At 33.5% G+C, this 71723-nt stretch overlaps 5 protein-coding genes across 11 annotated transcripts in view; 4 read left to right on the plus strand and 1 right to left on the minus strand.

Annotated features, from left to right (window-relative positions):
- Positions 1–3479, plus strand: part of LOC129895147 (zinc finger protein CONSTANS-LIKE 9) — a 3946-nt gene extending 467 nt beyond the window's left edge. For both annotated transcript variants that reach the window (XM_055970808.1, XM_055970809.1), the window contains exons 2-4: positions 1601–2095; positions 2765–2911; positions 3160–3479. In XM_055970808.1, coding sequence (XP_055826783.1) covers positions 1601–2095; positions 2765–2911; positions 3160–3252 — 735 coding nt within the window. In that variant the 3' untranslated portion in view covers positions 3253–3479. The remainder of the gene's footprint in view (positions 1–1600; positions 2096–2764; positions 2912–3159) is intronic.
- A 3835-nt stretch (positions 3480–7314) lies between these two features.
- On the plus strand, positions 7315–18525 carry LOC129893881 (histone-lysine N-methyltransferase ATX4-like). Its single transcript, XM_055969304.1, has 23 exons — positions 7315–8854; positions 8960–9015; positions 9098–9323; positions 9544–9669; positions 9775–9843; positions 9960–10028; positions 10125–10216; positions 10290–10385; positions 10882–11017; positions 11953–12058; positions 12918–13017; positions 13365–13489; positions 13611–13756; positions 14670–14774; positions 15240–15304; positions 15467–15674; positions 16199–16285; positions 16420–16476; positions 16563–16652; positions 16980–17066; positions 17159–17233; positions 17876–17976; positions 18102–18525. The coding sequence occupies exons 1-23, from the start codon at positions 7898–7900 to the stop codon at positions 18190–18192; spliced, it is 3270 nt and encodes a 1089-aa protein (XP_055825279.1). The 5' UTR covers positions 7315–7897; the 3' UTR covers positions 18193–18525.
- A 1188-nt stretch (positions 18526–19713) lies between these two features.
- On the plus strand, positions 19714–26694 carry LOC129894383 (probable plastid-lipid-associated protein 14, chloroplastic). 2 transcript variants are annotated; one of them, XM_055970052.1, is made up of 14 exons: positions 19714–20079; positions 20276–20638; positions 20756–20799; positions 20886–20964; positions 21061–21177; positions 21522–21704; positions 21799–21885; positions 22493–22599; positions 22690–22777; positions 22852–22932; positions 23727–23803; positions 24362–24497; positions 25628–25690; positions 25963–26694. In XM_055970052.1, the coding sequence occupies exons 2-14, from the start codon at positions 20330–20332 to the stop codon at positions 26602–26604; spliced, it is 2013 nt and encodes a 670-aa protein (XP_055826027.1). In that variant the 5' UTR covers positions 19714–20079; positions 20276–20329; the 3' UTR covers positions 26605–26694. The 2 variants fall into 2 exon arrangements, with proteins under 2 accessions (XP_055826027.1, XP_055826028.1); XM_055970053.1 differs by lacking the exon at positions 19714–20079 and adding an exon at positions 20134–20215 and having other exon boundaries at positions 20317–20638.
- Positions 26695–27229: 535 nt separating this feature from the next.
- LOC129894982 (splicing factor SF3a60 homolog) lies at positions 27230–37145 on the minus strand. Of its 2 annotated transcripts, XM_055970586.1 has the most exons (13): positions 36829–37145; positions 36624–36737; positions 36400–36507; positions 35212–35354; positions 34850–34946; positions 34084–34248; positions 32499–32570; positions 32210–32365; positions 31823–31900; positions 29618–29746; positions 28717–28863; positions 27715–27896; positions 27230–27645 (listed from the first exon to the last, which is right to left on the minus strand). In XM_055970586.1, exons 1-12 carry the CDS (start codon positions 37000–37002, stop codon positions 27750–27752), a joined length of 1530 nt encoding a protein of 509 aa, XP_055826561.1. In that variant the 5' UTR covers positions 37003–37145; the 3' UTR covers positions 27230–27645; positions 27715–27749. The 2 variants fall into 2 exon arrangements, with proteins under 2 accessions (XP_055826561.1, XP_055826560.1); XM_055970585.1 differs by having other exon boundaries at positions 27230–27896.
- Positions 37146–38668: 1523 nt separating this feature from the next.
- Positions 38669–53756, plus strand: LOC129895795 (uncharacterized). Of its 4 annotated transcripts, none has more exons than XR_008767853.1 (7): positions 38671–38921; positions 39011–39064; positions 39169–39242; positions 39735–39852; positions 43877–43935; positions 47570–47809; positions 52079–53756. XR_008767853.1 is itself a non-coding variant. In XM_055971562.1 (6 exons), the coding sequence occupies exons 1-6, from the start codon at positions 38823–38825 to the stop codon at positions 51317–51319; spliced, it is 408 nt and encodes a 135-aa protein (XP_055827537.1). In that variant the 5' UTR covers positions 38669–38822; the 3' UTR covers positions 51320–51530. The 4 variants fall into 4 exon arrangements, 2 of the variants coding, with proteins under 2 accessions (XP_055827537.1, XP_055827536.1); XR_008767852.1 differs by lacking the exon at positions 52079–53756 and adding an exon at positions 51316–51530; XM_055971562.1 differs by lacking the exons at positions 47570–47809; positions 52079–53756 and adding an exon at positions 51316–51530 and having other exon boundaries at positions 38669–38921.
- Positions 53757–71723: the final 17967 nt, after the last annotated feature.

A 71723-nucleotide genomic window follows, 5' to 3' on the forward strand; every position in this document is an offset into this window, starting at 1 on the left:
TTTAAGGTGAAATCATGGTCTTTTAGAGTCCAAATCCCTCCAACTGGATTTTTTTCTTTGTGGGTTTTGTTTCTTTCCAAGTGATTTGTGTAATGAAGAGCCGATTTCGATTCCCCCTTTCCAATTTCTTCCTCAGTAATAAGTGAAATGAAGGGAAAACCCTGTTTCTTTTTCCAGTTAATTTCTTCCCTTTTTTGCTTGATTGTGTCAACTAAATAGGAGTAATCTTGTCTGCTATCACTATTGACTGAGAGAAGAAGAACAGGAAAAGTTTGATTCTTTTTTTTTTTTTTAGCTTGTATATAGAGTTTAAATGGATAGCATGTGAGTTCATTAGATGTGCTAGATCTGTATGTTGAACAAAGAGAAAGAAATGAGTGTATCAAAATCATTATTCTCTCTTACCTTCATATAAAAACATAAGTGGCCACCACTTACTTACCATGTATTTCCCTTTTGTGATTCTTTCTTTCCTTTTTTGGCGGTCAACTTGTAGTTAAGGCCTCACTTTTCAACCGCACTTAAAGAGTTGTAAGATTGAAAAGTTGGGAAAAGAAGGAACAAAGAGAAAAGCAAAAGTTAAGTTTCACCTTTGTTGTTTTAGAGGATAGGGAGTTTTGTTTGGTTAGTGTTCTGATTGATTCTCTGAGGGAGGATAACTTTGCCGAAAAAGTTACAGGTCTCTCAATACTATAAGAATTTGGTCAGGTTCTAACTAATGCCTTTGAGAGCATAAAGGTTAAAGATTTGTAACTTTCAGAAGCTAGTTAGTTCTTTTCACATGGAAAACATCAAATTCATTGTTGATTCGGTCTGATCTTATCTTGCTTGAAATGTACCAGTGACAATGGCTGATTCTCTTGTCATTTTTGTTCTTTTTCTGGTTTGTTTTAACTTAATGGACATTATCGAGTTTCCACTATCCGTATGAATGTGCTCTATCTCTCTCAATCTCTCCTCTTTTTCCTTCTAGGGGCATGTACAGGCTGAATTTCTTGGAAAGTTGTTTGGTTCTTCTACTCTACCTTTTAGTAACTTTTTATGTGCATAAGAGTAATAACCAAGGGCTACCGTTATCTATAGCTGTTCCTACATTGATTATCTGTTCATCGCAAGAATCATTGTGCCATCTACTCGTACCAAAAGAAAGTCCTCCTTGTCAGAAATATCTGATGGTGAGCTGTGAGCAAATCACCCTGGTACCGTACAATTGATGTGTTATAGATGTTTATAAGGTTTATAATTGTGCTTCTGCCATGACACAAATGTCAAGTCCTTTGGATTTCGTATAGGTGATGGCGTATTTTATTGACATATGTGTGGTTTGAGTGATCTTGACAGTCCTGATTGCATTTCAGTGAATGTTTTTTTTTACTGTACTTTTTTATTGCTCAGTCTATTTAAGTTGAATTCTGCGCCATACAGAATCCAAGTATGACATTTAAATTTAGTGATGAGTTAACAGCTCTACGCCTTTGAACTTGGCTGTGCTAAATATACATGTCTACCACAAATTTTACTATGATTATGTTGAAACATTTTTGTTGTCCATGTTCTTTACAGCTTTGATTTTGAATTCTTATGTGGGTAATCTCAACAGGGATCCACCATATCAGAATATGACCTCGGGGGAGAAGGGGATCTCTTTAAAGCTCCACAACCAATTCTTGCAGACCCATTGATGGGCCTTGATCCTATGACTGCTGCTATTTCTATGATTTCTTGTTCAGAAGATGCCATCTCCCCCCAAGGACTCAAAGTTTCGGATCTAGAAACTTCGTTTGAGAATGAACAACTCCTGAGTGAAGTTTACTATGAATGCAAAAAAGATCTATTTGGAAAAGATGCAATTGATATACCAATCTCTGAAGTCTTGGACATGAAAATTCCTATGGTGAAGGCTGATGGAAACCTTACTGCAGATGAAAACTTTGTTTCTGAGGGATCTTTCCAGAAAAGTATTAGTTCAGGGTGTCTAAGCTCCATGGAGTGGATACATGGGGCTCCAATGAGGCCAAATTTTATAGATTTTGGTGGAATGGACTTCGGAGCTGTTTATGGTATGCGAAGAGCATTCAGTGAAGGAGACATAAAGGTTGATCTTTACTCTAATCTTCCATTATGATTTGTTAGTGTTCCACCTTTGTTCCTTTTTACTCTGTTTTGGTAAATGTAAATTAGTACTCATTGTTCTTTAAACAATGGAAGTCCCTTTCTTTCTTGCTTGGTTGGCTTGATATCAAATGTTTTCTTGTTGATATCTAAAAGCAATCAGAGATAGTTGGAAGATCCATGAATTTAGTAACATAAAACTGCCTCCAGTAAGGCTTATACAAAAAAGCATTGAATTCAATGAGATTCTTAGTAATCCTTTAACTAAGTGAACTGATTAATCATATGCCTCTTGTGTATGCCAATCTAGTGGACTGCATCGTTTGTTGATGCTCCTACCTGGTCTAGTTACCACTATATTCTCCTTGATTCAATTCATCCGCAAGTTCCAAGAAACAGACTCTACGACTTTCTTCTCTATCACTCTCGATGTATTGTTAACTGGAGAGATGTAGAATATCTAGGGATGGTATCCTCCACTTTCTTTATTGTAGTGAGAGTCTGAGAGCCATAGCTGTCAATAAGTTGCACCGTTGATTGAGTCAGTGTTGGCTGCTAGATGAAGTATCCGCTGAGAAATGTATAACTGTTTTTGGCCTATTCTAATTCAACGGAATGGGGCTAAGTCACTGATACTGATTTTTTACTGCAGACTCTGGGTAATGGCAACATAAATCTGATCCATTCTCCACGGGCTCAACCACAGATTGTCGGAACTTCCACTTCTGAAGTTCGCAAGGAACAGCTCTCCAGATACCGGAACAAGAAGAATAAAAGGAATTTTGGCAGAAAAATCAAGGTATTAATCAACAATTTCTTCTCTTTAATTTCAGTAATTAGCCTGGTGCTGCAGTTCCAAAGTATCGAAAGTGTGACATTGACTTGAATCGGAGCACCTGTTCATGAAACATTCGGTAAGAAGAGGGACCACCCCACTAGAGCTTCTCTCTTGCCTTTTTCAAAAGCAATCTCTGTCTCTAAGGTGCATGAGTGAACACATTTGGTTGTAGAGCAACACGACTCATGTGTCTGTTATGTGTTTTGCAGTATGCTTGCAGGAAGGCATTGGCTGATAGTCAACCAAGGATCCGTGGAAGGTTCGCAAAAACTGAAGAAAGCGATACATTGAAGAAGCATTAACTGTTAACTGCGTATGAGTTGGAAGAAATATATAGTAAGGTAGTAATGGGACTGCTGATATTAGCTTTAGAATAGGATCTGCTCAAATAAGCTGGGGATCCATCCAATCCAACATGTTGCAAGTTTGTTAAATCTTTGGGTAGTGGCAATAATCTTTTGTAGATTAGACAAACCAACTAGTGTTGTATATAGTGTTTGTTAAATAAAACGCAGTAACTTGTTATTAATGCTTTCCATTATTGATAACCTTAGGTTTGAGTGATACTGTTGCTTACCCCACCCTACAACAACAATATTTACCCTCCAGATCAAACTAGTGAATCATCACTATTTATTTCTTAAAAATTGGATCCAGTTTTATTTCCATATACAACATAGAGATTTTCTGTATTTTCTACTATATAGTAAATCTTAAACTCCAGCTTCTCACCCAAAAAGAAAACATTAAATTTGAAAAAATAAAAGTTTTTTTTATCGCCCGCCAAACTCATACCGATTGTTTTGAGAGAAGGGAAAATTACTTGACATAGCAAACATACGTCCTGTATTTATTTGAAATAGCGAAAGTTTTAAAAAGTTACAACACATAGTGAGAGTTTGCATTGCTCGTGTGTTCAGGGGACAAATCCTATTTGAAATGGATGGTGTGAGTTTGTCAAATGCTCGACAAACCACAAAAAATGTGACATAGTGAGAGTTTGGATTTTATCTTTTCCACTTTATATCTATTTGCTTGAAGTTGTATCGATTTGCTCTGTATCGAATTGATACACTATATGTGACTTTTTTAAAAGTAAACTATTGTTATGTTTCATAATTAGTCAAATTATCTCCATGCTTGATAATTAGCTTTCCAAGTACCGCTATTACTGAAATTTCCTCATTGGAGAATCAATGATAAAGCCCATGGGCTAGCAGATCTTTTCCCTCTTATGACATTGGAGTGGGTTTGGGCAAATTTGACGTAGTTATTGGCTTATAACTAAAACAACATCAACAGTTCCTATGTCGAGTCCTATCACACAGCCCCCACTTACTAAATTAGGGGTGATAATTGGGCGGATTGGATTAAATTTGAATGGATTATAATGGGTTAAGATAATAATTGGGTCAAGATCCAATCCAAATTAGTTTGGGTCTAAATGAATTAAGTAATGGGTTATATAACTGGTCAAGATCTAACCCAATTCAATTTTTACTAAACTTAGTTGTTTTATTTGTTCTTTTAAACTATTTTAGTACCTAATAAACTTTTTTTTCTTTATTATGGCTATATATAACATATCAAATTGAAAAAAAGAAGTTGGAAAACTTACATAGATATACTACATTAAGAAAATATTTACTATTTATAGTAATAACATTTTTATTTTTAGTAAACACTCATAATACATTTATAATACAGTTTTAATACATATTATAGAGAATGATTTATAAAACACGTATAATACAAATTTTCTTGATGAATAATACATTTATCATACACTTTAATACACTTATAATATATTGTGTCAATTTCTTATAAAACAAGCATAATATATTTTAAAAACACTTATAATATATTTATATCACATGCATAGTTCACTTTTAATACATACAACAACAACAACAACGACCCAGTGAAATCCCACAACGTGGGGTCTAGGGAGGGTAGAGTGTACGCAAACCTGATTCCTACATAGTGCAGATTTATCATAGTCTTGCTATGTATTGCTATAAATGGTATTAAATAAAAAGTATCACTAAAATTAGTAATTATTTATTAAAAAGTACCCACTCAAGTAATTTTTTCAAAAAAAATATTTTAACAAGATTTCTCATGAGCCCATTCGGGTTATATATCAATCCATTTTTTTATAAATTGAAATGAGTTAAACTAATAAATGATCGGGTTAATAACCAACCCATACATAAACAAATTGAATTGAATTGGACGGATTGAATTTAATGTTGCCACTCATATACTAAATACAGAGAACTGAAGCCATCACATATTCCGGTCCACTTCTCCAAGGGAAAATGGTTGTTACATGGTAAAGACTAAAGACGAACAGACAAAAATTTGCCCCAATGCCCTTATTAGGCCTAATTCCCCCGGGGGAAACTCAGGTGGCGCACATGGACTAAAGGGGCACAAGATCTGCAATGGCGGAAACATGAATTTGATTAAGTGTGTACAAATTTTCTTCTCAATTATATTAAGAATGTGCAAAATTAAATATACACTAACATTTAACCTCTACACACCACATATTTTTTCGACGAAGACCGGACAACCCTTTGCCTAGGGTGGCTCCATCCATGACGACCTGTTGCTCCAATCCAGCGGATATCTTTCAGGGGTTCTTTTCTTATATATAATGTTTTTTCAAGGCATATACACCATATATATATATATGAATTTTTGTAAGGTTAACGGGTGCCGATGACCCCCTTCTAATATAATAAGGCAGGTCTGCCTCTGACTGGAATGTAGCTTGCAACAGTCTGCAACTATAAATCATAGGCCTTTTTGTGAAGCCTCTGCACTTGCCAAAATTTGAGAAGACGAGTTGGTGGCGGATTTAGATCATTATATATGAATTTTGATGACTAATAATTATTGTAGAAATTCGTAAACTTTAAATCATAGATTCGTCTTTGAGACGAACAATATCTGCCTAGATTCTCTCTTATCCCCTTTTGCTAATTCTTCTGATTTCTCCAAACAATAAAACCAGTTTCATCTGCCCAAGTTCCTCTATTTTTTTTCTCCAACTAACGAATCTTTTCTGCAACTACCATCTTCCAACTTCTACCATCCACCAATAGAATAAAATAAAATAAATAGAATCGTTCTTGCTGTATTTGAATTTATAATACCAGGTTCACCCCCACCCCTTAAAACAAAGAAAATTCTTTCCCCGTATTATTGAAGAATTTGTACCAGAAAGACCTTTCAAACCTCAAGATTTCCTCTCTTGTTTTTCTTCTCTCTCATATGTAACCCAAATCAAGTCAGATCTAGATCCACAAAATAACAGTAGTAGCAGCCTCACCTCTAGAAAAAAAAAAGGAAAGGAAAATCAGAAAGGGAGTCATCAAAAAACCACCATGACCAATCTTCCCCAAATTGCCATCCTACTAGTGCCTATTTATAACTATAAAGACTACCCCAAAAAATAATAATTACGTAACAAAAAATGAACAGTACAAATCGTCAGTAAACAAAGCTATCACATGTCCCAAAAATAAACTCCCTCACAAACCAAAAACTAAAACGCCTCAGTTGGATATGTCCCACCTCTACATTTCCTTTTTTCATAGCTCCAAATATCGTTTGCAACTTCATCTCCCACTCTCCGCGGTCCGGCAACTAAAAAAAATACAGGCAAAAGAAACACTCAGTTGATTTGATGTTCTCCCGGAAAGAGTCAAAATAACCACGAATACAAAGTTAGCACTACCCTGCTTTCATTCGATTCGATGTCTTACCTTCAAGAAATTAAGCCAATGATCGACTGTCCTTGTCCTTGCCTTTGCCCATACCAAAAGTTTCCACTTTCTTCAATACCCAATTCGATCAATCCACTAAATTAAAAAAAGCAAAAATCCATTAACAAAATTAATTTTCTTGTACAATCACCATTTTAGACCAGTGAATTCATTCACCATTCACCACCCAATTCTTAATTATTTTTTTTCACGGACAGGTTACTTAAGATCAACATTTACAAAATTAATCAATAATCAATATGTTCCCACACTCCCACTTCTTTTCGTTTTTTTTTCCAAGAATTTAATTGAACTTCTTCAATCGAAATTCACCTCCAAAAAATTTCTTGCTTCCATTCTCTAGTTGGAGACCGAACAAATCTAGTGAAAATCATCAAATTGAAGCAGCTTTTTTTGTTTCTTCTCCTAACAATCATATTCATGAATTCCAAATTTCAAATTCTCTAACCTATTTCAATTTAAAAAGTATAAAAACATGAATTATCCATTTCACTTTTTTCTTCCAAGTTCCTTGGAGAACACTCTTGTGACAAAACAAAAACAACCACCTCTGCAACACCCAAAATAATCAAAAAACAAACAAACAAGCAAACGTCAATTTAGCCATGTCTCGAACTATATTGCTTTGCTTTACTCCCCGCACCCCCTATTACCCAGCATCCTTATCCCCTTTCCTCTCTTACTTACAGTCTATCTATACATACATACAATCTATATCTATATTTCCATTATAACAAAAATGTTCCTAAATTAGTGTCAAATTCGACATTTTCCACACACATTTTACATTTTATTTATTTTATTAATATAAAATCGTTTCCTTCAATCTCTCTCTCTCTCATCGACAGTTTTGGGAAAAACTTGGTGGAACAGAGATCCCTATTCTTTTAGCTAATCAGATCTTCTTCTCGATTTCAGTATATAATTATCTTCTTCTTCTTCTCTGTATTGTTTTCGCTTTCTCTTTCTTGGTGTTGTAATTGGGTCTTGCTTTGATTTTTCTCTTTCTCTGTTACTTGGGCTGATTATTGTTTCTATTTTCTCACTTGGGTGTGAATAATTTTTGCTGGGTTTCTTCAGTCAAAATTAGGGTTTCGGAATTTGAGGATTCATTGCTGAATTGGGACTTTAGGGGAAGTGGTTACTGGAGATGATTATAAAGAAGAGCTTGAAAACGGTAATGCCGAGGTTGAAACGGTGTCGTGTGAGTGATTCGGGAGCGGATGACGACGACTTTTCTGGGATTAATCGGAAGAAGAGGAAGAGTAGTAGTGGGTATTACCCTTTGCATCTGCTTGGTGAGGTTGCCGCTGGTATAATTCCGTTTAATGGATACGGTATACAGACAATTATAGCCGCCGGAGATAACGGTGAAGCTGCCGCAGCCGCAGCAGCGTCGTGGTGCACGGAGGTTTCACGCTGTGCTGGTGAGGCTGAGTCTAATTCTGTGCCGAAACAGAGGAGCAATCCAGTGAACGAGGCTTCACGGCCGCCACTAGTGATGACTTCAAGGGGGCGTGTTCAGGTACTTCCATCTAGATTTAATGACTCGGTTCTCGATAATTGGAAGAAAGAGAAGAGTAAAACTACTGTTAAAGAATCAACTTTGGACCCTGAATTTAATCCGTATAGAGAAAAGGTTAGCTTGAAAAACGCCAAACGTGAAATTGGAACTAAGAAGCGTGTGGACGACAGGGTAAACTACCAATGTCGTGTGTTTTCGCCCGATGGAACAGTAGAAATTGGGTATAATGGGTCAAAGCGTTTAGATAGGAGGAAGTATTCTACTTCCCGTAGCACACTAACATCATTACATGAGCGATTGGGAGATGCAGACACCCTTGATGAGGAATTTGATGAAGCTATAGATTTGAGCGGCATTGGTGGAATGGTGAAGCGGGAGGGAGGGAGGAGAGCTTATAGCTTTGGTCATGATGGTTTTAATTCAGGTGACATAGTTTGGGCAATATCTGGAAGACATTGTCCTGCTTGGCCGGCAATTATACTTGATTCAGAAACACAAGCACCTCAACAAGTTCTAAATTATCGTGTTGCTGGAACAGTATGTGTCATGTTCTTTGGCTACTCTGGAAATGGCACGCAAAGGGTAAGACTTTATCTTTTGTGCATTATGCAGATTATGCAAAAGTATCCAAGTGATAGAAGTATGAAGTGTTATGTATCTACTAAGATGACCCATTTTCATGAGCAGGATTATGCATGGATTAGACGTGGGATGCTATTTCCATTTCTGGAACATGTAGACAGGTTTGTGACATTTATATATATTTTAATGTTGATATAAATTTTTTAGTACTGTCAGGGTGTGGTGAAACTTTGCTTCGTTTAGGTTTCAGGGGCAGACTGACTTGAACGACAGCACACCTGGTGATCTTCGCTCTGCCATAGAAGAGGCGTTTCTTGCTGAAAATGGCGTTGTTGAGATGTTGATGGTTGAAATAAATGCAGCAGCTGGTAATCTAGATTATCTCCGGTCTCTTCCCCGAGGAGTATTTGAGGCCTGTGATTCAAATCAGGACCAAGAGTGTAACTCTCCAAGCCAGGCACGTTTCAAGGTGACGGAGGTTTCTTCCCTTCTTTTTCTAACATACTACCATCAAGGGACCTCTAGTAAGCTTTGTTTAGTTTAGCATTTCTATACTGCTCTGGGTGGAAAGATTCTGCTAAAATTTCATTGCAGTACTTCCCCTTACTCACAGACCCTAAAACCAAGAGAAAAAACAATTGTCTCAGACTATCCCCAGTAAGTTTATCATGTGTGAAATCTCTGTGCAGGAACTGTTGAAGAAGAAAGAACTTGACTCTTGTGATGCTTGTGGATCAAGTCTTTCGTCTAAGCCACCCAGGAAATTGAACGACTCAACTCTTAGGAGCCGCCGTCTGTGTACTGCTTGTGCGAGGGTCTGTTACAGCTTTCAAATTATCTTTCTAGCTTTCTTTGAATTAAGTTTCATGGAAGATCTAGATGTTGATGTCAATATTAATAATTTGTGACTTATATTCCAGCTAAAGAAGATAAAACATTATTGTGGTGTATGCAAGAAGATTCGGAATCCCTCAGATAGTGGAACTTGGGTGAGAAATTTGCTATCTCTTGCTGGTCGTTTGTAACCACTTTCTACTTTTTTCCATGAAATTTATTATGGTGATATTTCTTTGTTGAAGCAACGATAATTTCTTTTCTGGTTTAGGTACGTTGTGATGGTTGCAAAGTGTGGGTGCATGCTGAGTGTGACAAAATTTCAAGCAGAAATTTAAAGGTATCTCAGTCTTGCTTTAAATTTTTCTCCCTTTGCAATATCCATGTTTTATTTACTTCTTTGCTTAACATAATCTGTTGTTTCGTATATTTCCAGGAGCTGAGTACCTCTGATTACTATTGTCCAGAATGCAGAGCAAGATTTAACTTTGAATTGTCAGACTCAGATAACATGAATTCTAAGGCTAAGTAAGTGTTAATTAATTATGCTTAAGTTGACAGCTTTTGGTTTGAACTAACGAGTTACTGTTTCCTGGTTCAGAAACAACAAAAATGATTCTCAGACAGTAGCATTACCAGACAAGGTTTCTGTTATCTGCTCAGGAGTGGAAGGCATTTATTTCCCAAGGCTTCACCTGTAAGTGTACATGAGCATTTGTTGTTTGTACTGTTTTTTTTCACTTGTCAGCGACTGGCTCTGTCTGATCCTGTGCATAACTTCCTTTAAATTGTCTGACTGTTAAAGAGTTTTACTACCTGATTTTTTCCAGTAATAGTTCTCATACTTCTGAATTTTACTCTATTTTTGTTAGTGTTTCCTTTAGAAACCTCAGATTTTATGATCAAGTGTAGGTTCGGATGCTTAGATGTTAATTTTGGAAAAATAACTGATTAATTCTATTAACATTTGTCTTATTAAAATAATTTCTACCTAAACTTTGTGGAAAGCAAAACAGCAAACATGAATGGAAGTCACTGTTAGGAAAGTTAATTTATCAAGTTATTTACATGTGTTTTTTCTGAGTGGACTTATGTTCTCTTCAAGGCAATTTTGAGCATTAAGAGATCAAGGATTGGCCTATCGTTGACTCAGGCCATATAATTTGTAATAATAATCTCCTCTTTTTTTCCAGAGTTGTTTGTAAGTGTGGATATTGTGGAGCACAAAAACAGGCACTTAGCGAATGGGAGCGGCACACAGGTTCTAAAATAAAAAACTGGAAGACCAGTGTCAGGGTGAAGGGTTCTTTGCTACCTCTAGAACAATGGGTTTGTATTCTTCAATTACTGATGCTGCTTATGTTTTGAAATGGACTTCCTTTTGTGTGCGACGTTGTATCAGTGTGTGGTGGCTGCATTTATTTTCTAGAAATAAATATGTCGAATGTCAATGTGGGCACATGACATGATTTGACAGTGTACGGCGAGAAAGTTAGATTTTCTTCAATATTAGTGGCAGGAAAAGATATAAGATGATGTCTTAAACGATTTATGTTATAAATTCAGTTCAGAAAAGGGTAGTACATGATACTGTAACTAGTCAAACCAAATATATACTGCTTACTTTTTTGCTTCTTAAGATACTTTATGCATGCGTCTGTTGTGAAGCTTATCCACATCGAAGTAGCTGAATAAATAATTTTCAAGGGAAAAAGAAACTAATTAAGTGTAATGCAGTTTTAGATGCTAGCAAGAAAGAAAAAGCATGATCCGAACAATCAAATAAAAACTTGATCCTTTTGTACCCCTCCTTTTTCTCCTTTCCTATTTTTCTTTTGTTGGGATGACATCACTTAGACAGTCTGATATCAACAGTAGGATATTCCTTTGAAATGAGAACAACCAAGCAAACTTAAGATACATGTATGCCCTTATGTAAAATTTATATATATACTGGGAAGGGGGAGGGGGAGCGGGGTGGGGGGAGGTATGACAAAGGGAACAATGCTCTCATTATTTACATGGCATGGGATCATTCTCAGATTGTTTTATGTGGAGTCACAGTTCAGTTATATCACTTTTCTTCCCTCCGTTAGTCTATTCTAATTAATTGCATGCCATACTGAAATTATATTTAGGTGAACCACACACTACTTTTTACTTTCTTTAGCTCAGTGTTATTATTATGCTGTAGCCGTAATATGGTCTTTTGATTTTCCATTAGCAGTGAAGTAAGACAGGTAACATCTTGTTTTTCTCCACAGATGCTACAAATGGCGGAATATCATGCTCAGAATGTTGTTTCTACCAAATCAGTTAAACGTCCTTCTTTAAAAGTACGGAGACAAAAGCTGCTTAGCTTTCTCCAAGGTATATGCTTCACTTGGATTTACTTGTTTTGTCAGAGACATTCCACATCTACATCATAGACACTAAAATGTGCATTGTGTCATCATAACAGAAGATATGTGTTCAGACCAGGATACCTTGTCAATATATTATGTTTTAATCATCTTTCACTATTCGACCACTAATGTTGTCCTCAATAATATCTCAGCAAATTCTCTTTCTTTTTTCCTCCCGCCCTTTTTATTGTCTTAATCATATCTTTGGAGAAGAACTTTCATTTCAAAGATGAATTTGGATTTACAAAAGTAGGGGAGAGGTAGATCTAACATCTATATCAAGAAGAGGATTCTATAACTGTACAAACTTTTGATATGATAATAACATAAAACAATAGATTTTCATATAAATGTTCATGCTCATTAAATCAATTTAGTTTGTGTGTGAGCTTGAACTAGGCATCAGAAAATATAAATGTTACTTCAAAAATTTGAAACCATCATCCATGTGTATTATTGCATGTTGGCTGTCACTTGTAACCAACCCTCTGCCTCTTTGTGTTGCATAGCTCTGGGCAACCTCTATTTGTTCCAATTAAGTAATAATGCCATGAATTGACCTAATTAATTAGTCACTACCTAGTAACCACTTTTTCTCAAAATAATAATTTATAGATGCTTAAATAATCGAATCCCCCATATCCATATTTGTATATCTATCTGGATCTGAATCCTAATATTTAAGTTTGACGTATCTGACCTCTGCATCTGTACTTTGTAATAATACACTTGACTAGTTCCATAGGACTTAACTACATGTTCTGCTTTATAACTAAGACACTGATCAGTTGGCAATTTTTTTTTTCTTTTTTGATATGATACAGAAAATTATGAACCTGTTTATGCAAAGTGGACCACAGAAAGGTGTGCAGTATGTCGATGGGTTGAAGATTGGGACTACAATAAAATTATTATATGCATTAGGTATGACCAAACTTCAAAAGCAAAATCTTTCTGATGGGAGATTTGTGGAAATTTTCCATATGTATTCAATTTCTGGAGACACTATTTGTGGTTATTTGATCTAAAAAACAATTTCCTGATAGTATTCATTGGAAAGATTTTGATTTGAAATAGGATATGTGATTGTCTAGGTTTCATTATATATACATTTTTTTGATGAAGAGGTTTCATTATATATTTTTGGTGGGTTTCTCAAGTAATTTCATAATTCCTTGTAGATTTCTTTGCAAATGTTGTTTAGTCTTAAGATGATAGTCCAATTTTTTTCTTAAAGAAAACAATGGTACTGAAATTCTATTTTCCATCAGGTGTCAGATTGCTGTTCATCAAGAATGCTATGGAGCAAGAAATGTTCGTGATTTCACTTCATGGGTCTGCAGATCTTGCGAGACTCCTGAGATTGAACGGGAGTGTTGTCTTTGTCCTGTGAAAGGCATGCCACAAATTACTATTTTTTTTCATTAATTATAGTGTGGTTGGATTTCGACCAAACTGTTGTCAAACCCATTTCCTTTCACCTGCTATTTCTAACCTAAGATTGTTGATTAATTTAGGAGGTGCTTTGAAGCCCACAGATATACAGCAATTGTGGGTTCATATTACTTGTGCGTGGTTCCAACCTGAAGTTTGTTTTGCTAGTGATGAGAAAATGGAGCCTGCAGTTGGAATTTTGAGAATCCCTTCAAATTCTTTTGTGAAGGTAAGTTTTTTGTTTTTGGAAATGTTATACTTTGTGGTGTAAATTCGGTGACCTCACTTCACTGTTATCCCAGAAGGAAAATGGCTTTGAGTCATGCAGTAAATATTGTGTTATGGCACAATAGCATGTAACATAGCCGTTTACCTTCTTTAAAAAAGACATAATATGTAACATATCACATTTCCTATCATTTGATTAGGAGATTTTTATCCCGGATAGCTGATGGAAGCAAGAAATTTTGAAGATATCTCAATTTTTCCTCACCTAAAATTCAAATCTAATTGGTTTAAGTGAAACGTAAAATGAGTTCATAACCCTACATCTTTCTTTTGTGTTCATTTTTTTTTTTTTTTGTAATAGATTATAATGAAACTTTTCTGTAGCAATATTTGTGTATCAATCATGCTAAATCTGACACAGGTGCCAGGATTCTTCCACAAATTTAAAGGAAATAATATCCCATTTTAAATAATTCTGTTGCTGTTTTATTAATCCGGACATTACAATGGACATTACGAAAACGAAAACGTATGGTGGGTGCTTGACAATTTGAATAACTCAGCCTGCCTGTTAAAGGGATCATTACTTTTAGATGTAATAATATTTTATTAGAGTGGAAAGAGCTCCTCTGGGTGCGATCTTACCAAGACTAATGCACCGGACCCCCTCGTAAGAGTGGAAAGAGCTCCTCACCAAATCATTCGGTTGATATATATTACACATGTGCAATTATAAGACTTTTACTTTGTCATGTGATCATCTATAATGTAATATGTTATCAGATTGGTGTTATTGCTCCAGTTAATATAGGTGCGCTACATATCTGAGTCTCGAATCAAAATGGGAAAACATCATGTACTAGCAAGAACGCTGCTATTGAATCTGAAGTGAGCATTGATTTTGTAAATTTCAGATATGTGTGATCTGCAAACAAATTCATGGTTCTTGCACACAATGTTGCAAGTGCTCGACTTATTACCATGCCATGTGCGCATCGAGGGCTGGGTATCGCATGGAGGTGAGATTACTTATCTAGTTAATCTGTTATTATCATTGATTTAGGTGGTAAATTTAAAAGGTACTTTCCAGAGTATGCAACTTTTCAAAGCCTATCATTCCTTTTAATGCCACTGAAAGGAAACAGTTTTGTCCAACTCATGTATAAAATATTTATAACACGTGTTATGGTAACTGTTTAGTCATCATTTGGGTCACAAGCATGTCTATATGCAGATATTTTTCCTTTTCTCTCATTGGGACGTCCTTTCTTTAGGAGGTTTGATTATCTATTTTCAATCAGTTACTGTAATGCTTCGACTGGCAGCATGTTTTGGGTACTGTTACACCTTCTATATAAATCTCGACATGATGACTAGTTAATTTGTGTTGTTTAGTCGATGCATTCTACACTTTTAGCTATATTTTCCCCTATCCTTTTACTTGGTCATTTTGCTCCTGGATGTTAATACTTTTCAACCTGCAGCTACACTGCTCAGAGAAAAATGGGAAACAGGTTACAAGAATGGTTTCATATTGTGCCTACCACAGGTACTGCTCCATTTTCTCTGGATCAAAGATTAGAAAAGGAGACTGAGAGAAGAGAGAGAGTCATTTATGATAACTGCTTCAGTCAAAATAATGGATACTTGATTATTCAAGCTGTGACATTTAATGGGGGCTTTCAAGTCTGATGACTTCGTGGTTTTACAGGGCTCCTAATCCAGATACTGTTCTCATCATTCAGACTCCCAAAGGGGTATTCTCTGCAAGAAGCCTTCTTCAAAACAATAAGCGCACAGGTTCACGTCTAATTTCAACAAGCAGACTGAAACTTCAGGAAGCTCCAGCAGCAGAGCTAGAAGAGATTGAGCCATTCTCTGCAGCAAGATGTCGTGTTTATAATCGATTGCGTGATAAGGTACTACACCATATCACTGATATGAAGCATTATGATTGGTGCTTCCAAGTTTTATTAATTTAAATGTGAAGGAAATGGAAGATGTATGTTTTATTTAGCTACTTGAGTCTTTATGACACTAGGCAACTGAAAACATGTTGCCTTTTGGCTTTTGAAGTGTTAAAACTCTTTATGAGTGAATTCATTATTAGCCTCCGTTTGCATTAGACATTAGATATATAAGAACCAACTTCATTGTGAATATCTACATACAATTTGCTTGTTTTGTTGACGCTTAATATGCTCCCATTGTTTGTTCTATTTATAAGTCCAATAACAATAGTTGTTTTATATCATGCTTTTTAGATACCTTAAATTTTCTAGTTATGCTCCCTGGTAATGATAAAGTCTTGCTTCTTCGTATCTTATGTATGTGGTTTTAAGTTTTTTAGTTGACATTCTCACATCTGCCTCGTGATTGCAAATTTTTAATTTGCTGGTTTGTTTAATCATCCTAAAGGAGCTCCTTATTCTTCGCTTGTCAGGGAACAGGAGAAACTGCTATCGCCCACCACGTGAGGGGACCCTGTCACCATTCTTCAAGTTCAATGCGGAGTTTGAGCATTATTAAAGTAAATTTCTTCCGCCGGCCCTCCCTCCTTCCTTATATCCTTCCTGACTTCCTATGTAAAGTGATGATCTCCTGTCACTTCTCTAAGCTTCTATGGTGATTTTAAATGTTATTCCTTTCTTCCCCTTTTAACAGGAAGTCAGGGGATCCAAAACATTTTCTACTTTTCGGGAGCGGCTTCGTGAATTACAGGCATTCTTTTTAACACCTCTGTTCATCAAGTTAACAGTTTTTCAGTTAAATTTCTCAACGTCTACATCTTATTTTTGCAATTGCAGAGAACAGAAAATGATCGGGTTTGCTTTGGTAGATCTGGGATACATAGATGGGGTCTCTTTGCTCGTAGAAATATCCCAGAAGGAGAGATGGTATATAAATCTTTTGCAGTTGTTACTGGTCACCCCTAGTCAATACTTTGATGATATTAGGAAAAGATTTAAATGGCAGTCTGAGTAATCGCATGAAAAGGGAGTTCTATATCTTTTCATACTGAGAAGTTTTTCTCGATAGTTATTGATTTTGTGTCATAACCTGTGAACGTTTCCAATGAGTTGTAGTTACTCCTTGCCTGAGTATGCTACATGATCATCTTGTTGTGTCGAGAATCAGTTACTAACCGAACTGCTCGTATTTCAATTTTTACTTCACATCAATTCTAGAAGTCACTTAGTGGAGCATACATTTACTTGTTTCAGGTTCTTGAGTATCGTGGTGAGCAGGTCAGACGCAGTGTTGCAGATTTGAGGGAGGCACGGTATCGTGTTGAGGGAAAAGATTGTTATGTAGGTTCTTTACACTTTTTTCTTTGTGCTCTCCCTCCAACATGTCTGTTATCACAAGCACCAATTAATGTTGATGAATTATCTTGTTGCAGCTATTTAAGATTAGTGAAGAAGTTGTGGTGGATGCCACTGATAAGGGAAACATTGCACGTTTAATTAACCATTCAGTAAGTATCACTTATCTTTCATTGTACCCGACGGTTCTCTTCATCTGTGGAATCAAACTAGAATTATATATTTGATGGTGCTTTTCCCTTCTATCGTGCTCTGTAGATCTTCTTAATTCCTCTTCTTTTTTCTTGAGAAAGTGATCTTGTATTCCTTGTTCTTTTCGTGTGTTATCGACTTTTGTGTTACTCGTTATCAAAACCTGTAAATGAAAAAACAAAGGCTAGTGAACTAAATTAGGTAAAAGTAAATAAAATACACTGGTGCAAGTCATCTTCTAAAACTGAAGGAGAACATTTTCAATCCCGTTATGTGGTTACTACTTTAATGATATTAATGTCATTGATGGTTTCAACAGGGAAAAATATTTGAGTATTGATCATACCCTAATTTGATATCAGTGAAGATTTGTCTGACTGGATCTTAAATATACTCCTAATTTGATAAATATGTTTCAATATACAGCAAATATTTATGTACGTCCTATCATAGCAAAGACTACTTAGATCTGGCAATGCTAGAAATTATGTGCCCCTTTCAAGCATATCCTTGTTCTATAATTTATCTGTGATCAGCAAATTTAGCAAGTTACCTTAACCAACGATTCCTCTTTTTGCGGTTTTGCTTTGTTATTTTCACAGTGCATGCCAAACTGCTATGCACGGATCATGAGTGTAGGAGCTGATGAGAGTCGGATTGTACTTATCGCAAAGGCAAATGTGGCTGCTGGTGATGAATTAACGTATTTCTCTCTCTTCCCCTCTCTCTCTCATACATGCACGCAGCACTCACATGCTCACACAAATTAATGCCTACATATTAGTAAGTCCGCCCCTGATATATTTTATTTGGCTGCAATATTGACAGGTATGACTACCTGTTTGATCCAGACGAATGTGAGGATTTCAAGGTTCCTTGCCTGTGTAAAGCTCCAAACTGCAGAAAGTTCATGAATTAGGTTTCACATTTCCAGAATTTTTTTTGCCTCCACAAGGAGATCTAACCATTACGCGCTCTGCTACTGCTACCTGACCTCACAGCTTGCTTAATTAGTGATTCTACAGTTTTAGAGTTACATTTCTTCTAGGGTGCTTCTTTCCATAGATGATTTGGGGTCAATAATATTGGCCAAAGTTGTGTCTGAGTTATTATGTATAGATTCAGACAAGGCAGATATTTTTTTTTCTTACTCCTCCTGCCGTTAACACAAATGTAAACCCCTTCTCTCTCTATTTTGTGGGAGAGTAACAAAAATGAAAAAGCAAAGAGAATAGATTCAAGCAATTCCTCATTTATTTTCTCTCCACTCTACTATCTTCAATCCTCCTCCTCCCCACCCCCACAAACAAAAAACGAAGAGAATAAAAAGAGACGAGAAAAGTTGCAAGTTACCATACCGAGAATGTCACTTAGAGAAAAGTTGCAAGAATGTCACGGTCAATAAAGTTGAATGAAAAGCATAGGAATTCAAGCAAAGATAAAAATAAAAAAATCACAAGCAAAGTTATTTCGTACCTGTAGTACTGGGTGATGACATATACTATTTTTTTATTTTTTTTTTTGGTAAAATAATCGAGTTGCAGACAAGTTGATCTGGCAACATGGATGGGATAGGGGTGCAAGAGGAATAGCAAAACTTCATCCCTGATGTATGATTTGTCGTGAGTTGTGCTACATCCATATCTGAAAGCTACAAATTCGATGTGAAAAGGGTTTGCTTCTGCAATTTGACTGCCTGTCCGCTAGTCCACCCATTTCTCTAGATTGGATGAACTGATTTTCTGTGATGAAAATGAGAATTATTTTTTGTATGTAACACGAGATAGGGCTAAAACAGATGTGTTAATATTTTTTTCCTAGTTATAATTAGACATTTATTTATTTTGATTCTGAAATTAATGTGATGATTGACTAGATAAATTGCAATATTTAGTCCCTCATCTATCTTCAAATGAACAAATTCGTCCTCCTTGTTCTTCTAAGCCTAGTTCAGTCCATCCACAGTGACAGATAAACACATTCACTTTGATTGGGGCATTAAAAGACTCAATAATCAAGAGTAAATATTCCCTAGAAAAACTGTCATATTTTCTCTCTCTTGCACCCTCCTATTTATTAGGTTAAGTCCTCAATCTAATTTATTTAATTTCCATAAACTACTCTAAGCGATGAAATAGATAACATGCTCAAGTAAGGAATAACAAGTGTTTTGTCTCCTTTGCTTTTCCATTTTGATAGTTTATTCTTTTGATATTTATGATTGTTTGTATCATGTTTTAATTATCACACTATTTTATTTTTTTTATAGGCTTTAAATTATTTTTTTATTAGTTAATCTTTATATTGTTTTCTTCTATATACTTGAATTTGCTGCATTTAAATAGAAGTAGTAGTCCTTTATTTTACCCTTCTTCAAATTTCAGTTGTGAAATCCAATGTGGGTATGTTATTGTTATTGCTTTTCCATCTTGATTACAAAATAATTCATAGTTCCACAAATATTGGTAACTTATTTTGTTAACGATCTCTACGATACGAATGGCTTGATGAGTTCATGGCTGTCTCCTCCTTCAATCCAAACAAACAAAAAAGGACTTATTACTGTTAGTCTATCACCAGTATAGTAGTATTTTGAGCATTTTGACTTATGCTAGATATTTGGATAGGCGGACGTAGACACACGGTAGACTCGTGTCGAAACGCCTCAAACTTAGTCTTGCACGCCACTCTCACAAGCTTCGTTTTCTTCTCTGCAATTCTCTCTCACTATTTATGTAAATAATATATCCCCTCTCCTCTATTCACTTCTCTAAGCTTTTCTCCTCCTTCTCTCTCTCTATAACTGGTAAGTCATAACTCACTTTTTGTGTTTTTTTTTTCTATTTTGCTTGCTAGGTTTGGTAATTTTTTTAATTTTGATCTGATTCTAGTTGACTCCATGAATACGATCCAACACTGTTGCATCAACTCAATCTAATTTGGTTAGGTTCTATTTTTCTTTGTTTTTACCTAATTTTCTATTTATTTGTTACATTTTGCAGTTTGTGATGAGAATTGTTTGTGTATCTGTTTGATCGTATAGAATTCGACGTAAAATGGCGGCTATAGGAGTATATTTAACTCCAAAAATGGAATATGTTGAAGGAAGGTGCCTCAGTTTTGTTAATTCGTCGACTAGTCTAAAACTATGGCCTATAATTGGGAGAAGGAACTTTCCGATTAGGAGGAAAAGGATTGAAGTGAATTGTTCAATGTCAAATACTATGTCTCCGTTGGAATCGGAGGAGGATGCAGCAACCTTAAGTAGCAGTGATTCCCTTGAGGATGAGTTCAGCCATGTGACGAAGTTCAAAATGTCTGATTTTAAGATAAGGAATCGCGTCAGCATTGGCCTTGGTGGCAGGGTAAAGAAATTTCCTGATTATTCTATTAGAACAGTGAAAGGTTTTCATGGTGAAGTATAATGTCGTAGCTAGTTAATGCTTGTTATCGGGTTGCATTTTGTGCTTTGTTTGTGGCAGGGAGATGAAATAGTATTTGAAGCAATGGTGAATGATCCTCATAGGTAAGTGTTTCCTTGTGGTACAATTTTGAGTAGAAGGCAGAATTATAGTAAAACTCATCATTTCCTGGTTTCAACAATAAATGCAGTCCATTGTATAAGACCAGAGTTGTACTTAGACAACTTATTAGTGGTCGAGCAAAGCGGAGAGGACATCGTGCAATAGAGGTATATGGCACGTAGCTGTTATTTTTGAACTTGTTTATCAGTTCCGGAAATGCCTTGTGATTTGTCCATTAATTATTGGTAGTTCATGTGTTCTAGGTGTTGAAGAGACTGGCGCGTCGTAAGCTCATGTATCATTCGTACTCTATGCAAGTTCATGGGTATATCTGCCCATCCATGATGGATGAGAACAGTTCATTCACCCTAGTCCATGGGGTATGCTGATTTCGACGTTAAGCTCATTGTTTATTTTTAAGGGACTATTCTTTGACTTGATAACATAGTGAAAATAAATATGCTAGCTTAGTCTCAAAAGTTCTAATTTGAGTACTTTCTAGTTTCATGCTTGTTCTCTTAGGTGCTTGAAAAATAACTACATACAAGTACCATGCACCTGTTTAAATAGCATAATGAGTTTTCTTCTTTGCATATAGTCAGTAGTAGTAATTAAACTTTTCTTCTTTGCATATAGTCAGTAGTAGTAATTAAACTATCTCTGTGTTCCTATTTTAGACTTTGATATAGCTGACATCCTTGAGGACCTTGGTTTGTTCTCTCAGCATCATGGAAGTGCTTCATTGAGACACTGGCTTCAACGATCTGACTGGCTTCCAACTCTAGAAGCTACTCTTTCCCTAGATCAGGAGTCTGTTAGAAGGGTGGGGGATGACACTATAGGAGGGCCAGCTATTTCTCGACAACTGCGGCTAATCCGAATTTTAATGAGGGATCTCTTGATTGGCGTATGTGCTGTGTGTCTTCAATTCTTATCTGAACAGGTACCAGATAACAAGTTATCTCTATTTGTTGATTGATCCTTGATTTTCTGTCTCTCAGGTGAACTATGTGCACAGCCATGGCCTTGCGCATACAGAGCTGAGGCTTGAAAATTTGCACATTAGCGCGGTGGATAAACATATTAAAGTGAGTGTCATTCATATTGCCTATTGTAGTAGGGATTGGATGGTATTAATACATTAAGGACAAAGTAGTGCAACTAACACTGGGATGCTTTCACATTAGACCTTATACTGTAAAGGCTAATGTTGAATTATAATCAAGGCTTTACTCTCTGTAGGTTCTAGGTTGTCCGATGGATGAGACAAGTTTTCTTCAGTGAAACTAGAGCTATGTCTTAATTGTTAGTACTAGATATAGAATGCATGCATAATGCCTACATTTGACAATACTTCAGTGTACTTGATCAATACTTGCTCAGGTATACAAACTCTTTAGTAGTTCATCCAGATGCTAATTTTTGTGGTATTGCAAGAGTGCTTACTTAGATCGGGATAGTCACTGTTTTCCAAAAGAACAATGATCCCTACATTTTGTTTCTCTTTCTGATGGCTAAGTTGGTAGTTTTCATACTTATTGCTAGTATGGTTCAATTTGGAAACATTGTGCTATACCTAAAAATTTAGACTAAAATATGCATTTTCATAGTTTAATGTTTCAACTTTTTCTATTTGGGAAGAAGAGTTTTATTTCTATTTGTCTCGAGTGTTCTAACTGATCACTTCTTATACAGGTAGGTATTTTGGGAAATGCTTCTGACTTTAATGAGGCTGGTCCTGCGGATAACGCATCATATGACAATATGGATAGGAGGAGAATGATGATTGCATTTGACATGAGGTATGACGTGCATGCTTGGATAGTTATGCTTTTTATTTAGCGTGAAGCAAGTTATTCATGAGTTTCTATCTGCTTTTACCTGTTGCAAAGATGTGTTGGATTCATCATGGCAAAAATGGTTTTGAGGGAACTCATGGACCCAACGATCTTTGCCAAGTTCAAAGCATTCCTCACCAAGGTTTGTGCACTATTCTTAGATGTTTCCATATACATGCTTTCACATTGCTATAACTTTGTGCATATCATCTTTAGGGAAATGATCCTTCCTGTTTGCGTGAGTTTCTTCTGCATGCTGTAAAAAGAAATTCTTCGGCCGGAAATTTGGGTATACAAGTTAGTACCCTATCCCTTGTTTATCATTGACCGTTCCATTGTTGTTTGCTGAAAGTCAAGAGAATTAGTATTAGTTATAATCAATTATGACTAATGAATTCTTTTTGTAGACTAAACTTATTAACTTTCTCTATTTTTTCTATGAACATAACTATGTAAGTTCCTTTGTGCTAGTCAATTTCCAAGAGTGTCAGCAAAATAATACATTTCCCAAATGTTGTCAAATGGTCGGGTGTGAAGATTATAAGTGGGTTAGTTGATAAAAAAGTTTCAACTCGTACAAGATTTGCTCAAGTCAAGATCCATTAGTAAGAGTGTCATAGCCCAATTAGCTTAACTCAAAACCACTCTTCTATTTGTTTCTCTTTGAATGTATAATTGAAGAAGATTTATTATGCTTTTCCAATTTCCCAAGGACTCTTATGACGTGGTCCTGTTCCTACTAGATTAGAAAAATGAGTTTATAATAGGGTGGGTTCAGATATATGAAGGTGGATGTAAATGAGTAATTTTTTTAATCACATAGTTCATCTTGCTATAATGAAGCTTTGATATTGTAACACATGGTAATATATTTATAATTGTGTAGCCTTATTTTGGTAATTCACTTAGGTAAGGTGGGTGTAATTGACTTCTTGAGATAATTCTCCCTTTTTAATAACTTTTTCCCTATTTCATCTAGTTTGATATCATCTTATTTCTAGCCTACAATAATTCAAACAAATCTCTCTTCTATTTCTTCGCTGTTTGCTTTCCATTTTTTGGTAATATACTAATTATTGTTCTTCTTGCAGATACTCGATAGAAATTGGGGTGCAGGTTGGCATTTGCTTTCGGTACTCCTTGCACCTAAACCTTTGGACAGGATAAGGTAGACTGAGTCATTATGAGTTGATGATGCCTTCTGGAAACTTTCATATGTATGCATCAGATATTAAATTTTATTACTAGCTATGCAGGATTAATTAAAACCAGTCTCTATTAGATGACAATATGTGGTCTAGAGGCTAGAGCAAATTTTCTTGAAAATGACAGAATTGGTGAACTGCATTTGGAGCTCTTCTAACTGATTTCTGCAAGAGTCCTAGCTACTTAAATATTCAAAAGATTTTTGGAGGAACATGTATCTTCTTATCAGAACTTCAAAAATTATTTTGGGGGCTGCTGATCAAGGGGAACCATCTTCTGTTGAATGATGAGTTCTCTTGGTAAAACGAGAGTTTGTGACCTCTAATAGAGTAGCTAATAAGAATTTTTACATTATAAGTTAAAAAGCAAGACAGGTTGCATGTACGTAAATTTATTTCAAGTGCTGATATTTATTTCTTAAATGGCGTTATTAACTAAAGCACCACCATAGATAGTCAAGTCAATGACAATAATGTAAACTTACATCAACATTAATGATTTTTACAATTATATTTCACAGTTGCTTAAATGCTCTGAGGCATCCCTTCTTGTGTGGACCAAAATGGCGTGTGAACCTATCTATTGATCTAATCAGATGGAGTCTTGGCTCAACCACTGTTCGAATTGCAGAGGAATACATTTATGGGCAGCAGCAGGTAATAACTGTCGGCTGATCATGAAAAGTATTTCCTTATCAGTGGTAAAATAGTCGATTTGATACTAGAGAGTATTTGATTTTTTGATGTATACTTACTTCTATTTCCCCTCCTAGTTTCTCAACTGTTTATTTGAAAAACATACCTCCTTATTTCAGCTGGAATTTCTAATGTGCTTCACTTCTATTGTTTACTGTTCTGGAAATTTATGGTGGTTCAAATAACCTGCTTCCCCATTTATTTTCAAACATTAAACTTTTCCTTTTCAGGAGAGTAGTTCATCTGGAGTTCTTTTTCGGTCCTCATATTAGCTGAGTTTATACTTATCTATGCTGCTTATGCTTTTTACTCCTTCAGGCGGGAGTTTATAATCTTTTTATCTCAATTTATTGTCATTGTTTGGAGGGGTTTGGACATGCAATTTTGACTTCAAATTTGAAGTTTTGATTTGAAATTTGTGTTTGTTTATGACATTTTGAACAAAACTTCAACTTCAACTTGAAATTTTGGTAGTATTTCAATTCCAAATTTGTGATCCAACTTGGCCTATAGTTTTAAATTTTGCAAAAAAGACCCATATTTATTGCAAAAGTAATTACCAAGCCTACTTTACCCAAAAACTAGCTCCTCCTCCAAACAGCCACCCCTGCTCAATCCAGCCAAGTTGTGCCGGCGAGAGTTATCTTTGACAGCACCATCATTTGCAATAGAACTCTTTGACGGTAATTTGGGGAAGTTTCGATAGTTTTCACAAATTGTGGGGTTTTCATGTTTATGAGAAAAAGTACAAGTTTTGGAATTCAGATTGCATGTCCAAGCACAATTTCAACTTCAAATCAACCTCCACGAGTCAATGATTTCAAATCATTATTTTAAGTTCATATGCAAACACCTGCTTTGATTTTCTACTCAATTGGGCCCTAATTTCCATCTAGGAAAACCAAAAACTTGACAGATTTTCTAAAATGTGTCCCTCAAATTGTTTTCAAGCATTATGAAATCATTATTCTATGTCACTACTATATTTCTCTGGTCATTAATCTTCATCTTGGCATATCTGTTAGTAGGATCAGAAACTAAAGGGCTTGTTCATCTATTCTTTCTTCTGGTTTTCTTCTTCTTTTTTCCAGCGAAGTAGGCTTGCTCATTTTGTTGAATTAATGGAGATGCTAAATCCTTATCCAAAGCCAAAGGTGAAATTCTTTTCTTTTATTACGAGTTTTTTTATGTTCTTCGGTTAGTGAAGAACTTCTGCATCTGCTGCCCTTTTTGCAAGCTTTGTTTATTGTATTAATTTGTTCCATTTGATCTGATTTTGAACTCTATGCACTGCCTTTATTGTTAGTTAGGGATGTATCCTTGCGTTTGTCCAATTGGAAAGAATTGTTTCCTGGAAAATGATACCTATTATGTCTTGAGCAATGTGCTTATGCTTGCAACTGAACGAGTATCTATTGATGTGCAGCATTGGCTAGGATTGCTTCCTGGAAAGTGGCGCCTGTTATACTGTACTGGAAGACATATAGGGTTGACCCTTCGACAGCCTTCTGTTAGAGTACTCATTGGGGAAGCATACCTAACGATATCTAAAGTATCAAAACCTAACACAACATTTTCAGCTGCCTCACATATTAGCTTCACTGTTATGGCTGGTCGTGACTGGGCTCATGACAAGTCTGGTGTAGGGGGGAAATTGCAAGTTGATTCCTTTTTCAGATTGAGAGCTGGTAGACGGTTATATCTTAAGGAGGAAACTATAACCTCAAAGTTTCCCTCAGCTACACCGGATGCTCAAGCTTCCATCCTGAAAAGGTTATCTAGTAAAAAGTGGAGGAAAGTGATCCCAATAAACAAATTCCCTTCAAGCCTTTCTGTAGCTAAACTTGTGTCAAATGAAATCGATGTGATGATGAGTCTGAATGAACCACTGATTGGAAACATGGAACTTGCACAGAAAGCACTTCAAGAAGTACGCACTCAAATACCTCCTGAAATGTTTGATCTGTCAAAAATCGTTTGTGGAACATATTTAGATTCAAGATTGCTTGTTCTTAGAAGTGTAAATGGATCTGCCCTCTTTTTTCATAGATGCGCAAATGACAGCTGATTGTGAGTCAAAAAATTTTGTTCATCCACTTTGTAAATAAGATCATATTGGTAAAGGAATTAGAAGCCAGGATTTGTGTATTTTAGATCACACAGATTCTCCCTTATTATGTCACCAACCTTCTAGCGAAAGAACTGTGCTCGTTGCAGTGTGGAAGAAAATACTTCACCCTACAGTTTATTATATGATGGGGGTATTCGTGCCAAATGAATAGGTTGGACTAAATTTAGACGGGTCAAAACATGAAGTTAATAAAGGGTCATTCACACAAATGTCTCTATTTTGAGGTGGTGTTAAATTTTTGCCCTTCAACACTCTTTAAGTAATAACAAAGTGGCTAAAAATATGCTCGACATAAAAAGCCAAAAAAAAAGTGCAATGCAAAAGAATAGAAGTTCACAAGACACAAGTTGCATCTTATAAGACATAAGTTCAATTTTAGAAAGTAACATCTTAAGAAGTTCATAACCCATAAGTTATGCCTTACAGGGTATACAAAACTTAAGCAGATGGCTAGAAGAACTTGCGACAAACATTTGTAGCACCAAAAAAAACTGGTATGTTTATGGAAAAATTCAGTAACCATTCTCATGTGATATGACATGAAGAATTTGACGAGCTAGACTTGGCAATAAAGATGCGACAGCCTTCGTTCATTTACTTTACGACTATAGCTTAAAAGTACAAAATAACAGTGATGTATACAGAAATATTTGGATGTCTTCATTGGAACCCCAAACAGCCAGTGAAAAACATCAAAAGACCGAAGACTACGACTCTGTTTCAAAAACAAAAAAACTAACAATAACGATAGCCCATTTAATGACATCCTCGCTAATACATGCATGCCATTTCACACATTCCAAATAGAAATCTGAGTCTTGTCCCTCAGTCTCCCACTAAGTGAATTCAAAACTCCAAGTAACTTCTGAGAGGGGTTACCAGGTGAGTACATCAACAATCGCTTACATCAACAATCGCTTACTGATTAACAAGTGCTTGCTCAACCAAAACCAAGACATCTGGTCTGTCCAATATCATCTAGGAAAAAAGGAATGCATAAGCAAGAGGTGCAGAACATTTCCACCCAGAACCAATAAAGCAACATACCGCCAAATGGAATGATGAACTCCACAGAAATTAATCTAAATCAATCCCTGGCGTTGAAGATCAGTATATGTCTTTTTGTTGTAGATGTTGCCCTCTTGATCTTCATATTCTTCTTCAAGATCAGGGCGCCACTTATTCACCCCTTGTCTTTCTTGGATTCTTTCCCAAAGTAGCTTGGCTTCCTGTGACACAACAGGAAAGGTGCATCAGACAGTAAAATAAGCTAAGACATGATTAAGACGGACCCGAGGAAGAGGCAAGGGCTCTTTGAAGCCTAGACAGAAGAAGGAATCACTGTCTGTCCTAACATGTAAGTCGGAGCTCAAATGGTTATTAGATAAGCAAGCTACGTATGGGCCTATAACTACCAACTTATCACCTATATACACTTTTTGTGCTGCCTCTATCAGGACTATGACAAACATCATGCAAGAACTTGTAGCTTCAGCTATCACCCAAAAACCCTTAGCCTATAAAATAAATTAAAATTAAAAGCAAGACATTCCAAGGAAAGGAAGACAAGGAACAGAAACCAAGACAAAAAGAAATGAGGAGGGAACCCTTATTTTTCATTGCATCTTTTTACATATTTTCTCTCCTTTGAAATTAAGGCAAAAATAAAAGAGAAACTCCCCTCTCCTTACTCTCCCTTTCCTTCATCCAGAACATTGATTTACATTAGAGAGATCACTAGTTAAGCCAACATAAGCAACACTGATGTCTAAATGATCAGTCTTATTTTTGTGATCGGTAAAGGTATAATTTTATTGAAGCAGAAGCACTATGAGTGTGCTGAATATATACAGCAAAAAGTAAATGAATACATTCCCTTAGTTCTAAACTATTAGTGTTGTTAAATATAGACGCCTTTCAGATGAATAGCGTAGACTACAATTGTTTTGCAATTTCATTTGATTGTGAACAGCAGATGTTTTAACTAGTTTAAAATCTAGAAAACTAAACAAATACTATATTGTGAAAATGCAACTTAGAAAAACATACTTCGATTGATGTGATCTCATTGAAGTTCTTAGTATTCGGGATACCGAGACAACGCATCCCATGTTGATGTCTCCATTCCTTGAAATGCCGCTCATAAGCCCTACGGCCCCAGTAACTATGGTTCCCACATATCTCACACTTGAACTCCTGAAATCATTCATACAAAAGTGCCTAAGAGCGAGCTCATATATCAAAATAAGTGTCATATAGATAAAATGTTAAAGCTAATCAACCATCAGCAGCAGACAACGACCTATTGATCCAACAAGCAAACAGCTGTAATCATTTAGATATTCAAGTTTAAAAAAGGTACTATCCTATGGAAGCATCCTCTAATCCTCTTCCAGACCCATTTTTCGTCCCTTTTTTCCTACTACTCATTTTGAGAAATCCTTTTTTCCTCTCCTTTCCATGCTTTTTTTGAGGCAGGTAAGGAAGTTTTTGACTGTACTTTTTGGGACCTGGCTTGGAGAAAGGGTGTGTTTCATCTCCAAAGAAAAGTTCTGAACAATACAAACTTTACCGAAGTGTCAAATCGTGATGAATTAACCTTAAGTGTATAACAAGGACCTCGAGAACAAAAAGAAGACCATTGCAAGCACCCAAGCAAAGATTACTAAGTTAAATAGCTATTCAAGAGCAAAAAAACAATGATTTCAATCTTCAATACATAATTTGGAACTATGCAAAGAGATAATACAAGTCAACATCCAAAATACAATGGAAACTGTAAAATACAACGAAAATTATCCTGTTATCTTTGTCAAAAAAAAAATACAACGAAAATTTCACTCAGCCAAAAGGAAGAAAAAGAACAGCATTAACAATGTGATCACCAATCCATGACAGACATCAAAAAACAAAGGGCAGGCAGCCTACCAAACACACAAAATGAAATTACCTGACCAAGACCGTGAAGTTTATATAACCAGTACGGAATAGGTTTCCCATCCCAACCCATTGGCAATTTCAGAGGATTATAAATTTGTTGGTCGTCTTCATCACTCTCAGACTCAGCCTGAACATCATCCTGAAAGAAATCATTGAAACAGTATTGTTGTCAGAAAGGATGGAAACTCATACATCCAGCAACATATCATAAAGGAAAAACTAAAATCAATTAATTGGTGTGGCCAAAGGTCCCTACAGAGCCTACATTATGGCTCTGTTAATTCTCTTATCTGCTTTATTACTTATCAATGCAATAAACTCCAAGGAGCTTTTCCGTTGTATCTTCCATTTCAATAGCTATGATCTCAATTAAAGCAACTAAAACGGCTTCATTGGTTATATTTATTAAACAAAAAAGAGAGGGTACTGTACATTTTCTTTCCAGTTATGATTATTCTTCTAATCAGAATTACTAGTCTAATGATGAAACAACACATCAGTAAGAAAAAAAAATTGGTAACTGACTAGTAGTAACTAATAGATCACATGTCCCCTGACTTCTTTAATTGTTAACTTTTATTTGTTAATAAGGACAAAATTGCAGTAATAATCAAATATGAGTCTAAGACCGGTATTTGCTTTTATTAAGATGAAGATGTTTAAATCTGAACACATATCTGGATAGTAAGATGTATTGTATCTCGATCTGAACACTGAATAATTACTACTTTGTTTTACTGCACCTCAATGTGTATTACTTATTTTATTTTAGAAACTAAATATAATATTATATCCACAATATTAAAAATATGAGTTTACTTGGTGTTGTACAAGTTCTCTCTCTAATGAACCACACTCTAAAAGCTCGATGGTGGTGGTTGGCAATAATGGTTGTGTAACGTGATAGACAGGTGGTGATCATAGTTGGTGGAGGACACTTAGTGGTGGTTGTACAGTTGTGCCCGATGGTGATTTAATGGTGACTAGAGGTGATAGATGTGCAGCGGTGGCTGGCATTGGCGGTGGCTGGTGATTTATAATGCTGGTGCATGATGGTAGTTATTTTGTGGAGGTTGGTGGTAGAGGTGACCAGTTGTGGAGGTAGATGGTAGAGTTGGTGATCACTGGCTGTGGCAATAAATGTAGTGGTAAAATATTTCATTCACGTGCATTTTTAAGTAAATCTCTTAGGGGTCGTTTGGTACAGTGTATTAGCAAAAATAATGCATGCATTAATTAGGTGTATTAGTAGTACCTTATTTGGTACACTTTTTCATGCTATGAATAACTAATGCTTGCATTAGTTATACACTCTATTGTGTATTAAGGTGTGTACTACTAATACCATGAATTTCTAGGTATTAGTAATGCAAGGGGATTTAATGCTTGCATTAGTATTGTTAAAGACCCAATTAGCCCTCAAAACCCTTTTTACATCTTTTCCATCATAATTGTTGAGGATATTTTATAAATAAATATTTTTATGCAATGCATGTTATTTTTTAATACACTAAACCAAACAATGCATAAGAAATAGTCTATGTATAATTAATGCAAGCATTACTAATACACTCTATTTAGCATTATTTTGATACACTCTACCAAACGAAACCCCTTAATGGTTTAAAGGCTCAAATGGGGATTGAATTTTTCTTCAGACCTATTAAAACCTATTAAGTAGTTGTAGAAAAAAATGCACTTAATGAAGAGATCTGAATAATTCAAATTCAGATCTTCATCAAGTGCAAACAAATAGAGTTTAAACTTTAAAAATGGTTTCAGAGAGACCAAATGTGTATTCTATATGATTAATCCCATGTGCACCTGGAGTTTTTTTCTTTTACTATTTGGAAGAGATTGAAGTATGGCCAAGTCCAATGAGTGTGATGATACCAGAAATGAAGCATTCTACTACACTATTAATTTGACATTCTGATACACCCTAGATCATCTCCATTTTTCCTTCTTTTTTTTTGGCTGGTTGGTTCTGGGGCAGGGGTGGGGGCTTTACCAATTATCCTTAGCAAAATTTGAGACAGAAACGAAAGGCAACGAATTACTAAATGAAGTTGCCAGATCAAATAAATAAACACTAAGTCATGACTGAAAAGAGTTGGCATTTGTTTACTTGAAACATTATTTAAATCAAGGCATTGATCTCTTTTACGATGGCGTTCCCTTTCCTATATAAGGTTGCAGGTTACTCATGAATTACCTCTTCACGTTCTGCCTCCATTTCTTCATATGTCAAAGCCTGCTTTTTCTCAACATTTTCTCTTGTCCGCACAATGGTCTGCAAGGTAATAAAATATAAAAATAAAAAAGAGTCAGTGCACCAAATCTGCGGCTTAGCATAAACATAGATCCGCGACATGCTTGTTATCTTGCCCAAACATGACTCAAAAAAAATATTGAGACAAGGGTAACTTTGTTTCACAAAAAACTCATCCAAGAAATGATGAGGAAGAATAAACAAGACTCAAAAAATTGTTAGTATGTGGAAGAATCATTTTCTGAATTTACTCCACATTAAATTAAATGCAAGCATGTTGCCTCGGATATCTTTCCCTTTAGGAGATAATATAAGTGTTGTGTCACCCACCTCATCCAACAGATCACATAGCTTTCTTATCTTGGCTTCCAGAAGAGCAATCTCTTTTACATCACCCACTTGAGGAGCTGCAACAACACCGTTTTGTTCTGGTTTCCGCGAGCCTTTTGCGAAATGCTTTTTGTCCAGTTTTTCTAGTGATGTATTCTGTCAAAACATCAAACAACAAATTTATGCATGTCTAAACCAATTCACAAATAATATGTAAAATGAAGCAATCAAATCCTCAACCATCTAGGAGAGAATACTTTATTCTTGGGTAAAGATGCTAGCAACTGACCTTCGTAAGGAAAAGTCTCTCAGCACGTTGCTGAATAGTACCTCCTGTTTTCAATCCCAGTGCTCCCAATGCCTACAACAGATGCCACAACATTGAAGTTCCGTAACAACCCAGCACGCTAAAGTCTTGCACCAATATTTAATACCATATAATATAGTTTGCATCATTGGAGTGACATATATAAGTACACGGAACAAATAGAACATGATAGCTGGCAGGCAAAGAGGATAAAAGAAAAAAATCAAGGCAAATAGGAAATGAGAAACTGATGCAATTTTCTAATATCAATCAGCAACAGGATCTCCTATACTGGCATACAAGTTGAGCTTGACAAAAGCACGTCCTAAACAACCCACATATAAGAAGTTTGAATTGGTAAAATCATAAGTCGGAAACCCACACATTCACAAATTGCAACTTTCTTTGATTGTATTCACAAAATTCCAAAATTTAATGGGCGAAAGGAGTCCCCAACTATCAAACAGACCATGGCTCCATGCAAATAAAAAGTAATAGTCAAAGATCTGTCCAGAGTTTTCTTTCAATGTGCATTTACCATATAGCCACTACGAAAAAAAAAACAGATATGTGAATACAAAGAGAGAGTTCCAATGAACTAGAGAAAAAGAAGGGATTTGACAAAACAAAGTCTTTAAGAATGAAGACTACAATGCAGGAGCTTGGAGAACCAAAGATCTAATTGATAGTACTAATCTAATTGATAGTACTATTATCATTCCAATGAGAAACGCTAAGAGCTTAGAGTGAAAATCAGAAGGATTAGGAAACATGAACTATTATCACTAAAAGCACTAGAATGATTAGACCGCCTACTTACAGAAACCTCCTGTAATAGAATGGCTTTTGAGACCAGAACATTCTCAAGAAAGAGACGACTGAATAAAGACTAGGGTTCTTGAACCTGGGAGTTAACAATGTCAACTGCATACTTCTACTTGACATCCTAAGCATCTGCCACAATTCAGTGCAAGAGCAATTGAGTATAAAACATAATTGACCTAAAATAGTCCTTAGAAACAAAAATGCAAACAAGAACTGCAGTAAGCATTCCGACAAAAGGCTATAAGAATTGCCATATAAAAACATCAAACTATCCAGAAATATATGTTTAAACTCCTTGCGTACAAATAAAATAAGTTGTCACTCCATTTCCACGCTAAAATCTGTGTGGTAATTATAGAACAAAACAAACTGAGGGTGCATGTAATTAAAATTCAAGATTCACTTCAAACTTGTAAAAGAAATCTAAAAAAGGATGGGTTCCAATCAGATTATCAAGTCAAGTGAAACCATCAGTATCAGTTCATTTTAATGGGACCTAATTAAGTCGATACTTAGTACAGCACATTTTTGGATTGGTCACTGAGTACAGCACATGTCCTTCTTTCTACATCCAGCAAGTCAAAACTGCTGCTGCCATAACTCCCAAGTTTAAGTGCAAAAAGAACATTGTAACTCCTATGAATCTTGGTATATCCTCAGCTCAACGTGTTCCAAAGCTTGAAGGCATTCAAGTTCCATTAAAGAAACATAAATGAGAAACAATTTAAAGAAACTTCCATACCTCCTTTAACTTCTCTGGTCCCACTACCATCAGCTCCTCAGCTGTACTATAATAATCAAGATCAATCACAGTATGATTCTCTGAAGCACTTCCATTTTCCTGACCATTATTTTCCCATCCTACTACCTTGCCCAAAGTCCACTCCTCTTCGAATTCACTTGTTACCTGTCAGAATTTAGTAGTTAGATTAAAAAACCATACAGAAGCATTCTTTTTGGGGGGTGAGGATAAGTAAAGTATCATTTCATAAGCGCATATAGAAGTTAACCATAAACACCATGCAAAATTAATCATATTCACAGACAAAACTCAATAATACTGTGAGTTATCTGGAATTTTTCAAAACAGCCATTAAAATGTCAGTGTGAACGACACATTCAAAGTATGACAGCATAACCTCCTCCTATCAGAAGATACAATCCTTAAACTACTGTTTCAGCAGCAAACTGTAAAACAGAGAAGTTATACCATGTCTCCTATGAGAAAACATGTAAGCAATGACTTCCACATAGCAAAACGCCCAACTAACACCAATTTACAACTCACAAATACCAAAAAATAAATTAATTTTTACAAGCAGATAAAAAGAAACCGTCTCTGCATGTATTCACTTAACTATCCCATTATTTTTAAAAAGGGGGGAAAGAATGTACATACATCTCCCAACGATGTCAGACAGAACTCAGAAGCATGCAACAAGTAAGCAATTATCACTCAATAATAAAATCAGATTGAGGAACAGCATGTTGATAAAAGAAAACAGCACCTTTGAGAATATCCTATCAAGATCCTGCAAGGGCTCCGTCCGCTCAAAAAAATAGACCAGATACTCCAATAGTTTCTGCAAATATTCTAGGTACTGCCTGTAAAAGAGCAAAAAGGCAAATATTGCATATCACAAAAACGTAGAAATCATGAAGAGGGGAGAACAGTTTTACATCCAAATTTGAATTTTACAGGAACAACAAGATTTCACCCAAACAAACAAGCAGTTATTGAAGAAGCTGTTATTTCAAAGTTGTTTCCTGAAACTGTCTATACCTCATTTAACTATATTAAGCAACAAACTCTGAACGATATATCTGATTTGAAAGATTGAATATACACACCAACTACAGATATTTTTACCTTGTCGACTTTGCTTTACGAGGAATCTTCTGCGGCTGGGAAAATACATTAAGATAAGCTGTGTATTCAATTGGCTCACCAAATTTGGAGTTGATATACTCGTTAAACAATTCGTGTAAGTCAAGGTATCGCCCAGAACCTTCCTGTCAACGTGTCACAATAGCAAAATGGAATATAAGACAACTAGTATCGCACAATTACCAAGAAGGCAGAAGCAAACATAAAGAAGCGATAGACACCAGGAGAGAGAGAGAGATCAACCAAGAAGTCCATGCTTCAAAAGATATACAAAGTTACAGATAAAAGCATAATCTCACTGCAGAATCATTAAATATAATTGAAAAATTCAGATAAACATCAACTATGAAAAGCAGTTACTAATTCATGATCAGACATGTATAGAATAAAAACTATATTCTCAATTCTATGAGAAATTTTGTGAAAGCCTTTCATTTCTTCTCTTCGATGGAAACTCTAATTTTCCCAGGATGTATCCTAATTTTGGCCTAAATCTTCTTTTAATGATCGATTTAACCTCTGAAAAAGATACACAACAATAAAAACATACCCAGTGAAATCCCACAAGTGGGGTCTGGGAACCTATGATTAGCTTGGTTATATTTCATATCTTCAATAAGTTTAGTAATGAACATAGTGGCCCTATTGTTCCAATTGAGATAAGAACCTATGATTAGCTTTTATATAAACTTCTACTTCTCTCTTTTGCAGTAAGTAGACAAAGGAAGTCTAATTTTAAGTTCCAATGCCAACACTAGTTTTTACGACAAGCTGTTAACAAGCCCAACAACTGAGCAATGGCTTCTATACGACATAATTTCCTTATCATAAAGCTATAGGATTGGTAAATATTCAATTGCCATTAGCTTTTCAACACAACTGCTGTATCAGATAATAGAAAATCGCCACTATCAGGGAAGAGATAACTGATAAAATACAACATCTGTCTCGCAACTGCAAATATTCAAAGTAGAAAAGGATGTCTACAACTTAGCCGATGCCCAATAAATAAACAGTGTAAAGATGTAAAAAGCTAAAAACTACTAAAATCACTTAATTAATATTTCAAGCAAACTCACATAACATGCAGCGAGAATTCATCATCTAATCAGAAAAAAGAAACTAATTTCCTGCCAAAAAGCAACATGAATAGACACGAGTGACACTGACCTCGCCACTAAACTCAATTTGTGGTTCTTCTTTGAGGAGCTGCTCGTATTCATCACCAGTATCAATAATAGCCCGCGCAGCAGGATGCCTTCTATGGTATTCACGAATCTAGACATCACAAGCACAAATACACAGAGCAAGTTTGTTAAACAAAACAAATTGAATTAAGTAACCATAGCATATAGAATTTTAAAAAAAACAATAAGAGCCGTGACTGTTTTAACCTCTTTCAATCTGTCATAAAACGCACTAAATACGTTTGTTCCAGTTGCTGTCTGACCTCCCAGAGCTGCAATTTCATCCTTCCTTGCACCGTCTTTGTCTTCATATATATCTACCTATAACACAGACACACATCAATTGTTAACTAATTTAGAGTAAAAAATAAAATGCAACGTTAATTCAATTGTAAGCGGAACGAGAAACTACCAGTTTGTGTGTGGTGTCGATGATTTGCTCGATCATGTTACGAACGCGGTGACTCTGGTGGAGCCGGTCCTTGTTAGTAGCAGGCTCAGTCTGGAGATCCTTCACAATAAGCCGCTCGAAGCGTTCAACTTCCTCGTGCGATGCACGAGTCACCTCCAGTAGAGTCGACGACATTGTTCTTCGACTTCCACTGCTACTACGTTACGCTCTGCAAGTACTAGGGTTTCGAGTTCGTCTTCTATATTTTCCTTTTCCCCCAAGAACTTGCCGGTTCAGGGGAGCTCCTTTTTGCCGGGTTGGAGTGATATTTCTGTGGTTTTATTTAAGTGGGCATTTGGCCAGAAAAAACAAAATAATATATATATATATATATATATTTATAAATTTTCAAAGTTGAAGCTATTTTGATTAAAACTTTTGTAATAAAATTATTTAGAATTTAAATTTATTTTAATGATATATATTTTAGAGTAAATTTGTAAAAGAAAATTTATAATGTGAAAACAAAATTTTGAGTATTTTTAAAAATTTTCAAATATAACTTGAAATTGTATTTGAATTTTTAATTATCAAACACTTAATTTTAAACGAAATGAAAAATTATCATAGTTAAACGGTTAGTGATATAATACTCACCCCAAATTTGATTTGAGGTAAAAAGAAAAATTATCTATTCTCTTTATTTACATTAAATTAAAATCTTTCAATTTAAAAGTATATAATTACTCTCTTAAAATTGTTTGGATATGATTTTAAATTATAATTTAAAATTAAAGTATATTTAGATGCAATAGATTTTTCACTCATAGTATGGGCTAAAAAGAAATAGCCAATAATATATGTACTAAAATGAGAATGGATCATGGGTTTAAGGGTTAAAAAGAAAATGTCAAATTATTAGAGGCAGATTTGAATTAATGCGTGATTTGATTTTGGGACAATTTTAAATATATATGATAAATTAATTAATTTATAATAAATATAGTCAAATTTTATTTACACAAAAATAGCTAAAAATCATAAAAAAATATACAGTGACTACACAATATAGCTAGCGCTGCATATGGTAGATTCGGCTCGATTTTGAAATTTATCGATTTGACTTATCGGTTATCGGTATATAGACATATTAAATTATTATAGAACCATTAATATATTGGCTTATCAATTATCGGCTTATAGATTATTGATCATTATCAGTTTGGATATCGGTTTAATCGTTAAGATTTTACACACAAAAAAAATCATTCAAAATCACTTGGAAACAAAGTGACAAACCAAATGAACCATACTCATAATTTGATAAATTACATCTTGCTCAAAAGCAAATGCAAAGCATTGTAGAATAACCAAGAGTTTGAGATAGTAAGAAAAAGTATGAAAACTAAAATATAAGTAAAGGACTTTATATACCGAATGATAATAAATATAAATTTATTAAGTTACTATTGGGTTATTGGTTAACCCGTTTAGAAAAATTCTTAAATCGTGTAGAACTGATAACCCGATAATAAGAAAATTAAAATCACTACTGAAACCGCTAAACCAATAACCCATTACTGATAAACCAATAATTTTTTTTCAATTGGATTTATCGATTTCAGTTCGATTTTGAACCTCTCTAGATATAGCTTGCCAAAAGTCATAAAAAATACACAAACTATCTATATACATTATAATACTTATTATACATGAATATATATCGAATTACTTAATTATCCCAATTTTAAATTGCAAAAAGTCATAAAGTTTTAGGCGTTATAATAGTTTGTTAGAAAAATAGATTTATATAAATAATGTTGAATATAAATGCATTAGTAATGCTGTAATGCCTAAATATTAGCTTTTATGCATTATTTGATTTGGTATATATTCAATAAAAACTAGTAACATCTAAAAGATTTATCGTTGTGCTATGATTAGTTGCCATAATTTCTGGTAGATTGTAAGGTATTTGATGATCCGCTGAGTAATAAACCCCAACTCTCAACAAAATGTGGAACCTAAGCGAATCCATTTTGGGGGAAAATGAGGAGCAACAAGATAATCTGTTTGGTGATCAAGAAGCCCTCTGCTCTCTTTCTCCTTTACAGGTACTCTTTTCATGGACAAGATCCAATTTATTTCCTCCTAAAACCTAAGTTGATGATTTATCGTGACTTTTTGGATTTTGATTGAGCAGAGAGTTTATGGTTTCGCTGCCTGTCTGCTCGCGGGCTTGATTTGTATGTTCCTGGTATGACCACTTATTCAGTTTCTTTAATAATTCTACTGCTTTTTTTAGTGAAAAATTCTACATCTGATTGTTGTTTTGCCCTTTATTTTAATTTTTGTCTGTAGTCAATGATTGTGTTCATCAAGCCCATCAAATTTGCCCTGTTATTTACTTTTGGCAACATGTTGGCCATTGGAAGGTATGCCACAATCTTCTTTGGGTATAGAAATATGAATTTTTAGGAACTAATTAACTTGCCATTTTAAAACTGTTAAAGATCTGCTTTACTTCTACTCCACATTGTGAAAAATGAACTATCACAGGATAAATTGTTTAAAAGGAATCAAAATGAAGGGAAGGTAAGAAGAAGAAGAAGAGAAGTGCATTTTAAAGTCAAGATATGAACCTTTTCTCCATTTTCTTTCCTCTCCCTTTATTTCCTCTCATTTCTAGCCAATTTACCCCTATGTCTGGTTGCTAGAAGGTTGGGCTTAGAAATACAAATGTGGCTCTCAAACCAATACCCGCAAATTGCTTTTGCACAGAGTTGCTCAAAATATTTCTAATTCTTCAAGTATAACTAGTTTTTTAGTATCTGGGGTAGATTTATGTTGTTGGATGTAAGCCAAATGTTTGAATTTCATTAATCTTAAAGTTTATTGTGTTTTGAACTTGGATATTCTCACTGCAGCACAGCTTTTCTCGTTGGACCTATGCAGCAACTATCAATGATGATGGATCCTGTTCGTTTCTATGCCACATCCATTTATGTGGGATGTGTTGTTTTAGCTCTCATTTGTGCACTCTTGGTAAGTGTCCTTTCTATACAATGGATTATCTATTAGAGTGATCCTCTTCCTAAATAATAAGCTAAATTAGTAACATAAGATGGATTATATATTAGAGTTCACTTCCTCTGATATACTAGGAAAGTCCAGTACTCTTTTCTTTAATTAGCACTCATCCTTTTTGGGGATGTCACAAATCAGCTGCTCTCCTTCTTTTTGAAGGAAGACAATGCAATAATTCATGCACTGCACTAGAGATATCTTCTTCCTTGCCTGGTCTCCTTTCCAAGGTGAAGGCTGTTCTGTAGGAGTTCATTCTTTCTACGAAGAAGTTGTAGTTATAGCCTTATAGGTAAATAAATGTAGTGTTGTTAAAAATCCAATGCAAGGAAAAATTCATTCTGCACCCCAATATCTCTTTTTCTTAGATAGATAAGAGATCAGCTAAACTAATGGTCATCCCTCCTCTCATTTCTGCTTGAGAGAAGATATCTAAAAAGTAGAAGGATATTATTATTATTATTATTATTATTTATGTTCAATTTGACAAGCAACCCTCTCTCTTGATGAGGGGAAGATTGTCACGACCCAGCCCCGTGGGCCGCTACTGGTGCCCTATTAGGACACCCAAACGAGCTTACATACCAAATTGTCATATTACAAAATAATTCCAATTTAATTTTTGTCTCAATCAGAATAGCAGGCTATCCTTAATTTCAGTAGCCACGCGTGCAGAAAATAACATATCAAACCAAAAAAAAGGGCGACGGAACACGTATCGCCGGATATGTGCATATATATACAAACATATAGGCTGTTTTGGCCGTTATGACAGGAGGGACCGCATTAAGACACCAGTCATAGACAAACACGCATACACGACCCATGACCCACACCGATGTCTACAGGCCTCTACCAAAGCATAACGAAAACATATGACGGGACAGGGCCCCGCCGTACCCAAATATTCAAATACATAAGAGTGTGTATATCAGAAAGGCATATACCAAAATGTGGCTCCGAGTCAATGGAGCGCTCTGTAGTAGTAGAAAGTGTGCAGCCTACGCCGACGGATCCGAAACATCTATACGTGCGGGCATGTAACGCAGCCCCCGAAGAAAGGGGGTCAGTACGAAATATGTACTGAATATGTAAAGCACAAGTGTAAGGAATATAAATCGTAACTGAAAGGAAGGGTACAAAGAGCACATACCAAACCAGAACATCAAAATCTGTACTGAAAACATATATACATAATGCAAATAAAATCATGCATAACGCGTAAGAACGTGGTCACCACCCTGACGCTGGTGCCACAACACATCATACTCCGGAAGGTTTCAAATCTCCGTACCAACCCCAAACATATCGTATCATCATAGCATGCCATATCATCAGAACATATCATATGCCATATCACATCATGTCACCATAGACGGTATCCGGCCCTATGGCGAGGTCTCGGGACCCGTAACACATCATACTGCCGAGTATATTATAGGGCACATGATTACAAAGCCGGCCCGGGTTTCGGCGAATGATATCATAGTAGTATGCACGAGCGGAGTAGTGAGAAACTAATGCAGCACATATATATATCAAACATTTCTGAAATTATGCTTGCAGTCTCAAAATGGGTATTAGAACATAAGGGGACGATCAAGATATTATTATGAGAACGTAGAATAAGGTCACAATCCTGCAAGGCGCCAAATCGTATACATATGCACATAGGACCAATTTTCAAGACTCATAGAATAATCGGAATGAGCTATGATTAAAAAAAATCAAGACAAGAGTCATGTTAAGTACCTTTCGAAAGTTACCATGGATTATATCAAAATAAAACTTTTGGAATCATATACACGTATCTAAGCACGAGAAAATATCCTTTGGAAACTCAAGAAAATTGGCCATCCTAGTGGCTCTACGAATAGGACTTCCTTGAAATTGTATAAAATGTCATATATTTGTTTCATAAAACTCATACCAAAAGAAAGAGTAGCTCTATATACTTATGTCAAAACATGCCAAGAGAAAGAAGGGTAAACCTTACATACATGAAGCCGTTCTTATCATAGCCATCATAGACACATTCTCATCCTCGACATCATCAATGTCGTTGTAAAACATATCCATCGTTATTGTCATAAAAGCTTGTAATATTGTAAACCTTTGTTTTGGGAAACTATAGACATTTTGGAAAATATTGACGGGTTATAGGAAAAGTAGTCATTTCCTTGGGACCATTGACACCTAGCTTTTGAAAACAAAGAAAATATGGAAGCACTTATGAAACCATAACATCGGAATCATGCCTTGAAAGAAAAGGGTAAGCCTTACATACTTATGCCAAAAGAAGGAACGGTTAGCTTTACATACCTTATCCGCTTCTTACGCTCACTCCAACTCAACTCCCGTTTTCTCCAAACTTTACAAATGGTCACAATTGTCAATTGTAAGTTATCATCCTTTAAGAATTCAATTTCTAGTCCTTACTAGTCTACAAAATTTTGGGCAGAACCTCCTCTATAAATTCAACATCCCCGAGAATCTAACTCGGCCGAAATATCAACAACACGAACCACAACAATACCGACAACATCAACAATCACTACAAAAATACATTAATAGTCTTTCTTTTTCTTCTTCTCTTCTTTCTTCTTTCTCTTCTTTCTTTTTGTTACATAAGGCCACAATTTCCACTCCAACTTCACACCTTCAAACTAATATCAACATTTCATACTCATTTACTAGCTCAAGACCATTTAAACATAATTCGAAAGAAATTAACATTATTCCATACACTATACCAAAAATTCCACCAAAACCATAATCCACCCAAAACTTCTACGAACACAACGAAACTACCAAATTGCATTGTCTTCTTCCAAATTCATTAAGAATAACACTAATTCCCATATTAAAATTCCACTTTCATGATTTCATAAAACTATACTAAAATCACATAATTTCCTATAACAAATTGTAACCAATTTCAAGGCCGTCTCGAATCGTTCAACTTTTAATTACACCATAACCACCATAACGACACAACTAACAAGCTAAATAAAGTTCAATTCCTCTTCTCCCAACCATCACACCACATGGCCACACACACCCACTTGCACACCCACATACATCATAATTACATGATTTCCACTTAATTCCACTAGCTACAACACATAGACTTCTTCCATAACATAAAAAGATAGAATTCTTACCTTTTCTTCAATTTTCGACTTGCCACAAACGTAGTTTTCTCGCTTAATTAATTACGCCACGTTGAAGAGGGCCTCAAACTTGACAAGAATTCAAGAAGACAAGATTTTTGGATCAAAGTTGAAGAACTAGGAATTTTTTTCTCTTTTTTTTTCTAGCTTCGGTCTCTTCTTCTCTTGGAAGATGACTTAGCTCTCTTTCTCTCTTTTGATGACTCCTTAAGTCTTGAAGCTTCTAGTAGATTACATATAAATATCTATATAGATGATGGGCAATTAATTTCCATGGGCTTGGCTAGCCATCCATTGATTTGGGCCTCACTTTCTCTTATTATTATTCTTTTGGAGCCCAAACTCTAAGCCCCATTTAGTAGTTCACAAACTAGTTTCCAAAATTTCCAATTTCACCCTCGGCCTTTCTCCGTATTTCCACATCAATTTTTTTTCCATGAACATCACACCGGTACTAATTAAAATAAATAAAATAATTCACAACCTCATTCCTTACAAGCCCAAAAATATTTTTTTTCTCTTTCCGAATGTACAAAAGTGCGAGATGTAACAAAGATGACTGACTTGGCGAGATAAATTTTGCTTAATAGTAGTTTTAAGGTGTCGATGTTGAAAATTTGAACCTAGAAGTGTATTATTTTCTTGCTATGTGATGTCCCTTTTACTGTCTTGTTGCTGCTTCACATGGTCCAACTTCTCTCTGTATCAAAGATATATATCACTATTCACTCTACCTCGTTATGTTACGTGCACTGACCATCGTTATCTGAAGTACAATCTTTCTTCTGTTTATCATTTACATATTTCTGCAGATCCACAGTAAGATTTTGACACTACTTGCAATCATATGCGAAATCTGTGCCCTAATCTGGTCAGTTGCCTAACTCCTTATCTATCTAGCATAGTTTTTCTTGTAAGTACTGTATTTCTACAATCTATGCCTTTTTAACCTTATAAGTTGCATTTTAACCTAAATGTAGGAAAGGAGATGACAGAGTTCTTGTGTAAGGATAAAGCTATGTGTTTCCATCTTAAATGTAAAGTTGAAATTCAAATTTAATTGCACGAATTACAATAAGGAATTAAGGGGAAAATGTATTAACAAATGTCTTATTTGTGGTTTATAGACCTTTCTTGGTCGCTTTCTGACCAAATTTGGGCCAAAAGTATCATTAAAAACTTGATTGTTCTTTAAGAATATCTCATCATGGTCATAGAGTACATGAGGTATGCGAAGGCATTCATCAATTAATGCTAAGGTGGCACTCAGATCCGCTCAACCTCTCCGTTGAAGTTACCTCACCACTTTCACTTATTAGTATACTTGATTTTATTGTTTCAATCATTTTATACATGTTCTTTCAGCAACTTTTGGTGCCTAAACCTGCCATACGTATGTCATGTCGACCCAAAATTAGTTACTATTAGAAAGCGTTAAAAAGGGTCTCCATCTGTCATTTCTTGGCACCCGTAGGTCGGATGGTTTTATGCTGAAATAGGTAGAAGAATAGATATAATGGGGTTGGTATATTAGTAGCACTTACATTTCAAAGGGAGGACGTGGGTGGGTTTCTTTCACTGTTTGAATGGTTGAGGCAGTATAGGCCACCGGTTGACAATGAATGGGAAACTGGAGATTTAGATGTTAAAGTTGCTGCTCAACAATGTTGAGATTCCATGATCAGGTTTTCTTAGTGCATGCCAGTAAATCTTAAGTATTCAGATTGATCAGTTAATTTTCAACTTTAGCTTTCAACTTGTTGAAGATTGAGGTATTCTTAGTGATTTCGTAAGGAATGTTCATTATCAAACTCTGACTTATCCAAAAAAATATCTCTAAAATCTGGTTAGTTCATTATGAATATGCCACTATGAGCCCGTTTGGATAGACCAACTTAAAGCCCCTTTTTAGCTTTTGGACGTGTTTGCCTAATGCTAACTTTAAGCCATAAAGTTCAAAGTCAGTCAAAAATGAAAAGTTAGGATTCCTAACTTTTTTTTTCTAAGTGCTTAAAAGTCATTTTCTTTGACCATTGAAATTACTTTTATATCCCTTATATTTTAACTAAATTCCCAAACTACCTTTTTTATTCTTTTAACCCTAAAATTCACATCATTTTCTTCATTTAAGCACTTTTATCCAAACACTCAACTGTTTATTTATAAAAATAACTTTCAACACTTCAAAGTTCTAAAAGCACTTCATACATAAAAGTTACTTTTTTTAAGCACATCCAAACGGGCTCTATATTTGGAAAACATAAACAACTCTCATCATTTGCTCAGTTTCCCTCACCTAACAACGCGAACTTAGCTTCAAAGCTTGAACTGAAGGCTTTACCTATCAAATCAATGCCAGAGAATACATCGGAAGCTAATTAGTGTGTAGGCAGAACTGCGTCGTCTGTTGTACCATTTTAGAGAGAATTTGAGTTAAGTGACTAATCCAAAAAAAGAAAGAGATCAATCTTTCTATGTGGAGGCGACAAAGAGATGGTAAGGGTTTGAAGCTAGGACATTAGAAGGGGAGAGAAAGTAATTGCTTCTATTAACTTTAAAGAGTGTCTCTTTTGTCTGGCTCAATGTGAACAAGGTAGGGTGGTAGATGGGCAAACCCACCTGCGATTTGTGCAGAACTGAAAGCTTAACGCAATCGACATAGGTTATCAAGCAGCAACTGAGAGTACGTTCTGTTTGCACCTAGTGGCGAATTAAACCAACAGAGAAAGCAACTCTAGTTTTTAAGGACTACCTACTCCCCCTTTTATCAGATTTCATTGTGCTAGTAGTCGTTGTTATTCTCCGCTAACCAGTTTATCTGCAGTTCGCAATCATGCTTTATTTTCTTTTACGACAACAAAATCAGTGTAATCCTACAAGTGGGGTTTGTGTAGGGTTATGTGTACACAAACCTTATCCCTACCTTGTGAAGGTAGAGATGTTGTTTCTGATAAACCCCTCGGCTCAAGGAAAGCATATCAAAGCAGGTTTGAAAAGGAAATACAGTAATAAAAGAATGTCACTATGCTTAAAATAATGGAGAAAATAATGTTATCAACAACAAGTAAAACAATAACGGAAAGGAAGGAGACAACAAGTAAAAATAAAATCAAGAATAAGAGATTAAGAGAGTAATAATACCAACATTAATAGGGAAACTAGACAACACTTTTCTACCTATGGGCCCTCTAACCTAATCCTTGACCTTCATATTCTCTTATCGAGGGTCATGTCCTTACTAAGCTGCAGATGTGTCGTGTCTTAGTCTGATCACCTCTCCCAATACTTCGTCAGCCTACCTCTGCCTCTCTTCAGACCCACTAAGCCAACCTCTCACAAGTCCTCATTGGGGCATTTGTGCATCCCCTCTTCACATTGCTGGACTATCTTTGTCTCGCTTTCCTCATCTTGTCCACCACTAAGGTCACTCCACCTTGTCTTGAATATCTTAGTTCCTAATAATATCTCTCCTTGTATGCCCACACATGTATCTCAACATCCTCATTTCCACTACTTTCATCTTCACGACGTGCGAGGTTTTGAATGGCCAACACTCCTCCCCATACAACATAGTTGGTCTAACAAATACTTTATAAAACTTACATTTAAGTCTTGGTGGCACATCTTCATCACACAAGACACTGGATGTGAGCCTCCATAACATCCACCTTGCTCCAATATGATGTGTAACATCATCTTCAATCTCTCTATTTCCTTGGATTATTGACCCAAGGTACTTGAAACTTCCTCTTGGAAATGATTTGTGCATTAATCCTCACTTCCACATCTGCCTCGTGAGTTACATCACTAAACTTGTACTCCAAGTACTCTATTTTAATCCTGCTCAACCAGAACCGTTTTCAACTTGGAAAAAAAGAAGTAATATATGTGAAGTTTTAGTTTGTTACTGGTTAGAGCTCCTTACTTTTGATTCTGTTTTATTTCAGTTAAACTTCGGATCAGTTTCTCCTACTTGCTATTTCGGCTTTATCCAAATCACCATTAGCAAGCATAATTGAACAGTCCCAGCATAAAATTGATTGAATCAGCTGATTTTGGTAGTTGAAACTAACTTACCCACTGTATTCTACCACTGGTGGCCAAACCCAACTTAGCTGCTTCAACCAGAGAATGAACAATTTCTTTTTTTTTCCACCCCATCTCATATGCGTCCAGTACACTGGCACCCATTTCACATACCAGCCCATCACTCCTCTTCCTCTGCACACACGTCTGTATATGTATACTCCACTAACTTGATTTTGTAGGTCCTACTTAAGACAAAAGCGGTGTTAGCTTGCTGGTGATTCCAATACACTTGATAGAAAGTGATCTCGAAGAGGAATTTTTTTTGTGTTAACAGATATATGCACTTTATACATTTTCTGAAAATAAAAGAACTTGAAAATTGAGAAAAGAATTATTCAGAAAATGATTTGCTTGAAACTTCCCAGCAACCAACCAGAGTTATCCTAACTATTTTGCTACTATTGTCTGGTTTTCAGGTACAGTTTAAGTTATATTCCTTTTGCCCGTAGAATGGTTTCAAATGTCACCATCCGCCTTTTTGATACTGAAATCTAGTGGATTTGATGCTGAAGCAACATCACTCCAGTATATTTTTCAGTGCTGGACTCTAGTCTACTTAACCTGAAAGTGGTGCTTCCCCGCGGATTATTTTGAAGAGATTGATAATTCTTTCCGGTTTCCCTCTGATGACAGAAGGAACTCCACTTTTCAATCAGGTGTGAATGAATTCATTTGGACTGTTAACTTTTATGCTGACATAGGTTGTACCCTCTGGTTTCTTTTCATTCGGGGAAGTTATGGTTGCTTTCTTCTTTTGCTGCCCTGCTCACCTCATAGTTTCCCCATGCCATGATTGACAAATGATTTCATCCCTTGCCCTCACACAGCAAATTTAAAACCATTGCTGAAACAAAACACATTCTTGATGTATATCTGTTCTACTTTGATCTGTTGTCTTTAACTGTTCTGTTATGTTTTGCATTATGAGCAAATATATCTATTCTTTTTGATATATAGTTGCTTATATATAAGAAACTACATCGGGAATGACTAGATTATCAAAAAGACCATGTTATTGTTTCTTGTTCGCTTATAAGATTTAGGAGGATGTTGAAATGACTATTCACCTTTCCCTATACCCACCTGTACAGTAGTTCATGTTTTCATGCGACTTGTTACAGTCGATATGACAATGCACCTATACACGAACATGAAAAATGTGCCTTTTCCAACTATTCTTTAGCGTTTAGTGCTTTGGCTTTCCATAATGGTGTGCATCAATCTAAACACCAGAGAATTAGTTATCTTCACGCCAATGTGATAATCTTCATTGACCTTTTGCATTGTGGAATTGAAGTCTTGAAGAGTATATTAAGAAGAGTAAATGATGAGAAAGATTTCTGTAGTTTTTGAAGTGTATTAGAACTTTTTGTCTGAAGATAGTGGATAAGTTTTAGACAATACAAAGAAAAAAGAGAACAAGCATTTCAAGATAGTACTTGTTGCCAGAATTTTGACTCTTGTAATTGGTGGAGCATCAATTTCATATATAATATCCACTATAATACAGAGTCACAAAATTAGTTTTCATCACATTAAATTAACTAAATTTACCTTGATTGGTAGTTTTTATCATTATAGTGAGTAAAGTTCAGTTACTTTAATGGGGTGAAAAATATTATTATATACAAAATATACATTTGCCTACTATTATTTTGGTGGACGGCTATACAACAGTGCAAAAATCCCAATTAAATTATGTCACATTGTCAGCAGTTAGTTCCAGTCTTTCCTTGTGAATCAGGTGATAAATTTTCTGTCATTTCGCTAAGGTTGTCGTTTATGTTCCAAATATATCTGGTCATTTCTCCCCACACCCTCCCCTTGCCTGTTATTTTTTCGGAAAGAATAGAGATGTGGAACCTTGAACTGAAACAAATAGTTGCTTTAATGGAAGCTTCTCTTCTACCATAGATTGCTATCTTTCACATCAATATGTTAGAATCCATCAAAAACTATATGAATAAGGGGAAACATATAAAACTACTTTCGTCTCCAACTCCAACACACAATCAGAAGTAAATGTAAATCATCAACCTCTTGCGTAAGGAACATAAAACCACCCTCTTTTGGAAACCAGACATAGTGTTTAAGAGTTTGGTGGCTTTGTTTTAGTGCTTAGTGTCTAATATCTGAGGAGAATAAGATCTACAAAATGCACTGTTTGATCTCGTTTTGACCTTCCTGCTTCCCCACACATTAAAAAATGACGGCCTAGTGCATGAAGCATTCATACAGGGTTCAGGGAAGGCCTGTCGTACCTCAAGAAATGTAATGAAGACGGACTATCCTGGTAAAGTTGCTGCCATGTGACCAGGAGGTCGCGGGTTCAAGCCTTGGAAACAGCCTCTGGCAGAAATGCAAGGTAAGGCTGCGTACAATAGACCCTTGTGGTCGGGCCCTTCCCCGAACCCTACGCATAGCGGGAGCTTTAGTGCACCGGGCTTCCCTTGTTATATAACTATGGTGGCTGGCATGCACCTAATTTCCGAAAAACGTACGTAGCATGCAGGACTAAATTCATAGCCTTATTTATGATTCATTTGAATTCATGCATGATCTTTCCACCAAATTAGGTATCTTATGTACATATTTTCTAGAATTGATCTATATTATCTGCTTGACATGTTAGACGGTGCACTTGGTTGAATGCTGAGTTATTTATCCAAAGAAATATGAATCAATTCTCACTTAATATATATCTACTACTTTTTTCTCCTTATTTAGTGGTGCACCCACTCCCTGGGGTTGCTTCAAAAGTTAGTAAAGCTAGCAATAGTTTACAATTATCGAAATTCATTTTGTTTCATCTTTTCTTTTTCCTGAAATTTAAACTATTGGAGTCGTCATCCTAAATCCTTTAGCAGTAGGAAATATGTACATAAATGATGGAGGTGTATATAACCTTTTCGAGAAAATGACCAAAATGGTCCTTAATGTATGGGTAATGCATTATTTTGGTCCTCAATATATTTCACTTGATTGAAATGGTCCTTAATATATAGCAAAGGTGTTCATTTTAGTCCTTAATATATTTCACTTGATTGAAATGGTCCTTAATATATAGCAAAGGTGTTCATTTTAGTCTATTATCCTAAACCTAACAGATTTATAAAAAAAAGTGTTAAATTTAACTATGGAACCCACATGACTAACAAAATCCACCATTGTTGTCTTCTTTGTTAGCTTCAAAGAAAGAACTCCATAAAATTTAACACCATTTTCTCTATTTTCTCCAACAAAAATTATCATTTTCTCGTTCCTAAAATATTATTCCACTGACCTAATAAAAATTTATGTTTTAAGCCAGAGAAAATAGTAAATTTTGTTAAAGAAAGTAGAGACAATGATGTTAGATTTCATGATTTTTTTTTTGGAGCTAACAAAGAAAAGAATGGTGGATTTTGTAAGCCACGTATGGTCCACAACTAAATTTCACACCTTTTTGGGGATAAAATCTGTTAGGTTTAGGGTAAAGGACTAAAATGCATACCTTTTGTCATACATTAAAGATCATTTCAATTAAGTGAAATATACTAAAGACCAAAATGAGCCGAGGGACTTTTGGAAACAGCCGCCCTACCTTTCAAAGTGGGGGTTAGGTCTGCGTAGACTCTACCCTCTCCAGACCCCACATGGTGGGACTATACTGGGTTTGTTGTTGTTGTTGTATACTAAGGACCAAAATGAATACATTTGTCATACATTAAGGACCATTTCAATCAAGTAAAATATATTAAGGACCAAAATAAAGCATTACCCATATATTAAGGACCATTTTGGTCATTTTCTCTAACCTTTTCTATCAAATTGGTTTTGTAACCCTTTACAAATTTCTTCTTTTCAAATTGGAATGGGTCATAATCAAGATGAGAGCTATGCAATTTTGTTTGCTGCATCTCATCCATATAACCTGCAAAAACACCAATGCCATATTGCTTCCTCCCCAAATACATCACTCATTTTTTTGTACTTTTGGGTATATTAGAGTATATGACAAGGTCTCTTGAAACAAATGAACGTGCAAGTAATGCAAGTAGAATAGTATAGTATATCAGAAAAAAGAAAGAAGATGTTTGGCATTTTGCCTTTTGTATGCAGCAACTCGAGTCTATACTTTATTAAAGAAAATTTTCTTTCTGACTCTTCACTTACAACACAGGTAACAATGACCGACCTATGGGATCAGCAAGGACTAATTGAGAATATGGGCCAATTCAAAGCCATTTTTCCCTTCCACTTTACTTTAATAATCAAATTCTTTTGTCCCTCATTCTCTTCACGTCTCTCTAAACAATAGCTAAACCTATTTGACACGGCCAAATTATATGTTTATTTGGCTTGGGTCTGCATTTAATCTTTCATGATGCTCCTTCATCTCTTTAATTATTATGCTAATGTGAAAACGTACTCGTACTAAGTTTTGACCTAGCGTTCAGTGAAGTGAGTTGAGAACCATAACGTCTTAGCGGAAGTAAATTCCTTCTATTTGACCAAATAAAATTAGCTGAGATGTGCGCAGAGGTCTATCAGCAGCCTGGGCCTGGGCCTGGGCCTGGATTCTAAATCTGTATATATAATTCCACTAAATATTGTCACCACCAATTGGTTTAAATTAAACAAAAGTATCTTTTACTGTTAAGATGATCATAGAGGAAGGCTAACTGTCATTCTGTTGTACAGTTGTCATTCTGTTATAATAGAATGATCACTAGTTGGCTAGGTGGTTAGCAAGTTAGTTAATTAGTTGCTTTATAAATAGTAGCCATTAGAGTAGATATTCTCATTCTGTAATCAAGGACCTTGGATCACTGAAGTATTTTCTGGGAATAAAGGTATGCAGATCTAAGAAAGGCATTCTATTGTGCTAAAGAAAGTACACCCTAGTACTCATAGCTAAATTAGCACTTATACCTCTTGAACAGAACCAGAAGCTCACAAGCTTGGAATATGATCAGCATTGTGGTCTGCAGGAAGATCCACCCTTACAAGATGTGAAAGGCTATCAAAGGTTGATAGGGAAGTTGCTCTATTTGACATTGACTAGGCCTGACATTGCATATAGTATTCAAACTCTGAGTCAATTCATGTAGACACCTAAGAAGTCTCATTTAGAGGCAGCTCATAGAGTGGTCAGATATGTTAAGAGTGAACCAGGCCTTGGAATTCTGATGTATGTAGAGGGTAAAACTATTTTGACAGCATTCTGTGATGCTGATTGGACAAGTTGTCCAAACTCAAGGAAGTCAGAAACTAGTTACATTGTGAAATTCGGAGTCCTTAATATCATGGAAGTCCAAGAAACAGAACACAGTAGCTAGAAGTTCAGCAGAATCAGAATATAGAAGCATGGCTCTAACAGTGTCTGAATTGATCTGGTTGTTTGGATTGTTCAAGTGTCTAGGAGTTGAAATTCCTACACCAATTCAGTTGTTTACAGATATGCTAGCCTTTTCCCAACCTAGTAAAGGGGCTGCTAGTTGTAGCGTGCAGTGTACTAGTGAATAGGAAAAGCGGAGCTCTAAGTTGGAATTCAATAGTGAAAGAAATGGTCATCTGTGCTCCACAGCTACTGATGTCATCACCCTGCAAAGAGGTGGAACCAACCAAGACTGAACACTAGCCCCATTTTGTAGACGGGTTGGGACCGACCTTCTATCCCGGTGAACAATGTTCCACTGATTAGGCGGGGACAGGATTCGAACCTGCAATCTTCATGCAGATAGCCAACAATCCTGTGTTCCATGAGAGAACAAAGCGCATAGAAATTGATTGCCATTTTATACGAGAAAAGGTGCAACAAGGTTTAATACATCCAAAATATGTTTCAATAACTGAACATGAGGCAGATTTGTTGACAAAGGGACTTGGAAGCCATCAACACTACCATCTATTGTCCAAGCTTGGAGTTCTAAATCTTTTTTCACCACCTAGCTTGAAGGGGGGTGTTGAGATGATCATAGAGGAAGGCTGATGAGTTGTGTACAGCTGTCATTCTGTTGTACAGTTGTCATTCAGTTATAACAGAATGATCACTAATTGGTTAGGTGGTTAGCAAGTTAGTTAATTAGCTGCTCTATAAATAGTAGCCATTAGAGTAGATATTCTCATTCTATAATCATTCTCTTCTATCAATACAAAGAAACAGTTATTTACTCTCTGTGTTTGCTTCGATAATGACCTAGAAGATCTCATATTCACTCATCAATGGTGGATTTTAACATTTACTGCCATTCCAATTTGGCAATTTTGTCTGTTCGCCACATCCTTACACGATTTGCCATCATGCGGTATATCTTTTTTAACCAAGTGTTCAAATGAGAGCTGCTCTTCCCCTATTCTTAATCCCACTTCTTATGTCTGTCAACAAGAGCCCAGCCCCTGGTTCAATCGATAGATAGGCCGAAAACATATTTCTGGACAAATGAACAGACCTTTCCTTTTGCCAACAAACCGGTCAAACAGAGTTCAGTCGAACTCATTAACTTTAGTCTAAATCTTGTAATTTCTTAAGAAATTATATAAATATGTATAAATTATTTAAATTTAGAACCCATTAACTTAAAAGAGGTAGAATCCCGAATGTAATAGGGATAGAATATAGAATAAACTTTGTTCATATACTTTCAAAGCCATAAGAGTTTTTCCAATTCTAACCCATGATTCATCACTTTATCTTGTTCAATTTATTATGTTACATAGTGACAAAATAATTTGCCAGTTAAGGACAGTCATCAATTAACTGCTACCAACTACTATTCATAATTTTAATTATTGCTAGTGTCTCACTTTTATTTTATTTAAATTGAATTTAATTGTTTAGTTTATTCTATATTCTTATATTATACGGCTCTGCTGCCTCCACTGGGTACAATGTAAGTCAACTATGCTACAGTAAATGATTAGTTGTATAAAATGCCATATATTATTTATCTTTGAATAGTAGATTAATCAAAGTCTTTTTGTTTATTTAACTAATAATAAAGTGCTCACATAAATTTAAAGATCTTTTGAGCATTCAGATTAAATTATACTTTTTTGATGGATTCGATCTCTACGACTATTTTTTTTCATTGATTCTTTTTTTATTTTGATGAGTTATTCATTTTGGATCTTGAGAGTGACGCCGTAAGGATGCTTCCACCTTTTTTATTCCTAATTATTTATTGTTTGATAAAAAGATAAGTTAAAGGATTCACGTGGGAGGTAAGTGAGAACATATCCTTAAAATAAAAATTAGAAGAAAAAAATAAGATCAGTAAAGAGTTGTCTTGTGTAGTAATGGTAAAAATTCATCTGCACTCAATATTTATATCAATCTGATAAATACATAACACAATATACTAATTATATTACAAAATATTTTTGGTTGGTGAGTAAGTATCTAGCTACCCCATGATAATTATAGAATTTAAGTTAGTACATATTAATAATGAAATATTGTAATACTTATTACATACTTTTATTGATTATAATAGTTTATTCGTCTATTTTTTAGGACTATATTCTGAATACTTTGACAGTTGATAAACAGTGAAATTTTAATAGTGTAAGATATTTTGTGTTTTCCTAAAAGCACAAGAACGTAAAAAAAATAAAAATTGGACAATGTTTCCTTGTCTGAAAACATATTTCTAGATTTGCAATCCAAAAACAGAGAGAATCTTTCTATTTTTAAATTTAAAAAAGTTTAACTTTGCATCGAATTGATCGATATAAAACACGTCATGATATATATGTCCCCATCACTTTTTACACATCCCACCATATTTTTTTGATTTCTCACCTTTTGCTCCGAAAAGTCTCAGGATTAAAACACTTTCTAACAAAGATGACTTAATATTTAAAGAGATTTGAACTTGAAATCTTTTAATTAAAAGTGAAGAAATATTTAACACTTTAGTACAACTCTTGTTGGTGTCCTACCCTATTTTTACTTATACTTCTAATCATTTTTCAGCTTCACATTCAAGAATGTCACCCTTTCAAGACCTGAAAGGCTATTATAAAAAGAATGTAAAATTGAAAACAAATTTGTAAAATACTGCGAATCAAACGGGGGCGAAGCCATCTTAGGGTCAGGGGGTTCATTCAAATCTCCTTACGGTAGAAAATTATATTATTTATATATGTTAAAATTATGTTTTATATATATATAGTAGATGTTGAACCTACTTTGACTAATTTGTGTGTCTACTTTTTCAGATTTAAAATTTTCTTGATAAAAGTTCTGATTTCATCATAAAAATCAAATCTACGTTGAATCCACGCAAATTATGCGCTGATAAGCACGTTTCACTCTCAAAGTTTATTTATAATATAAGCAATATCTTTTTTTATAATTTAAGTAGTAATATTTTTAATGTTTAGTAGTAGTATCATTTTGAGTTCTGACACATTACCAAACTTTTTTGTTTTTATCTAACTGATTATATATAAGTGGACGTGAAGCACGATTTCGTTCTCAACTGTTTGTACTATTGCCGGTCCATTTTTGACTAAAAGCCCTACCTTGGGTCCCTAATTATAGAGCATACACTTTTTTAAATAAAAATAAAATAGTGATAGGAGAAAATGGGAAAATAAATATAACCAATCAACTGGACTATTAAAATATCTCGTAGAACATAAACTATATTTTAGGCTTATTATACAACTGTATTAATAGAAACATTTTTTCTTACTAGTTACTTCTTTCGTTCTTTTTTAGTTGTCATGTTGCGTTTTTCGAAAATTAATTTGATTAATTTTTAAAATTAAATTAAATTACATTAATTTGAATTTTAAAATAAAAATTTAGATATTCAAAAACTTATAGAAAAGTACTCTAAATTGCAATCTTTTCAAATCAATAAAATTAAAAAAAATACATATTAAAAGGTTAGTCAAAGTTTGCATCTTTTAACTCTCAAAAAGGAAATTGTAACAATAAAGAAGGAACGGAGGGAGTACTGATTATTCTATATATGATATGATTTAAAAGTGTTTAGGTAGCTAACGATAAGGGTTTAATATTAAGTTAGTTAAGGGTAGGGTGTGCAAAAATTAAATCGATCAAGAAATTGAATTGAAAAAAATGTTAGTGAGTTATTGTTATTGGGTTATTGGATTAATGATTGCTTTAATGGTTTTATAAAATAAAATTATCGGGCTATTGGTTCGAAATTAATTTTTTTTAATATTGGGTTATTATGTAAATCGATAACTCATTGAGACATATTTAATTTACTACTTTATCCCTACATAAATATTAAATATTAATATCAATATCTTATTAGTTATTACATTTGTCATTTAGCCTTCAATTCAGATTATTGTCTTAATTTTTTTATTTGAATTGCATTTATATAATTCTTTTCATGTGATTTACTACTAAATCTATCTTATGAGCATTAAAAGATAATTTGACAGTCTGAGCGTGTAACGGTACTTCCGAGCAGAGCGGATAGAGCGTTTAAACCTATTGCTTTCGACGTGAAGCATAAAAGTCCACTAAATTTGTATAACAAATAATCTATTTGAACTCATAACTAAAAAATATAATGAAATCATTAATACTAAAAACTATTTTCTCCGTTCCTATTTACTTGTCAAATATTTTCTAATTAGATTTTCTATTTAACTTGTCAATTTTGACAAAACAATTTTTTTTTTCATATTATATCCTAAATTTATCAATATTGGTCAATATCTTTGAAAAATGTAGGTGAGTAGATATGTTTACAACTCTATCAATTGATAGAGATAAAATGGTAAACTAACTATACTAATCATTATTTTCTTATTAGATATGTGAAATTATAATTTACCAATTAAAAAAAATAGAAAAAATATAAAGTCAACTAATAGAAGTTAAATCTTAAATTCGCCTCAAGCTTGGATGATCAACCCCCGGCACATTTTGATTTTGATCTTCGGCCATCCTGGTCCTCAGGACCCCTCCATTCAAACTGAGTCAATAGAACCTGGATGGAAACTGAGCTTGATTATCTAATGGAAGGGAAGGCTAAGTTGTTCGACTGAAAGGTACAAAGTAACTCGACCGTTAGGGAGAGAAGAGGGTAGAATACGCCCGCACAGTCGATATCTCACCCGATCAGTCCTATCTCTTCCTTGGACTGATTACAAGAACCAAATTGAAAGAAAGGACAAAGGGCGCACCTATTATAGGACAAGGGCGAAAGAGGGAAAAAAAGAAATTACTTCAGTAATGATTATAGTAGGCGAATCGTCTGATTAATTAATGATAAATTTAAGTCAAAAAATAATTATTATAGAAAGCTAATTTTCGCAAATCGTGGCTTTGTTTAACGAACGACGATGATTGAGACAAATCAACTCTCTCAATATAGCTTAACTTTGTCAAATTTATATAAATAGTGAAAAAGTCTAAATTTAATTGGTTGTTGATGGTAGGTGACTACTAAGTCGAACTCAAATTACTGGCAGCAGAAAATAAATTAAAGCAGGCGCCTGTCATTTTGTAAATCATTTTCCACAAGGAATGGGACCTTTTAATCTCTCTTTTTTGGACTGATTTTCACATAAAGGAGCCATGTGAGATGAATGCTCTAGCAATAATGTAGGGTCGCTATATGGCCATACCTGTGGCGGCCGCCGTTTGGACATGCGATATAAAATTGTGATTTTAAATTAATTTTAATATTTAATTTAGGATTATAATTTGAAACTAAATTTTGAATTTTGAAAAGAAATATATGATTTTATTTGTTTTTTTAAATGTAAAACTTGATCTATAAATTTATATTTTATTTAAAAGATCAAAGACCCATCATTTTAAATTTTCAAAATAAAACTAACCTTATCTGTAGTATGTGAAAAGATTATATTTTCAAAGAATACTAATTACCATTATTGTTGACTAGTGAATAGATTTTTATAATATTATGTGTACGTTGTTGTTGTTGTTATGTGTATTTGAAAGTTTAATTTGTAATCGTAAACATTTATTTATAAAAAGAACATAGAGATATATGATTTGTCAACATGGTATTTTAGGACATTTTGATATCTTCTTTATAAACTATGATTTACTCATTTGATAAGAACTAATTTTCTAGCACGTGCGTTGCACGTGTATATTGAGTCATTATAAACAATAAAGTTTTGAATAAATACTAACACATGAAATAATAAGATAAAATTTTCTGTGAATGATCTATGTGAATCATCAAGCAACGATTTATTTTTTGGGTCAAAAAGATTGAATGTTTTCCAAACCTATGAAGACGAACATTCAAAATTTATTTAAGTACATATTTTTATTATTTTTATGAGATGTAAGCATGTAATGAGACACATTTAATTAATCTTCCGTATAGATGATATTATAGTGTATGTTCTTTTGTCTCTCTTCGGAAATTGGATCAACAAAAATGCATAATATACAATATGCTCAGACATTTCATTCATGAAAATTTAGTTTCTGAGATCTTCGAAATGTACTCTTAAGAATTTTGGTTACTAAATTTGTCAAGCTTTGCACATTTTTTCTTATTGGATTTCAAATCCATATTATATGTCATTATTTAGATGGATTTAATTTTTTCAAAATATTAATATTAAATCATATATAGACATAGAATCCATACAGATGAGAACGTCATAGCCACTCCTCTTATCAAATGTTATAATATCTACAAAATCGATATTTTCTTTCTCCTTTCTTTTTACAATTTATAATGGTAACTATAATATATATTACAATTAATAAGGTAATCAAGAGTGTCAGCCCATGATTTTATAAATCTTTAGTATAAAAAAGGAGCTCCATACATATATTGGTGATAATTGAGAAAGACAACAAAAGCAACATGTATACTTCCTTTTCTTGGATCGCATGTTTGTTGAGTTAGCTTGTCAAATGTGTTGATATTCATTTAAATTCATCTTAATATAGCACTAATGGAATGGTCTTTTTATACTTCCTCCATTCCATTCGTGTGGCACCCTTTCCTTTTTGGTATATCCCCAAAAAAATGTCACCTTATTATAATTAGAGATAGTTTAACTTTAAAATTTCTTTTTTACGCATAATAAAATGAAATTATTTATAACCACACAATTATCTAAGGATTATCTTAGACGACTAGTTTCAAAAGTTTAATTATACCAAGTCAAATGGTACCACATAAAATGGGACAGAGGGTGTACTTTTGTTGGAAAGTATTCTTAGTTCTTGCCTCGTAGAAGCCTTGTTTGACTATTATAACCTTATTTCTAGCAAATAGAACAGGAAATGGAAACATAGCATCACTCGTTGTATATACATTTCTTTAGCAAATTATTGTTTTTATTATATTACTAACTATTGGTAAGACTCTTTATTTAGTATAGATAAATCAATAAAAATTAAAAAAAACTCGGCAACATCAACCAAAATCGACAATATAATCGCTAACATTATATAATATTTGGATTGATTTTAATAGCTTAAATACAAATTAATACAATTACTTTTGATTTTAATCTAATTAGTCAAAATCCGATGAAACTAAATCATAAACACATTTATTTACCACACAAAGGACAAATTATGTTCAGCACAACTACAAATGATAAACATATTTATTAATGTGAGAATATGGTAAAAAAAAATAATTAAATTTTATAAGGATTCTAGTCACTAATCAATAAATAAATGATACATTAGAAAATGATTTTGCGAAAAAGTTTTACATATTGAGGCATAAAACTTGAAATTTGGAGTCACTGTCTTCCCATCTATTTAAATAGTTTTTATAGATCATCACTATGTCATCCTTATTGCTCAGTTAAACCAACAATTTTATATATGTTAGAAGATGCAAGTCGAAATGGATCTGAAATCAAAAGTGAACATGAAATCTGGAAGGAAAAAACAGATACTGCTTGCGTCTCAATTTATTAGCACCCGTAAGTTGGCACCAGTGGCTTCCTAATGTGGCTCCGATGTTTGGAATTTTCTTTAATATCACATTATGATTCAAGTTTTGATATATTGGGGTAAGTAATTAAATATTAAGTGTATTATGTTATATGAGACCATTAAAATTATGTTATTTAGAGAAATTAAGACCTAACCCTAATCTTGAATTTTAGGAAATTAAAATTAGCTGAGTTGATGGGTCTAGGTTAAATATACATATAATATCGGTGTCTACGGACTAGTTTACTTATAAATATTATATATTTGATAGATTGAAAACGGTCTGAGGCATTGAAGAAGGGAAGGACATTGGTGGATTAGCTTGCTTTACTTCTGTTCTTCGGTTTAAGTAGGTTATGGTTTTATTCTATATCATAGATAAACTCTTAATAGTGATTGATAGTCATTGGGTAATGTGTGAAGTTTTCTATGTATTTAATTGTTGTGGTTTGGATGGTTGGTATGTTGTTGTGATTGGTCTGAAATCCTAAGACCGTAGAATCCATAATCTTGAACTTGCCCTATCAAAAATGGTGCCTTGAATAAAGAAGGTTTGATAAAATATTGTTAATGAAGTGGAATGTAATAATAAAGAATGATAAATTAATTATATTTGGATAGGGTGTCATGTTCCGACACGGTATATTTGGATCGGGTGTCACATTCTGGCACGGTATATTTGGATCGGGTGTCACATTCTGGCACGGTATATTGGATCGAATGTCACGGTCCAGCACAGTAATATTAAAGAAAATAAAATGAAAATGACTTAATGTTACCCAATCTCCAATAACTCATTTCCCAAAAAAAGGTTATGTGGAGGCCTGAATTCTCATATGTGATCTTGACATTATTGACTGGTTATGTAATTGTTCATTGGTTGTCGTCTGTTAAGTGTTATCGTTGATTTCCCGCTATTACTTTGTGCTTATTAATTTCTATTTTGAGTCCGCCGATGATACATACTCAGTACATATTGTCCTGTGATGATCCCTACTTGTATCTTTCTTTGTTTTATTTGTGGAGTGCAGCGAGTCTTCCATCGACTTCGACTCGACCTCAGCTCAGTCTCCAGTTCATCGAATTGCAGGGTGAGCTATCCTTCTAGCTGGCGATGGATCTCTTGTCATGGCATGGTGTCCTTAGTTTTCGGACACACTATATTAATTATTTATTCTGGTGTTGATATTTTCAGACTTACTTTTAGAATTTAGATGTCCTTCATGTGATGACTTTCAGGTTTGGGGAAAAATGTATTTATTTGAGCTTCCGCGTTATTGTCATATTTATTAGTTGGGGTTTATATCATTAATTCTCCCACCTAGAAGGTTAAGTATGGGTGCCACTCATGGCCCATTTTAGATCGTGACAGTATCATATTTCGACACGGTATATTTAAATCGAGTGTCACGTTCCGACGCGATATATTTTGATCGGGTGTCACATTCCGGCACGGTAATATTAAAGGGAAAAAAATTAAAATGACTTAATGCTACCCAATCTCCAATAACTCATTTCCCAAAAAAGTGTGATGTAGAAGCCTGAGTCCTCAAGTGTGATCTTGATATTGTTGATTGGTTATGTAATTATTCATTGTGTTGTCACTTGATCTTGATCTTGTTGGTTGCCACCTGCTAAGTGATATGATTGATTTTCCACTATTACTTTATGCATATTGATTTCTATTTTGAGTCGATCGATGATACCTACTCAGTACATGTTGTCCTCTACTGATCCCTATTTGTATTTTTCTTTGTTTTATTTTGTGGAGTGCAGCGAGTGTTCCATCGACTTTGACTCGACCTCAGCTTAGCCAGTTTCCAATACATCAGGTTCCAGAGTGAGCTATTCCTTCTAGCTCGTGTTGGATTCTCTCGGGCATGACATGATGTTTTTAGTTTTTAGACACATTAAGTTATTTATTTATCGAAAAAGGGTCAAAATTACCCATGAACTTTGAAAAATAGTTTATTTATGCCCTTCGTTATACTTTAGGGCCAATTATACCCTTACTGTTATACTTTGGGCCAAATATGCCCTTGAGTATAACGGAGTGCCACGTGTCGGTTTCTCAGTGGCCAACTTATTTCCCCTTTTAAATCTGTTTTTTTTTGTTTTTTTTTAAAATCTGTTTTTAAAATCTATTCTTTTATCTGTTTTTAAAATCTATTTTTTTTATCTGTTTTTTTTAAATCTGTTCCGTTTTTTTATCTGTTTTTAAATCTTTTTTTAAAATTTGTTTTTTTATCTGTTTTTTAAAAAACTATTTTTTATATTTTTTTTAAATCTGTTTTTAATTTATTTTTTTTATCTGTTTTTTAAATCTATTTTTGTATCTGATTTTAAATCTGCTTTTTAAATCTGATCCCTTTTTTTATCTGTTTTTAAATCTTTTTTTAAAATTTATTTTTTTAAATCTCTTTTTTCAATCTGTTTTTTAAAATCCATTTTTTATATGTTTTTTAAATCTACTTTTTTTATCTGTTTTTAAATCTGCTTTTTGAATCTATTTTTTTTAAATCTATTTTTTAAAATCTGTGTAAATAAGAGGAGAAATAAGTTGGCCACTGAGAAATCGACACGTGGCACTCCGTTATACTCAAGGGCATATTTGGCCCAAAGTATAATGGTAAGGATATAATTGGCCCTAAAGTATAACGAAGGGCATAAATAAACTATTTTTCAAAGTTTAGGGTTAATTTTGGCCCTTTTCCGTTTATTTATTCTAGTGTTTGATATTTTCAGACTTAGTATTTTAGAATTAGATGTCTTTGAAGTGATGACTTTCAGGTTTTGGGAAAACGTATCTAATAGACTTTAGTGGCTTAATTACTTCTTGCTCTCATAAATTGAGCTTTCGCGTTATTGTCATATTTTATAAGTTGGAATTTGTATCGTTGGTTCTCACACTTAGGAAGTTAAGTGTCGGTACCACTCATGGCCTATTTTGGGTCGTGACACCCTCGTTCATGCCTATATAAAAAGTAATATATACCCTTGCAAAGGAATCTCGAATATCTCATAAACTATGGAATATTCATAAAGAAATCAAAATATGTCACACTATTCAAGATCCACAAATTCTTTCATGAAGATGAAATCTAAATCATCCTAATTAAAGAAAATACGCCACTAACGGCCCTGAAGTTATGAAAAAATCTTAGGAGAGAATAATCAAGAGATAAATAGATTTGTATCCACAATGTTTATCAATAAAATTATGTTTCTTCGTATTTTATTTGTGAATGTAATTTATTTTTCTATTAGTTTAAAATTTGTTGTAAACAAATTGGCACGTCCAGTAAGACCAAATTTTCCTTTCATCTCTTCTCTCACAAATCAGATATGCAAATCTGAAGTCACAAAAAACCGCAAAGGTGGAAGCTCCATTTTTATGGGTACTTCAAGTCTCATCTTTGAGTTTCATCAAGTCTACACTCTGACAAGCCTTGAAGTAGGGGACATTTGTATACATCAAAATTTTACGAGACTCTACAAGACGTGTCCAATTTCAGTTGTGACTTTACAAGACGTGTTCAATTTCAGTTAGGATTCTTGGAGGTTACTCTACTCTAAACCGTAGTTCATGCTTATATAAAGGGTAATATATTCCCTTGAAGAGCAATCTCGAACATCCTGTAAATACTGAAATATTCATAAAGAGAACAAGATATGCTAGACTATTCAAGATCCACAAATTTTTTCATGGAGATCAAGTCTAAATCATCACTGTTTGAGAAATAGGCCACAAACGGTCCTCGAATAATGAAGAAATTTTCAAAGAGAAAAATCAAGGGAACAAACAAATATGTACCCACATTGTTTAATCAATAAAATTATATTTCTTTATATTTTATTTGTGATTGCAATTTATGTTCCATAACTTTAAAATTTGTTGCAAACAACATACGTTACACGTGTATATCAAATTATATACATGTGATATATCTAAGACCAATCAACAGTTATGTCAAAATATTCTTTCACAATGCAAAGAACAATTATAAAATAATTTGTGAAAGTCCCTCACAAATATCTCTGCAAAAAAAAATTAATTTCAAAATCAAATTTAATCATGAATAAACACAAGCTTTTAAAATCATGTATCATACAATTCTTTTTTTAACGGGGGACGGAAACATAGTAATGTATCAGTATAAATTTACAACTACAAAATGCATCATTACTTACGAAAATAATAATATATTTTTAATGAAGTAGTTAAACTATAAAGAAGCCATTATAAAATGTGTACTAACTTTAAATTTGAAAGAAACAAATTTTAAAGTATTGCTCTAAGGTAGTATTTTAAAAAATGAGAGAAAATTCTTTTATTTATAGTCAATAAAGCGTGTTATGAACAAATATTTTATGTGCTTATCAGAAAAGTCATCCTTCAATATGAAAGGTATTGCTTTATATATATATATATATATATATATATATATATATATATATATATATATATATATAAATAAAGTATTTTTAGTTGGGGATATTACAGTAATTTAATTTTTTAGTTAAAAAGTTTATACTTTTAAAGTAATATAAATATAGATATAAAGCATCTTCATATAATTAAATTAGAAAGCGAGTAATTTTTTTGAAACTTGTAATATCTGATTGATTACAAAATTTAATACTATTAAGAATAAAATGAAAATTTTAAGTTAAAATGAGGAAGAAATGCACAAATAGACGATTTTCAGATCACCATTTAAGTCAAAAGTTTTTAAATGAATGTTTGACACGAAAATCAAATAATTATTTGGCCTAACAAGTAGGTCAAACAATATAATTACACTAAATACACTTCAATATTTTTTAGCTTATTTTTAATTGTTCACCTTCAATTTTGTATGTCTTTAAAAAATAATAATTAATATAAATATTTTATCATAATACTCAATTAAATAATATATTATTTTAATTTTTAAAAATATATATATTTGAAGAATAAATAATTAATATTGAAAATAAAATAAAAAAATAATTATTTTTTTGATATATTAAAATGATAAATAAAAATAAAAAATTGTTTTTAAAATAATGAACAAATAAAAATAAATAAGTTTGGAGACTTTTAGAAAAGGCTTACACGTGCTAGTATGGCCAAAATCAACGGTGGACCCTCCCAAAAGTCAAACTCTGCCTCCATCACATAAACTCTAAAACAAAATATCAAGGAATTGTTGAAATTTTTTTCATAATTAAAAATAAGTAATTAATCAAAATTAGTTAAGATTATTTTTTATATTTATGCTTCATTTAATAAGTTTTTTGATTAATTAACATTTTTTAGAAGAATGGTTCTGAAATAACCAAAAGACAACAGTGGAAATACTATTTTATTTATGTCTTAAAATATTTTTTTATAAAATATGTCATACACTAACAATTCACCTAGGTTCTGTTTGAAAAATTATATGATAATTGAAATTGGTATAATTATTAGGGTAGTAAGTATCAGTCTAGTAATTATACAACTTAGTAATTACAATTGTAATTATAATGTAATTATAAATGTACTGTTTGGTTACACAAACGTAATTACAAGTTTATATTATATTTTAAAAATTAAAGTTAATTATCTAAACTTAAAATTTATATTAAAAAAATACGAGCCTTTATAAGTGATATTAAATAAATATTTAAGATATATATAGTCATGTTTAAGATATGTATAGTCCTTTGAAAATATATTGATTAATAATACACTCTTACTAATATTATAAAAATAATTGATTTATATTTTTAAAATTAGTATATTTTAATTAAATCATTATAAAAAATTAAAATACAAGATTTATTTGAACATTATGAAATGCATATTTGAAAAAAATATTAATATTATAAATATAATGTCATAAAGTTATTAAAATATTTGACAAAATAATAATATATCAAGTCTAACTAACAAATAAATGGTTTGTCATGTGAAATATCAAGTCAATAATACTAAAATAAATAAAACTGAAAATATAACATAAGTTCTAAATTTCAAATAATTTTTTTAACATAGTACTACTTTTACGTCAAATTTTAAAGTACATGAATATGATTGTAAAGAAAAGAAAAACGTAAGTCTACAATTTTGTTCAACAATGACTTGTACTTTAATTTAAAAATTAGAATACAAACAAAATTATGCTAATGAAAAAATAAACATAGAATTAAAAAAAGGTAATACGAAAAATTAAATGGAATCACATGAAGTAAAGATTGAAAATGAAAAGAAAATGAAGTATAAATAATAAAAAATAAAATATATATTTTTAAAAAATATTAGAATAATAAAAATAACAAGAATTTAAAAAATAGTAATAAAAAATAAATTAAAACGAAAGAAATATAAACAGAAATATAAGGAAGAAATTAAAAAGTAATTAGCTTGTAATTACACCTTGTAATTACAGCAATTCATAGACTCTCCTGAGAATTGGTTAGTGTAATCATCCCCTGCCAATTACAGTCAATTTTCTGCTGACCAAATAATTACATGGTCAATCAAACATGTCAGACGGTATAATTACACCCAATTACATCAAACTCAATTACTAGGTTGGCTTTCCAAACATGCCCTTAATATTTTCTTAAGAAGTAAATATTGATACAAAGAATTTGATTGATGAGTAAAAAAGGAAAATTGAGACGAATCTAAGATTTAAATTTAAGAATTCCTATAATTATTTAAATTAACATTTGATAACAGTTACATTTAAGATAAAATGTTTAGCAAATATTTTAATAAATATATAAAATTTGAATTAAAATTATTAAGCTCACGTAAACACAAGTTGGAGCCGCTCCTGTTAGGAAAATACTCTCCTTCCTTTCTTAGGTAAGAACATATGTTAGACTTAAGTGGATTTCGTATTGATAGTGTAACAATTTTACACAATTCTTAAGAAATTATAAATAGAATGAAGGATAATTTTACTATATCACTCTTTAAATATAATATCTTGAAAAAGGTAATAAGAAAATAACTATTAATTAATGATAAGGGTAAATTAGAAACTAAGTTAAAATTATTTCTTGATTTTATAAATTGGACAATTATTGTTGGACATTTATTTTTAGTATAATGGACAAGTAGAGATGGACAGAGTGAATACTGCATACTTCTTTTGTTTCATTTTACTTTTCACTTAAATTAAAAATAATTTCCTTAATTTTTACTTGTTCATATAAGTAAATGATCAAGATAAATTTATTATTTCTTTCGTTTTAAAATAAGCATCATCTCAATTATCATATTTATTAAAAAATTAATAAATACAATGTGTAGTTTAATAAACTATTCATATTTAATGAATGTCTCTAGAAAATTGAACACGAAGATGAAGCATAAGGATATAATTGAAAAAATCATAGTGCTCCCTCTGTCCAATAATAGTTGTCCACTATTAATTTAACACACGATTAAGAAGTAGTGAATGATAAAAGTAATTTTACCAAATCACCATTATTAAATACAAATCTTCTAAATATTGAAAATTGAATAGTATTTAATAGCGAGTATAAAATAGACACATCATGATAAATTATTCATAGGTTTTATAAATTGAAAAAATATTGTTAAACATTCCAAAATAATATAATGGACAAGTAAAAGAATATTATTTTTTGTCTTAAATTTCGAGAAGTACTATTTTCATTATTAAGTTTATATATCATTACTTAACTACATAAAATACTAATAGTTAAACTTAGGTTTTTAAAACATAATTTATAAAATTGATTTAGTAAAATAGACCCCTAATAAAGAAATGAAGTGCATGTTTTATCATAATATCCATGATTGTTACATTTCAAAAAAAATTGAAATAATTTGAGGGATGTATAGTTAATGTTAAGAGTAAATATAAAAAAAATTAATTGTTTTTCTTAAGGTGGACAAATAAAAATGATTGAATAGAATACTTTTTTTAAAAAAACAATCAAATCAACCTGACTCAAGTAAAAATATGAAGGGAGGGAGATGGTAATTAAAGAAGAAAAAGCAACTGGGAAAAGTGGTGGTTGAGATTTGACACTAATCAAAAGTCTAGCATCATATTAACCATTGATTGTTAATGCGCCTAATCTTCCTATGTATCATATAATTAATGGAAAATAGTCAAATTTGACTTCGTTTTATTCATTCCCTTTTGCCGGCTTAGGGTATATAATTATAATCATTTCTTGTACAAGTGCCAGACTTTGTTTGTTGCATCCCTTTCATAAAAACTTATCTCTATTGAATATTTACATCAATCAATATAACTTCTCTTGATTTCCTAGAATGGGATTCTGGATTCCCCTATGTGATACTCTAATTGTAGTATATTCTTACGCACGTGATTTTGGATTCGTGATCTTCTTAGAGTATCCACATTTGATAATATTTTTTGTGTAAATTTATTTGTGTAAAACTTTGAATTTTATATCCAAATACATAATTTGCGTATATTGATTTGGTGTAAAAATTCTGATGATCGTACAATGATGCAGTTAAAGTTTTACCTTCCTTCAAGATAACCCCGATCATGTTTTGTTTCCACCCCTAATTTGAGCATGACATTTATGGCAAAAATTAAAGTGAGGGAATCAACTTTCAATGAATAAGCATGTGCAAGTATGTATGCAAATAGACTAGTGACATCAAAAAAAGGCAAAAGAGAAAAAGTAAAACTACGTGGCCTGTTTTTTTGTGTGTGCAACAACTCAATTATAAGAGTATATAAGTATCAAAAGAAAAGTCTACTTTGTGACTCTTCAATGCAGTGAGTAACAATGACTGACCCTTTGGTATCAACAAAGACTAACGAATTGGTCCTCTCACTCACAGAAATGGCCAACAACTTGCAATATTTGTCCTTCATTCTCTTCAAGTTGCATCATTGCATTTAAGTATTCATCATGGCCTTCCATCTCCTTTAATTTACTATTTTCTATACACTTGTATAGTATTAGTTGAGTACTATTATTGATGACGAATGTAAAATTTTCATCATACATCGTCTATATAAAAAAATAGCTTTATATATAAAGTCTATTCTTCGACTATCATTTTGCCTCTTTCTATCATATCTAGGATTTTGAGAATATGAGTGTACTATTACGAAAACGTGGATTTAAGATATAATTTTGATCGGTTTGACCTTTAGGTTCTTATAACTGAACTGTTAAAATTTTTAAAAATTGTAGGTCCAAAATTAATTATTATCTATATAAATATTAATTTTTTTATATATATAACTAGATTTTGTGTCAAACGTATTGAGATCGATTGAATCCATTGACTATATGTTATCATCTAGTACTACTAATTTTAATGCACATATTTGATTTAATTATATAATTTCTTTTTAGAAATTCTCAGTGTTACTGACTTGAAAATTTTGAAAGATTAAAATTAAAAAAATAACATAATTAATTAAAACACCAAAAGTGCTACCAATAACCAATCCAATTATAAAGAAAAATAAAAGAATATACAACAACAACAACAACAAAAGATTTAAATTTCTAATTTCGTGTAGAGAGGTGCACCCAATTGTTATGGCATTATATGATACTTTGAATGGGGATGCACACATTTGCATATATGATTTAAGAAGGGGAGCATGAGTTCATGTGAAACAACCGAACCCCTAAATACGCCCATGCCTCTCTGACTTCGCTCCTAACACATGTTTGAGTATGTATTTGCGGTTGCTTCCGCAAGTAGTTGAGCATTGACATGTTGTAATGGGTGATAGATTAACAATAACCTGAAACAAGATTCTAAATTCTATATATATATTTTTTACTAAATACAATACAGCCAATTGGTTTTGAATTAAATAAAACAAAAGTATATTTTACTATCAATCCAATTTGGCAATTTTAATTGTCCATTCGCCACATCTTAACAATTAGTCAATCATTCAATTTTTATAATTTTAACTTATACTGCATGGACGACGGTGTAAGACACGTCCAAGTTCACTTCATGTCTGATAAACAAATATATCTTTTATTATCAATCCAATTTGGCAATTTTGTCCGTTCGCCACATTTTGAAAATTCGTTAATCATTCAAATTTTATTTTTTTAATTTACTCATATAACGTCATGGACTGTGTAAGACACATCCAAGTTGATCACTAATTAATTGTCTATTTGCATTCGTTTTTTTTATGAATAATTAAATGTGACCAAAACAAAGTTAATTATCAGCCGGAGTTGAACTTTAATTGTTTAGACGAGTGTTTATCAGAAATAATCTCTTTGTCTTTTCAAAATAAGGATAATATAAAATATGTGTTTGTTTTATCTGATCTTCTTCAAACCTTTTCTTTAGAATTACATTGAATTATTGTTTTTGTCGAAAAAAGGGAAAGAAAAGACAATTATTAATTTAGTCGAAAATTAATCATTTTCCAGAGCATAAACTGGTTTAACCTATTTTTTTTAATTATAAGCTAGTTGTGTATCTTGTACTTCAATTCTTTATGTTACATTCAGGGGGTAAGTGACAAAATTATTTTCCAGTTAATTATGGATAGTGAACAACTAACGGCTACCAACTAATACAAAAAAAAATATTAATTAGTGTTTAATTATTGCTAGTGTCTCGCTTTTATTTCATTTTAATAGTTAGTTTATTATATATATTCTCTGGCTTTGCCACCTTCATTGGTTACAATTGTAAGTCAACAATTGCTACATTAATTGCAAGCACACCGTAATTGGTTAATGTAAGACAAAAACAAAAGAAATATACAATTATATTTTCAGTATTTTCTCTCTTTTGAACCACCAAGAATCTAATTTCCTTGTTTATTTAAATCCAATTAAATTATTATGAATTTAAGATCCATTGAACATTGTGATTTAATTATAGATTCTTGATAGGTTCGTTTCTCTGCAACTTTATTCTATTTTACTATATTCTTTCTAGAGTATAACGAACAATTCATTTGAGGATCTTGATAATGACGCCGTTAAGAAAGCTTAATTTTATTTTGTTATTCCTTTTTTAAATTATCTATCGTAATTCTCTTTTACACGTTTTTTAAAACATATTAATAAAAAGATTTTTAACTATTTCATCCTTCATTGTTATTTGAACAATAATTAATTTTATCTTAAAATTTTAAAATGATAAATAATTTTTTTTTAAATCATGATATATAATTTGAGGCAGAGGAAATACATTCTATGATTATTGTTTATCATTAAAAGATAGGTAACAGATTCCCTTGTATAGTGGGTTGGCCCATGATTAGTAGTTTTGGTTCGGATAAATTACTTAGCTAAAATTTTTACTAGGTTGGGATATTGTTGTATTTTCAATGTGTGCAATCTTTGACCTCTAAATTAAATAAGAGACTAATTATATCTTAATCCACCTAAATTAATTAAGAAACTAATTATATCTTAATCCATCTAGGTGGATACAAATATGAGTAAAAAAAAATTGGTTGGTGGGTTGGTTGGGTACACCTCACCAACCTCCATGATAATGATGTATTAATCACATTTTTATGGTCTTTTAATATCTCAAATAAAATTCCCTGCCCCACTGCTCTCCTCCCCAATTATCTGTCTTGTTTCTCTTTTATGCGTCCTTTAATACTAATTAAGAGGGTTTTAATTGCTTTATCCTTCAT

Source organism: Solanum dulcamara, chromosome 7 (assembly GCF_947179165.1).
Source record: "Solanum dulcamara chromosome 7, daSolDulc1.2, whole genome shotgun sequence".
NCBI lineage: Eukaryota > Viridiplantae > Streptophyta > Magnoliopsida > Solanales > Solanaceae > Solanum > Solanum dulcamara.

What these genes read in the sequence shown, in the direction of transcription:
- LOC129894982 (XM_055970586.1), bottom strand. Translation starts at nt 37,002, where the DNA reads ATGTCGTCGACTCTACTGGAGGTGACTCGTGCATCGCACGAGGAAGTT. An exon ending in TTTATGACAGATTGAAAGAG is followed by an intron (nt 36,508 to 36,623) that starts GTTAAAACAGTC and finishes TGTGATGTCTAG; the next exon opens with ATTCGTGAATACCATAGAAG. An exon ending in TTGATAGGATATTCTCAAAG is followed by an intron (nt 34,249 to 34,849) that starts GTGCTGTTTTCT and finishes AAATTCTGACAG; the next exon opens with GTAACAAGTGAATTCGAAGA.
- LOC129894383 (XM_055970052.1), top strand. Translation starts at nt 20,330, where the DNA reads ATGGCGGCTATAGGAGTATATTTAACTCCAAAAATGGAATATGTTGAA. An exon ending in ACATTTATGGGCAGCAGCAG is followed by an intron (nt 24,498 to 25,627) that starts GTAATAACTGTC and finishes TCTTTTTTCCAG; the next exon opens with CGAAGTAGGCTTGCTCATTT. An exon ending in ATCCTTATCCAAAGCCAAAG is followed by an intron (nt 25,691 to 25,962) that starts GTGAAATTCTTT and finishes ATTGATGTGCAG; the next exon opens with CATTGGCTAGGATTGCTTCC.
- LOC129895795 (XM_055971561.1), top strand. Translation starts at nt 38,823, where the DNA reads ATGTGGAACCTAAGCGAATCCATTTTGGGGGAAAATGAGGAGCAACAA. An exon ending in GCTCTCTTTCTCCTTTACAG is followed by an intron (nt 38,922 to 39,010) that starts GTACTCTTTTCA and finishes TTGATTGAGCAG; the next exon opens with AGAGTTTATGGTTTCGCTGC. An exon ending in GAAATCTGTGCCCTAATCTG is followed by an intron (nt 43,936 to 47,569) that starts GTCAGTTGCCTA and finishes TCTGGTTTTCAG; the next exon opens with GTACAGTTTAAGTTATATTC.
- LOC129893881 (XM_055969304.1), top strand. Translation starts at nt 7,898, where the DNA reads ATGATTATAAAGAAGAGCTTGAAAACGGTAATGCCGAGGTTGAAACGG. An exon ending in TTTCAAGCAGAAATTTAAAG is followed by an intron (nt 10,029 to 10,124) that starts GTATCTCAGTCT and finishes GTATATTTCCAG; the next exon opens with GAGCTGAGTACCTCTGATTA. An exon ending in CTTCAAATTCTTTTGTGAAG is followed by an intron (nt 13,757 to 14,669) that starts GTAAGTTTTTTG and finishes TGTAAATTTCAG; the next exon opens with ATATGTGTGATCTGCAAACA.